At 40.4% G+C, this 72089-nt stretch overlaps 3 long non-coding RNA genes across 3 annotated transcripts; all 3 read left to right on the top strand.

The window, feature by feature from the left end:
- Positions 1-11771: 11771 nt before the first annotated feature.
- LOC135312837 (uncharacterized) lies at positions 11772-27111 on the top strand. The gene is made up of 5 exons (XR_010372459.1): positions 11772-11851; positions 19390-19581; positions 19679-19806; positions 22565-22849; positions 26764-27111. It is a non-coding gene; the product is annotated as an uncharacterized LOC135312837 (long non-coding RNA).
- Positions 27112-44391: 17280 nt separating this feature from the next.
- On the top strand, positions 44392-48329 carry LOC135312836 (uncharacterized). The gene is made up of 3 exons (XR_010372458.1): positions 44392-44492; positions 45363-46618; positions 48135-48329. It is a non-coding gene; the product is annotated as an uncharacterized LOC135312836 (long non-coding RNA).
- A 9776-nt stretch (positions 48330-58105) lies between these two features.
- On the top strand, positions 58106-69596 carry LOC135312835 (uncharacterized). Its single transcript, XR_010372457.1, has 4 exons — positions 58106-58299; positions 59202-60478; positions 62637-62770; positions 69232-69596. It is a non-coding gene; the product is annotated as an uncharacterized LOC135312835 (long non-coding RNA).
- Positions 69597-72089: the final 2493 nt, after the last annotated feature.

Below are 72089 nucleotides of genomic sequence, written 5' to 3'. Positions count from 1 at the left end.
TTTTAGATATATCTCATGATTTTTTTTTAAGATCAGTTGTGTGCCTTGTTAACATTCAGGGTTGGAAATACTTAGGCTGCATGTTGTTTCCAATTACATCTGTCCTATACGCAGCAATCTGTTACACTGGCTTTTGATCTAGAGCAATAAAGCTGAGAGGAAAATTCTCCCTTCAAATGGACTTCATTTTCTCAAACCCTGGCATGTTTAAAAGTGATCTCCACCATCTCACTTTGCTTTATATTCAGTTCAATTTGAGGTGTTTATTTTCATCCACGCCTTTATGTTATTTATTGCTCCTTTGAACAAAGCAATACATATTTCTTTCTCAGCAGAGGAACAACCTGGGCTTGTTTCCAAGGCATTTTTGAAGATAAGTAAGTTATGACTGCTTGCAGCAGTACAGAAGAGGAGACTCTCAGCTACGCCCTTATCCAGATAGGTTTGTTATTAACTTAAGGTGCATCAGTGACCTGCTTAATTGAGAATTTCAAAAGGGAGAAGAAACAGGCCCCTGCTTCATTCATTCTGTAGTTTCATCCAATGAACAGCTTAGAAATAAACCCAATGTTGTCCAAAAAAAATGGCTTGAAGTTACTATGAATGCAGACAGGAATTGCTATGAATAATGTGTTCACTGGATAGATACTGTTATGGGGAAGAAAAAGAATGGCATAATAGGAAGGAATAAAGGTAGTAACCTGCAGGTAATTACTTGCTATCTACAGCTTATTGCAAGCATGGAAGAGTGTCTATTTTTGGTCCACATGGAGTGCTTTGTTTAGTAATTTAACCATCAGCCTTTTGATGCACATTGTACAACTCTAGCAGGATGTTCAAGCATCCTATTTGCCTCCATTGTTAATGTAGCGGCATATCAGGTTGCATGCTTCAGGAGTGTTTCTGAAATAACTACTAAATCTTTTTTTTTTTGGGGGTAGGCTGCTGTAACACCTCTCTATTTAGTCTATAATACCTGCTTTGAGTCATTGCTACAAGTCCCATAATTTTATAAGCCTTCATTGGCTATGTATGGCACTGCTTTAAGTAGGTGATGTTTCAGAGTCCCTCCCTATCAGCTTTTTTTTTCCTCTGCTGCATATAGTCTCTCTGTAGAGTATATAAATATAGATTATAACCATTTTTTTCTCTTATCTGAAGCATACAGCTGAAACAGAGGTGTCTAGAGAGCTAAAAACGATTAGAGGTATGGAAAAGACTTCCATAAGAAGACAGACAGAGAAGATTAATACTGCTTAATGTAGAGACACAAGGCCGTGCTATACCTACACTAAATAATCAGTGTTACAGGGAAAGAAAATCCTGTGCATTTTGCCTCTCTCCAAGTAACAGCAAAAGGATTTAATGGAACTGTCAGATTACAGTGTAATACATGTAAAAATGCAAGGCAACACATTTGCAAAGAATGTGGATCAGGGAAACTCAACACTGCGAGGCAGCAATGACTCTGTCCTGCCCCCTTTTCCACCATGCTGGGGGCCTGATTCATTAAAAGCTGATGTTGCCATGTGTTTGCAAGGCTGGCGGGAATGGACTACGGGCTGCAGCAGGGGTGCTGCAGGGTGAGCTGCGGGAGGGACTTGCCTTTCCTGGAAGATGGTCTGTAGTAAACCTTTGGATGGCTGGCGTGTCAAAGCACTTGTAGGTGGGTGCCCAAGGGCTGCCCACACATACGAACAAGTCATGCACATCCATAGTTTCATGAGTTGCTGTTGCTTTGAAGAGCTCCACCAGATGGCCAAAGCAAGCAACCCCATCCATACTGAAGCATGGTGCACTGCACCAATTCGCTTAGTGCCTCAACAGCCATGAGCCAAGATATCAATGGTGCTGTTCCCAAAATTAAGCTGCTCCATCCTTAGCGTATCACCAGCTGTTTGGCACCACAGCCATGACAGTGCCTATCCCCCAGTTTGTACCAATGTGAGGAGGTTGTTTCCCAGTCTCTCGAGCAAGACACCTGCACCCTAGCTCTTCCCTGCAGAAGGCCCAAGCTGTGTCCAGAGAGCATGTTTGCACTACCCACCACAGCAGTGACCTACAGGACAGGCAGGTTTTGAAGCACTACCGACTAGCTGTTTCAAGAGGCAGGGACTTTGGTATACATGGATACATTGTTTTGATAATTCTTCAGGAAATGCTAGAATCAATCATGAAGAAACCACTGATGGCCCTTCAGTGTCAGGCTCATAGTGGTGTGACAGCCTGGCTCTGCTGGAATTGCTTTGATGCATATCCTCTGTCAGGGAAGAAGCAAGCTCCAAATTCCCTGGGGGCAGCTGTGTTCTTGTTGCTGAAAATCCTTTGATCCTAGAGTTATCCAGGTTTCCTCCCTGGTTCTGGATGGGTGAGCTGGATTTCTTTTTGGAGATCTGGTGGTGAATGGACTTACTTCAGGCTTTGTTTTATGCTGCTGCAGTGTGGTCTGTAATTACATCATGTAAGTTGTTAGTGTTGAGATCTCTGGGCTATCCTGCTAGGTTTCTGCATGGTGAAGAGGAAAAAAAATAAACTCGTCCTCATATTCTGTTCTCCATTGCTTTCCAGGATTTATATGCCATAGTGGGGGGCCCATGATATGTAGAGTTTGCATTGAGGAATCTTGAATGTGGAAGCCTACAGAGACTTAGCTTTGGACATGATGGGGAGGAATTAAAGTGGCATGCAATCTGTGGGTTTTTCTTACCATTATCTAAATTAACAGTTGACTGTTTTCTTTGTGTCTCTTCTATTATAGGCTAAGTGCTTAATTTAAAGCTTAAGGGCCTTAGTACAAGCAAATTGAGAAAAGTCCATAAGGAAATATCATTCTGGTTTCTGAGACAGGCAGTGTTTAAAGGAGCAAACACACAGACCTCCCACCCTGCAATTTTCTGTCACAGGGACAGGGAACAACCTGTACACGTGTGGCTCTGTGCTGCCAGCACACCAGGCAAATTTGAAGGTGGTAATCTCGCTGGGGAGAGGTAGCTCTATTTGGTAAGCCTGGTGGTCTTGGGAGCTGTGGGGGAAAAGGCCTCCCTTGGATGATGGGGAGTAACAAAACCCACGGCTGCACTAGGCTTAGTTTAGGTGGCTTTGCCAATCATACATGTATGGCTTCTCAGCTTTGTTAAATTCCTTGTTAAATCCAGATGGATAACCTCACCCCAATCCAGAGCTGTAAATACTCTGCACCTGCAGAGACCCAACAAATCCTGCTTTGCTGCTAGAGGAGAGAGATCATACCTCTTCGGTAGGGACTGTGAACAGCCAGAGGACACAGAGGAGCACCAACTCAGCAACATTATCTTATTGGAAACTGCATGATTTTTTTTTTCCTAGCAGAGCTCAAGATATCTCATATCAGTACCTTATTTTAGTCTTTTATGTTCTTTGCTACTGGTCTTAATAACTATATTGGGTTTTTTTATTTCAACATTATCAGATATTTTCTGGTTTTGCTAAGGTGCATGAAGAGTTCTGGGCCTGGTCAGTCATTAATTATAATTTACTTTAATCACTGTTTGAATCCCTGAGGAAACTAAATACAAACCACATGCAGTTTAGCTACAGAGCTGGTGGACAAATACACAGAAACTCAGGATGACAAAACTGTGGTTTTGTGCTTCCTTCCTCTTGTTAGACTTCTCCTAGCTGAGCTCAATATATTCAGACACTAAGCACAGACTCAGGGAATGTATTAATGGTGAGATGGAGAGAACATTCTTCTGGAGCATCATTGTGCATGTTAGTGGCACTCATTTTCCCAACAATTCCATGTGGTTACTAAAATAACATTGGGCCCTGGAGCTGTTATGGCTAAAGAAGCTGCCCCAGATGCAGCAAGCTATTGAGGTGGACCAAAGATGTGCTTCTGAGTCATCTCTGTGAGTCATATGAACCAGCCCTGCTAGAAGCTCCACTGGTTCAGACCTGTGCTCCATGTGGTACACTGCCTGTTTTGTACTCTTGTGAGATGACAAATATTTGTAAACTGGCAGCCCAGGATGATTGTCTATGGGCTCATGAAAGGCATTTCAGAAAAATTGTTTGCCAGGCAGTGGCAAAGTGTCATTATAGGTAGTTGATAGAGACAAGGAACAATGATGATGCCAATATTCATCAAAGGCAGAGCCTTGAGGGATTCAGTGGCATGAAGGAAGTCTCCCAAATGAGAGGTCCAGCTTCTCTGGGAATGACACTCTAGAACTGTAAACAAGGGAGGAGGTTTGCATGGCTGTAGGGATTTTTCTCTGATGTTGTAAGACTATGATATGAACACTACTGCCTGGTCAATGATGTTTCATTAGACAGGGCTGGTTGAAAGAAAGGTTTTGCTTGTAAAATGTGACATTATGTCTTAGCTTTTTTTAATGTGGGAATTGGCTAGAGTGTAAATGTTTCTTGTTTGTTTTCAGTTTAAACTTTGGAAAAAAACTATGCTTTCTAAAATGTCACACAATCCTCCCTCAAAGTATTGTGTTCAGATCATATTGTACTTCAATTTTTCAAATATATATTGACCTGAAATTTAATTTCATTGAACATTTTAAATTCATCACATGTAATAAGGAGTTTCTATTTCTGGAAGAAAAGCCTATTAAAGTAGTGAAGGTACAAGGTATAAAATAATCATTCTATAGTTAAACTGAGCTTTTTTTCTAGCAAACTAACTTTTAAAGTTCGAAGTGATGACACCCCACATACTACAACTCTGACAACAGAAAGGTTAGCAAAAAGTGGTTAAATGGTTTTTGGATCAAAATTGTATTTAAGAATGCCCTTAGACTTGTCAGTGAAAGACTGAAAAAGGAGCAGAGTTGGAACAGGGAACAAAGGAAACTCTCATCAAAAGAATATAGACACCTGTTTCCTAACTGACTCTCATCATCTTGTGTTCTAGTGTTCCCTTTATGGGAAGCATCTCAGATAGCTGATGACCATAGTGACCTGCTAAACTGTGACACCACAACTGCAGCTGGGTCAGTCTGGGAGAAAGAAAAAAAAAAAAAAAAGAAAAGGAATTTTTTTTGTGTGTGCTGCTGCTGTGGCACCTAAAGTCCAGCACTGAAGGTGTGAGAAGGACATGTCCTAATCTACTTTATCAAGTTTTACCAGCAGTATGAAGGGGAAAATACAGAAGGAGAAGTGTTGCTTAGGAAAAATAGTCAGGAATTGTAGCATTTCTTACAGAATGGCAGTATCCCAGACACTGTGCATATAGAACAGCTGTACATGATACTTAGGAAGAGTTATCCAAAGGAGAGGAGTTCATTGTTTCTCAGGAATTAAGGTGGGTAAAAAGTATTTCATTAACTGTATGTGCTGCTGTGGAAGTCCCCTGTCTTTGGAGTGGCACAAATGCAGGACATATGAGGCCTGACTCTTGAAAAGCACGTGCTGTCTTGGAGCTGCTGAGGTCCACAGCTTTGATGGAGGATGCTTTGCTCACTGCACTACATCCGGAGGTGGCACCTGTAGCAGCACATGTTGCAGGGGTGGGCCTGGTTTCTACTGGAGATTAGGAGAAGGAAAGGTGGCTCTGTGTCAGTGCCCTGAGGACACTTATAGGTCTTAATTGTTCTGCTCACCAGGTACCCCCACCCACACACCCACTGGTGTGCCAGGAGCCCATCTGAGTCCAGTCCCCAGTACAGCCTAGCCCTGACTCTACAGCATGTTGCTGGGACAGGACCAGTTGCTAGCCTGGGTGCTGTGGGATAGTGGTCAGGGTGATGAGGGCACTGTCCTGTGCTGGGGTCTCCTTGGTTCCCTGCTTGTCCCCTCTTGCGAAGCAGCATGCTTCTGCTGCTCACCGACTCAGTTTTCATGACATCTTGTAAAGCTGCATTTAAGCATGAGTTAATGAACAGATGCTCTTGATCTCTACTTCAGAAGAGCCATAAGCAGTTGAAAGTCTTCAAAAATCTGTGTTTCTCTCTGCTTTTCATTCTTTTGCTCTCAAGATGTGTAAAGAAATGTATCTGGATGTTACAGCCACAGGTAAGTTCAGAATGAATGTTAGGAGTTTGTAATTCTTAGAGGAAAAAGGTTTTCTACCAGTCTCTTCTTTCCCCAAACTTAACTAGTTTTTAAGGGACAATTTATGGAAATTTATTAAAATTATTATATGACATTATGATGTGCAAGGAGCTGATTCTCAAGAAGTTTCCTCCAGTTCTGTTTCTGTAAATCTCAGGATCTTTCTGTTGGAGGTTCTACAGAAAAACTTCTCTGGAGGGTGCTTATCTTTACTGGGCACTTCTGATTTTTTGAGCCTTCTTCCATTGCATTAAGCCCATTATTGCGAGGCTTCCAGCACCTTCCTCTTCTGACAGTTCTGTCTTCCAGTTACTTTCCGCCAGCAGAAGGGGAGTTGCTCACTGTGCAGATCAGCCAGCTGTGCCAGAGTCGCACAGGAGTCAGTCCTATCCCAGGGGCTTTTACTGCTTCTGTAGCTCAAAATAAACTCTTAACTCAGGAGAAATAGGATTCCTCACAACCAAAAGCATGTGTTTTCTGGGCTGGGATCTAGCTTCCTAGTGAGACAGCATTCCCTTAGAGCCCTGGAAGGACTTAAAGCTTCACAGTTCTAACATCTTTATGTATAAAGGAGTTATTTTTTGTCAGTTTTAATGGTTTTCTGTGATTCTCCCTGAGCTCTCTATAGCTGGTAATTACACACCTGCTTTTGCAGGCAATACAAATATGAAAAAGCTTCAATATATATTTTTTAAACTGCCTAAACTTCCATCAACAAGTTGTGTGGGTTTTTTTGGTAGTATGTCTCCTCCTCAAAATATGTGATGGTAAAGATGTTGAAGTAAAAACATTTTTCACGTTTTTTTAGGTAACCTGCAAATGCATCCTTGCCATCACAGGTTATTTTCTAACAAAACCTTACCACAGGATTTTCTTGGCTGCATTGTGGGGTCACATGCATTAATGAGGGATGTTGTGGCTCCCGGGGAAATGTGCAAACCCTTTCCAGAGAGCACATCAGTAGGGGAAAAATGAGAAGGCGAGAAGAAGGTGGCTTTGAATAAGGTCTTAGTTACAGAGCTGGATGCATACTTAATATTAGAGAAAGGGGAGTCTTTTCTGTATTTGCCTTCCCTATCCTGCAGCAGTACTGCAGACACCTGTGAGCAGTATTTCTTCAGCTCTGGGCCTCCTCCTAAAAGATCTCCCTGTCATGCCTGTGTGGCCTGTTCTTGGCAGCTTAGCTTGTCCAAATGTGGAACAGGCCTATGAATCAAGGACAGTGAAGAATGTAAAGTGCGTGAGAAAGCAGGATGGAAAACCTCGTTGGGAATGTATAAGCCTACTTTGAGCGGAGCCTATAGTGTGTGTTGTGGCATTGTGTACCACACTGTGCATGGGTGGGGTGGGGCATCCCTTAGTACTTGGAGTTTGGCAGGGTTAGTCCTCTCAGGAATAGAAGCAATGTTAAATTACAGTACAGAGATAGCCAGTATATGCCTCTGGGTACACTGCAGCAATACTGTGTTTGTACTCTATGATATTTACTTTTTTAGACAGGAATAAAAGCTAATTTTGTTTCAACAGCTGAAGGATCTGTGATCCTTCCCATTTTCCCCCATGATATTATTAAAGAAAATAATATAGCCACTACAAAGATATTTTCACATTTATTGCCAACTTTCTTTGACTGAAGTAGTACGTGCCAGATGAATTATCATTGGTTGTCTTGCCCAGATTTTCTCACCTAATGTCATGGCTTTTTGTACCTGTCCTTAGGAGATGCAACTCAAAGGCTGACAGGGATAATGCAAAAGACCAGAAGTCAGAAAAAAAGCAGAAGTGACTGGCAGGAGCAGAAGCCAGTAAGTACTGCAATAAAAGGGCTATTTAACCTGCTGGCTAATACAAAAAGGTAAGTCCTACGCAACTAGTGGAACAATATATTTAGCAATTAAATTAATCCAAACAAATAGGGATTTTAACCCCATCATCCTGGCTAAATTCCAGCTTCGGTAATTACATTCTGGCTACCTGTATTCTCTCTGGAGTTTCCGCTGGGTAAGTTACAGCTTACATTGTGTGTCCGTGTGTTGGGCTTGTTATGAACAGTTGTGTAGCATGTCAGCATCTGGTAAATCCTATCTGGTAAAAAAAACAGGTGAATGTATTTCAGTGGAAATACTGGAGTGACTGTTCTGCCGTATTTAACTCGTTAGTAGGATTTGTAGATGTAACAAACACCAGGACTGGCATGTTATAGTGATGACCATAATATAAACAGATAGGCAGTGGTTAGAAATACACAAACAGACTCACAGACAAGCTGGATTAGCACTTTTCTCCACAGCCTTCCTGTGTTACTTTCCTGTGATTCCTTCTGAAGCTGAACCTTTTTCTTTATGTAAAAGCTGGCTTGAAGTGGCTGCCTGTATTTTTAATCATGTCACTTCATCCTCCTGGTTCAGAGTAGCCACATAAACAAACACACAGATAGAACTGAAAGGTGACACTGAGGAGAGAGAAGGGACTGGGTAAACCAGCTTTGAGACAAAGCATCCCTTCCCAGTGGCACATGAGCTACTCCACCCCTTTGGAAAATTCAGCTGAGGCTGGCACTTTTCTAAAGCCTATCTGGGGAATGGCAATGAAACACTGAATTCGGATCTAGCTTACATCTCCTACTGTATCTGATACAAAGCAGTCTCTGGCTGTAGCTTTGCCATTTTGAAGGCCCAGGAACATCACAGTAATTTAATTCATTTTATTGATTACAAGCTCATTTGGAAAGGATCTTCCCTGTGAAGCTGAAATGTGAAAGCATGAGTCAAGGTTAATGTACTGCATTCTCCATGAATTTCCCTTCTCTTTTCATGTTCCATTTCAGAAAATATGGCACACTTTGTGAGCTGACAGGATGATTAAGCTGTAGGTAGCATACAGTGAGCAGGTCAGGGAGTCCTTTTCCCCATCTGCTTTTTTTATGGAGCTGAAGAGAAGGCTCACCTTTCCAAACATGAGGCGCTGAGAGTCCATTCAAATCAGTCACATATGAGAGTGGGTAAATGCACTGGCATTTGGGTGTGGGAAATTCAGAACCACCACCATTTTAATTACAGTTTTGGGGCAGCTTTGCCAAAACACATGCGGACTCTTATCATAACCTGGGCTTGGGAACCGTTTCTTCATGGTAGTACTTGTAGAAAGTGAGGACACATTCAGCTTCTGCTAAAAGCTGCAGCTACCTGGAGATTGGGCACATGCATACCACCTCATAGGGAGCATCTGAGGGCAGTCAGCTCATTGTAACATGCAGTAGAACAAATTACCAGGAATAATGAGGTCTGAGGCAAAGAAGTGGTTCTTTTCACCTAGACAAATGTTTTAGCAGCTGTGCAAAACACTTAGGTTCCTTGGGTGAATGAATTAATAGAAATTAACACTTCCAAGCAGATTGTAATGAGAATTGCTTTTGATCACAAAGGTCTTTTGATTATTAAATCCAAAATCTGCAAATTTAAAAAATTGTTTTTATTTATTTATCAAAGGGAAAACATTTTCAGCAGGATAAACAGGAAACAAATGTATCAGCTTTAAGCCTTTCTTAACAAGTTTAATTTACTTCTGTTAAAATGATTCAGCCATCACCATTTCTCTACAATAGATATTTTGTTGGGGAAACTAATTTGAATGTACATGATAGATGAACTGCATTAAAAATTTCAATTTTTATCAGCTCTAACCCTTGATCTTAATTAACTCCACATCTGTTTCCATAGAAACCAACAATACCATCAATAAAATACTATAGCTAGCTGCTTGTATTGAAGAAATATGCTGAGAAAAATTCTTTTCAGTTATTTGCTTCTGACCAGCTTGTGGACACAGCAACAAGTGTACTGTATTGCCCTCAAAGGCATTGTTGGGCTTGATAAAGGGCCTGATCACTACTAGAGAAAAGTATATCACATAGTGAGATTCCCTCTGCTGCACACGTGGGTGAGTAAGATGTAAAATAAGGGTGGCACCTTTCTTCTCATTGATTGACAGCGGTTCTGGTGGGGACAACAGAAGGAACCGCTTCTAACTTTTTTTCCATACAGAGAAGAGTCAGATCAATAGCCAATATCTATTCCATGGGAGAAACTCCCATGGCTTATCCTCTATCCACAGGAAAAGGTCAAGGCAAAGTGAAGGAGTACAGCTGCAGCGTCCTTGGGAGCATATTTGCGTAACGTGTTCCAGCTGCCTGAGTACCTGCACCACTAGCACTTGCAACACTTGTTCCCTTTTGCACAACCATATTTGGGAGTGCATAGACTCTGTGTTAAACTGTTTGAGGGGTATAAAATCAAAAGCAATAAATCCTTGACATCTAACTCCTACAGCAATGCTTTGTAAGCCAAATGCGTTGCTCTGCCATGTAATTTTCAGCCTTCAGAGTAGTGCACTTAGAAGTCTATTAGCGGGCACTCTGATGTACCTTGCTATTGTTCAAGTCTAAGGTTGCAGGAATATAGTTTAGTCTAAGTATATTGTTAATCAGTGGTTATGCAATATATCCTTGTTTTTTGAAAAACAGTTTATTGGAAAAGTTATGTAGAAAGGAGCCATGCTCTGTTGGAGTCAGAAGGGTTGGTGAGGCTTAGCATTCTGTCACAGTGGAATTTGGGATAGGGTGGACACAGGGTTATAATCATATCACTTAGTGACATATAATCTGAAATGTATTTACCAAGGGGAATGGGTCTGGAGAATGGATAGCAATTTTTATAGTAAGTTTTACGTTCAAAGACAGACACTTGTATATACCACGCTTAAGCCAGTCAAGGCCCCAGCCCCTCTGGCCCCATTTGGACCAGCACCCAAGGAGAGAAATATTTGCCCTGACTGACTTATTCAGGTTCTGGCTTGCAGCTCCTGCACATAGCATTTCTACCCCCTTCTTAAATTTCTGCATGGCATCGGGCAGCTGTGGGGACACATCTCCAAACTCCGTAGGATCCCATCAGCTCCACTGTGGCTGATTTTTTTGTAATCTAATTTCAGTCACATGGCCAGTATTGTGCCACGTGTATTTTATCCATCTATATTTTAATACATTTTAATATAAAGCATAATCACCTGTTGGTATGTTTTATGCATTTTTAATGCATTTAAATACTCCATGTTAAGAGATATACAGTACCTCTCTAGACAGAAAGGGCATTTTACTACTCAAGGAGTTAACAATTGGCTTAGTCAAGCATGAAAGAGGGCTGCACCCAGCCTGTCAGATATATGAATGTTTCCAAAGAGGCGAGAGTAGTTAACAGTCTAATAAGAAATGTCAAATAATTCTATGAAGAAGGATAGGGGAATGAAAATGAAACTCAATGAATCCTCAACGAAGCTCCCTCATAGAAGTGCAAAAACCAGCCTATTTCCCCAGACCAAGAGTCTCTTCTACATGTGTAACCCAGAGGTAATGTGTTGGTAAAGAACTGGAACCTCCACTAGAAGTCTGAGAATATCTAATAACATGAAAATCTAAATGTGCGAGAGACTTTTTTTTTTAGACAAGATACATGCTTTCTAACTGGTTTGTATGATTTGGACTTCTGTAAATTAATACTTGCATTTGAAGTTATTTTAACCTGTCTTGAGGTCTGAGGAGTTTCAAGCTTATCAAGGTATCCCATTTCTGTTAGAGGAAGATCTTTACAGTCATTGGGGTACTGGTACTTGTTTTGATTTGTTTTTTTCCTATACTAACTCTCTTAAATTTCTCCAAGGTGATCAAGCAGTAACAGCTCCAGGCTCTAGGACCACTTGGGATGCAGGGGGTGGATGGAAGAAATGTCTGATGGGTACAGCTGTTATCCAAGTAAGTATCCTGCTGTATAAAGAGATAACAGAGAAAATGTCAGAAGCCTGAGGGTCCAGAGGGTGTCTGACACTAATAGATATTAGGTTTGATCTCATCTGCATAAAAAAACCCCAACAAAACCAAAAACAACCAACCAACCAACCCTCCCCCAACCCCAAACAAATAAACAAACCAACCAACAAATTGGCTACAGGCTCTGTGCTGTGTTGTCCTGGATGTTAGTGACAGTGTCCCGCAGATTGCTATATATGATCACAACCATCTGGTACTTCACTGATACAAAGTTAAGTGTTATATTATTGTTAAACATTGTGATCGTATTACTATTAATAGATGGGGTGAGGGATTTGGGAGCACAGTTGCAGTGGCCACAGAGGGTGGAGGCAGATTGTAAGACGTGTATTGTATTGTAATTGTCATGAGAGTACCAGCACCTAACAGTCTTGGTAATGTATACATTAAGAATTACAGCTCTACTGTGGTAGCGATAGTTTGTCCATCACTAATGAGAGCTATTTCATTTTTTTCCAAGAGCTATGAGAGGACTGTGTGGTTGGAATATGCATTTGAGAAGGGATGTGATAAATTGCCTGGAAAATTAGTTTTTTCTGCTTTATGTATTTCCCCTTAAAGAATTCCTCTGGGTGTTTTTATTTAAGCAAATGAAAACTGAAAGGTATTTGTATATGTTCATTTTTCTGTGAGTGCACATATCTACATTATTAGCTTCTTTCCCCCTCTTCCGTCATGGAGATAGACCCACACAAGTTTATGCACGTGCATTCATATTTTACAGGTAGGGCTGATGACAATTTCTGTAATTAAAGTTGCTAAACACTTCCCATTACAAGAAACTGAAAATAGGATGTTTTAGCTCTCCAAAACATGAATTTTGAGGGCAGGGTTTTCTGTAACAGACCCATCCTAATTTTATATATATATCTTTCTCTCTCTATATATAAACATTTTAACAAGAATGTTTAGTCATTTTACAACTGAAACATGACAAAACAAGGTTTTCTTGTCTTAAGAAAGTTGAGTGAATCATCAGAAGGCTCTACTATTCCCACTTTCAGAGTGAGGCTTTGAAATCTGAACAGAGCAGGGAGTTTCTGTTAGGGATGCTTCTGTTATGTCTATTAAAAAAAACCAATTCCACTGTCAGTCAAATTATAAGCTTTTGAAAATACCTGATTTGCTGGAGTTCAACAAAGTTCATAAGTTTGACAGTTACGTCTTCCAAAGGTTCTGCTTGGCTGGGGCATGGTTTAGTAAAGGACTGAAACAGCCTGCCTGGTAATTACTTATTATGTCAGGCATGAGCACTACCAACAAAAGGAAGGATTCTATTTCCCCTCTCCAAGAAGAGAAGCCCCTGCTGGGCACCAATACCAGAAATATAACCTCTTCATAGGAACAAGAGCTTGAACTTGCTGAGGAGTCAGGCATGAGATGGTGACAACATGAAATGAGGCAAAAGGGCAAAAGCTAGAAGTGTAGAGGTGGCAGAGGAAAAGGAGGAAAAAAGCCTGAAAGCTGTGAGGAAAGGAGATGAGGGCTGCTAGGCAAGGTGAGCAAGAAGAAAATAGATGGGGAGGGTGGAGGGGATAAAGTTTATGTGAAGAAACAGAAGAGATTACAAGATTTGCTGGACTAGAAAAATGGAAATTAAAATAACGGAGCAAGGGATAGCTAAAAATGATGAAAAGCAGCTAAGATACAAAGGGTGGGATTGGTAGAAACATCTGAATGAGGAATACAGAGGTGATATTGAGATTGGCTGAGGAACTGGCAAGACTATTGCAGACTGGGAACCCATGTAAGAAGGGAAGATGAAGCTGGAGAAAGGGAAAGACAGAAAAGGTGAAGAGCTGGCAGAGTAGAAACCAGACCAATTTGAGGAATGATGCAGTGAACAAGAGAAAAAATTGGGACTCTAATAGAAAGTCCTGTCATTTATTAATCACTAATTTTTGTTTGTCACAAACAAGACGTCCAGAATTAGTGTGTATTTCCCTTATTCTAATTTCTTTGTATCAGTTTCCCCTTTGTAAACTGGGGATGGTTCTGTCCCCTCGCCTCAGAAAAGTGTTAGGAAGATAAATCACATAATGTTTGTGAAGCACTCACATATGCTAATGATGAACACCACAGAAACACCCAGGAGGAAATTAATAATTCTGTCTTCATAACCACATTTGTAAATGTGCAGTAAATAAGGCCTAGGGCAATACACTGAACAACAAGCAGAAAACAAAATATTGAATTGCTGCTCATTAAGTGAGCACAGTCCATTCTATGCACAAAAGGAGGAAGGAAAAATGCTGTGGAAAAAATACATTTGTATCTTCAAAGGTTATACCATAATTCACATAGAAAAGGGGATCTGAGCTGAGGCAGAAAAAACAATCTTAATTCTTTCCTTTCCTAACCCTAAGAGAGTTTGTCTTTATGACCTTGTGCTGGTTTTGACTGGGATAGAGTTAATTTTTTCTGTAGTAGCTGGTATGGGGCTGTGTTTTGGATTTGTGCTGAAAACAGTGTTGTTGAAACAGGGATGTTTTAGTTACTGCTGAGCAGGGCTTACACACAGTCAAGGCCTTTTCTACTTCTCACACCACCCCACCAGCAATTAGGCTGGGGGTGCACAAGAAGCTGGGAGGGGACACAGCTGGGACAGCTGACCCCAACTGTCCAAAGGGATATCCCACACCATATGATGTCATGCTCAGCTTATAAAGCTGGGGGAAGAAGGAAAGGGGGAGATGTTCAGAGACATGGCATTTGTCTTCCCGAGTAACACATGATGGAGCCCTGCTTTCCTGGAGGTGGCTGAACACCTGCCTGCCGATGGGAAGCAGTGAATGAATTCCTTGTTTTGCTTTGTGTGTGCGACCTTTGGTTTACCTATTGAACTGTCTTTATCTCAACCCATGAGTATTCTCATTTTTACTCTTCCAATTCTTTCCCTCATCCCACTGTGGGGGAGTGAGTAAGTGGCTGTGTGGTGTTTAGTTGCCAGCTGGGGTTAAACCACGACAGACCTTAATAACATTGTCTTAGTATTTTTGTGTTTGTGAAGCTGTAGATATGTGGCACAAAATGTTACCTCACAAAGCTTGAAAAGCACACAAAAGCAATATGGTTAAAGAACAGATTTTGGTTCTGTTCAGTTCAAGTAGCACAAAAAGCAATTCCACTATTAATATGAGATTTGAGATGTGTAATTTCATGTTATCTGTCATGAGTATACTTCTAACTGTAATACACATGTCCCAGTCTCACTTTTCATGCCCATCCAACCTTCTTTAGCACACTATTCTGCTGTGAATTTAAAAGAAGCTCTAACATGCTAGGAGGAATGAGGCAGAAGTATTTATTAAAATCATTATGTTTTTCCCTACTAAGCTGTATTTTGTTTATAAGTAAACATGGAGTTGAAACAGACCCTTCTTTAGAAGTAGTGTTCGCAGTTCTACAGGTATTGACTCACCTAGTGGACTGAGCTGGATTCCTCTGAATAATGATATGAAGTGTGTACCTAGCATTCTAATTAAAGCCGAAGGCCATTCATCTCTCTAATTGCAACAGTGCCCTCCAGGATAATTTCATCCCAAATGTACCATTCTTCTTTTGCCCGAACAAGTGACTTAAAAACCATCTGGAGCCTTGCCAAACATAAAAAGAAAAAAATTACTGGCTGTGATATCACACCAGAAAACATTACAGGATGAAAAATTGAAGAGGTCAAGCAAAGTAGTGAGATTTTTCTGCCAGGCTTCTGGAAGTATTGATATCTAATGCCTGAACGTTAGCAGTCATATAATCTAATTTTTCCCAAAAACTAGTAGGAGTCATCTGTTAATAAGTAAAGATTTTCTAAAATGCTCTGTAATATTTGGGGCTGCCAAATTTTTAATTCTTGAGGAAAAAAAGACGAGTGAATTAGGCCTGGGAGCATGATGTGCAATCAGAGGAAAGCTGCAGAATGCAGTCAGTGGAGCTCTCTGAGCATGTATGACCAGCCAAAGGAAATGCTTTCCTTTGTAAACTAGCCGGCTCAGTGAGCAGGAATCATAGGATTATTGGGGCTGGGTTTTACAGACATACTCTGTATGTATGTACAGCATACTCTCCAGACTTAGAATTTATTTGCAATTTGTAGGACATAACCTGAAAATCATAAAAGGAAAAGAGTATGTTTCTTGATTCTTTGCTGGTTGAGTTCATCACTGTCAACATTATTTTACATGTCTGATTGATTCATTTTAGCCCTAGGGTACATGCAATAGATTTTCACTCCTGAAGATTAAGAAGTAACACTAAATATCACTCACTTGGCCTAAGGATGTGCTGCTTTATTTTTCAATGTGGAGGAATCACCCCATTAGCTTCAATGTTTATTTCATGTGTTCTCTGGAGTGAGAATTTTCTTCCTGTGGTCTAGCAAGCTATTAGGAACAGTGGACATAACATTAGAAAGGAGATTACTAGAACTGAAGGGCTTTAAGACCTCAGTTAGGGAAACTACGTGTTTGTAGAATATGAACCTGATATGTCTCTGTCAGGTATTATTTGCCTCAACTGGTCATGCACTGCTGCACCAATATGTGAAAGAGTTGATCTGATGCACAAATCCTAAGAGAGTGGTAACACCTCCCACCCACTGATTTTGCTGAGAATTGGGAAATTATTACCCTTTGGGCAATGAGTTTTTTACTGATCACACCTAGCTTTAAAACATTGAAAATGCCAGAATGCAAACAGTGTTTTTCATGCAATTTAGTATGCTTTTATTAAAAGAGAAGTAACAGCCTTGGCCTATCTGAATTCTGGCATTTCAAGATTTTTTCTGTGGTAAGTTCCGTAAATGAGTGCAAACCTAGGTAGATCTTCATAAGATGTCTCCCTCTCCTCTCCCTTTTTTCATTTCTTAAGAGCTGAAGCTTGAAAAGCAGTTTTCAAACCAGACTTTCTTTTGCTGCAACACACTGAAAATCAATTGTCTCCATTGAATGACCTTGTGCACACCAAGAATATGATTTGTTGTTGTTCCTGAGACATGGAGATTTGATGACTCAAAAAAATTATTGTTATGTGGTGGGGCTAAATTTTGTGCTGCTTCTGGTTTACTGCATGTGTCCCAGTACCCTGGGAGATACAGCTGGTGTCACTTCAGGTGTCCTTAGGCAACTACATGCAAGGTGGCATCCTGCTGTGTGGTAGCAGGGGCAAAGGTCTTGCAGTAATGGTCATAACTCTGAATTTTATAATGTAAAGAAAGAAAGGGTAGAATGATTGAGTGGGAGGTCCTGCACAAACCTGTAGTCGCTGACGATCCCTGCCTCTGAGGGAGAAGAAAAGGGATATGCTTGCAAAAGCAAGCTAAAGTGGGGGGGCAATCAACTTTCTCAGCTTCTTGGTGAAAATTTCACCTTGGATTTCATAGAGTGGCTCTCCAATATCTTACCCTGGACATTTACCCAGGAGCCAGATGTCAACAGGTTCTTCTTCCACTCTGGTATGACCTGGGAGCTTGCCCTTAAAATTGATAGTATTTACATTCTTGTCAATCTGAGAACTATTTATACCCTGATTCTTCAAGATACTTATTTCTGTGTCTAGTTTATATGCCTGAGTGGTCCTATTAAGATCAGTCAGTCTACTTAGACACTTAAAATTAGGCTCAAAATTAGTACTTTGCTGAACCATGTCTTAAGCGAAGTGAATGAAAACAACGTTTGGCTTTATAGTTGCTGATTCTTCAAAGCCTCAGTCAGGAAAAAGTAGATCAGTAATGTTTGTCTTGTTTTATTCTGCAGTGAACAATAGGCCATAACAAAAACCTTAATGGTTACTGTATAATTGTGAACCAGATATAAGGTCCAGGTTTCAGTCACTGATACTGTCACAAATACAGATTTGTGGATACTGCCGACTACACCAATTTGTCAGGAATATGATTTGTTACACAGCTTTGGTTAATAATTTAAGATTTATTAATATTTTTTAGATAGATCACATTATAAGGTTGTATAATTCTTAACAGCATCAGCCAATTTCAAACAACTATTTCATGGAATATTTTACAATCAGCATAGCAACTTAGTTAAAGATTTGAGAATGGCAAGGTTCACTCACATAGAAGCAGTGCACAAAGGAAAATTCAGTTATACTTGTGTAAGAATGATTCACAGAGGGATCATGGAAGCAGGGGATAAGGAGGACCCTCCATTGAATCACGAGGTTCAGAATAGACCACCTTGCTTCCTAAACTCCTTTCAGAGAGGAGTCTCTGTGTGGCTGGGTCCAATCTTAGTCTCAGACTGGTCAAAAGTTTATGTGAATAGGGATGACATATATGTATATATAGTCAAATTGCACGCGCACACACACCCCCCCCCGAGGTTAACCTGTGGTTAAAATTTGCCTTTTCATGAGTTTCATAAATTACGCGGTTTTATGTGCTGGCATTCATCAGTGCATGGTTGATGAACCTCGCAAAGTCAGGCCTTTGAGTCTTTGCGGAATTGTCAGCAGATGATCATTCAGTCCTCGTGAAATCTACCCTGAGAGGCGTCCCAGCCCAGGGGAGATACTGGGTTACACACCCCACTGTGGTCCTGGAGAGCTCAAAAGGTCTGCCTCTTGGATCGCTACTTATAGGATCGAGATGATTTTCTTTGGTCAATATTTTACATCTGGCCACAGTTCTGGTACAGAGTTCAGGGAGCAGATAGCCCAAGTGTGGACAGGGATTGCCTGGTGCCCAAGTCGTTATGACCAAGATAGAGTTTGTTCTGGGATCTCAGAGTGCCTGGGGGGCTGCACGACCACAGATACTCTCTGTACTGTGTTGTGGTGGGTTTTTTATTTTTATGGAATCTGTGAGCTGTCTAGAAAGATCCTGGAAAAATCAAGATGGAGAAACATGCCATTCATTATAACTAGAATAGCTTTCCTTAAGACACTGTTTCAGAGCTCTCATCTTCTGCACAGACAGATGGAGAAAAATCTTCAACCCAAAGCAGTGGCAACATCACTGCATGAGTCAAACATAGGAGGGCAGGTGGGACCAGGGAATGGTTTACAGCTGGCACGCAGCACTCCTGTTGTCTATGCTAGTGCCAGCTCTGTTCCATTCCTCAGCTGCTGCCACTGTTTCCACCATGATGCCTGGGGTAAGATTTTGTTCATATCTTGTTGATGAAACAGCCTTTTTTTTTTAAAAAAAAAAAGCCTGGTCATTTCCCCTTGACTTATGTTACCATGTTGCCATCACCTTCCCTTTCAGATGAGAAAAAGATGTTATTTTGTCCTTGCTTCATCCCTACCACAAAAGAACTTGTTGCTGGATTCCACATGAGATAATCTGATGCCATTCCTGGAGCATGCACTCGCAGTTCCCTTGAGTTCAAGAACAGTGATTATATACCATGTATCTTTTCTACTGGAGAGTTAATGTGTTTCTAATTTCCTTGTTCTCTACTAAAATGCAAGAAGATAACTGTGTTCTTTCCTTTATGGTCTTGTAGGATCTACTGCTCTGCAGGGACAGAGATCACTTGTGTGTTAGAAAGAGTGTGTGCTATTGCTTGTTGATGTAATGGAAGTAAATTAAGATAATGTAAAGGGCAGGTAGATGACAGCATCTTTCCAAAAGATATGCAGAACATCTCCTGCTTCTTCTGAGGTACTTGCAAATGTTGCCAGTTACTTGCCCTAAGGTGAGTCTGAAAAAGCACTGCTAGACTGAAGGTCCAGAATATGAGTAATTAAGGAAGTCCTTATCACTGTTCTCATTTTATCTCTCTTCTGTTTCAGTGGTGTTTGTTTCCTTTCCACAAAGATGACAACAGGTCTGAACACTGATAAAACAGCTTGGCAGAGTCCCAAGCAAGATATCTTGTTCTGGGACTATGCTCAGCCTGAGCTTCTCACTTATCTTGCAGGTATGAGATGATTTTTCATAGGCTGGACTGGCCATTTCTGCTAATAAAGACAATGGGATTTCTGATTGTGGTTATGCCTGTGTTTGGATGCCAATATTAAATATATTTAAGAGGGCTTTTGTGGTCAGACATAAGCTCTTCTTGCCTGTGCTCCAAGCCAAAATATTGGTCTGGTACTGTAGAAGAAGAGTTTATTAGCTCACGCTGGTGCCATATTAACTGTGGCTATAAGGTCTTAGCTTGGTGTGAAGTACAGAGCAGATAAAGTCACCTGCTACACAGGCATAACCTTAAGTGCATAAAGCCAGATCCTTCAATATGACAGAGTTACCTTTGTGGGGAGGGAGTGACTATGGATGATCTCCACCTTTGTCTTGTCCCATTTCCAACCTAGGATACCTGTGTGCTACCAGTCCTGAATGGCAGTGTGTCCTCAAGAGGGATCTTCCCCCTCAGTCAGAGGACAGCCTTAGCCTGAGGTGCCCTTGAGTTCAGCCCAACACTCTGACATACAGAAGATACTAGAGGCACTTTGAGAAAATCAGAAATTGCTTTCAAGTTGACTCATTGTTTATAATGACTTGTCATATTAGTTTTGGTTAGCTATTTTTAATGGTTTATTACACAGCTAAGCAAATTAGTCTTTGTTTATATACAGGACATTACAGTGCTTATTTTATAGCATTAGAAATTTGCAAAAGAATAACAATCAGTAGCTAATAGGTAGTGCCTTCTCACTCACTAATATAATAAAATTCACCTGAGACCTGACAGCTGTAATATATTATTGTATAGCACCTTATTGTTCTACACTTGGGGGGGGAAGAAAAAAATATATAAAAGGCTCATAACTAGTTCATAAGTCTAGATCTAAATAAACCAGGCACTTTTGCAATTGAGAAAGATTAGGCATTACAGAAAAGGATCTGTAAAATATCACAGAAAGGGTGCAGTGTAAGAACTGGAGCAGACTATACAGTTCCAATACAATAGTCACAATTTGTCTCCAGAATGCACAAATAACTTCAGAGAATCAATTAACATTATCTTTCTGCATCCTACATGCAAAGTACAATGATTATAGACCTAACAAAACATAAAGGCTGAAGCCTTCTTTCCTGTTGGATGTTAAACTGGACTCTCACTACTTGGAAAATCTCTGTGCTCTAAATAGCACACTGTCTCCATGGCAATGTGTAGTTCAGTTTTTAACTTTTCAACACATAAAAATGGTAATTTATTTGTTTTAAGCACTCTCACGGTTGTCATAGCTATGAAAGCCTCAGGATCGGGCACTTTCCAGGCGCAGTGGAGCCGTCAGGTTAAAGACTGGGTTAACTGCGAGGAAGTGCCCGACCTGAAGGTCATTACTGCTTAATTATATTATTATTTTCTGTCAGCTCAGCTTGTGAAGTGGTACTCAAAGCATTAGGCAGTCAGCACACTCAGAGCATTCAAAGAAATTTTGTTTCTTTTGTTCTTGATATTAAGGATGACTTTGTAAATGAATGCAGCCTGTGATGAAGTAGAGGCGCAATAAATCCTGTGCCCAAAGTGCCTTACTTTCACAGCTACTATGGTTACAACCCTTTTTTTTAAAAAAATTTGTGTTAAGGGTACACATTGTCATCATCTCCTTGAGGAAGCAAGGCAATAAGTTTATATTTTCGACATTCTTTCTGTATTGTTTAATCCTTTGATAGCTTGGCTTTCTGCTGTAAAAATCATTGGCCTTGAGACTGTCAGAGCCCTGCCTGGTGAAGTGCTAAGCATTTTGGTTTCAATCCAACAGAGCACTCAGGCAGATGTTCAGCTTTAAATATGCAGGTAATTTTTCTGGAGACTAGAATAAAAAAAATCTCGTGTCCTAACCTCAGAGCCTTCTGTGATTTTCTTGACTAGAACTGGAGCATTCAGTACCTATGGGACTTAACCTATGGATCAGCAATTCCTAAATTTTGAGCTCTGAAAAGAGCTTGAAAGAAATTCAGCTTTGTTTGATATTTAGGCTAGTAATGGGTTTGTCACCCTTTACAAATAAATAATATCCTACAACACAAATCAGGGTACTGCCGTGATGTTTTAGGAGCAAAGGAAGTGGGATTGTTTAATGCAAATTCAAATAAGCTTGGAGCCAGTCTTTAAGACGTACAAATTGTGCATAACAGGGTTAGTTCATTCGCACTAAAATTAAAATGACCCCCATCAACACAACCCTTCTTTATCATCTCCTCAACTGGAATGGGCTAATGCCCACTAGTATGTTTAGGCCACAACAGTAAATATACTCAAACTAAGTGCAAAGAGCTTGAATCATGCTTAACTGTCTCCCTGAATCCCACATAAATCCTTCAACAGTGCTGGACCATGGCTTACTTTCAAAAGGTGATCAAAAGGTTTGTAGATTATGTTAAGTTACAAAGTATAGTTAAGGGGGGAGGGTTTAACTGAGGTGGGAAAATGATTGTTTTGTCACTGATTCCTACACTGTGCTTGGCTTTTATGTGTGGGGATTCTCTGACTGTGATTCACAGACCAGCACAGGGAATTCTTCTCAGGTCTGCATAATTTGTTTGGCAAATTAACACATTGGACACTGAGGTTGGGAAAGGATTGGTAATGGTGTTGACTATTGCTACTACTAGCACCAACCATCATGAAACAGAGTGAGCACTGCAGAGCAAGTCACGTCCATGGAGTTCAGTGATTCCCCATCCATTGCCATGATATTATGCAGGTTTCTTTTATTCTCCCTTAGGCATTCACTCTTCAAAAGCCAGGTACATACATCTTTTGGAGATAAAGTTACAACAGAAATTTGAATGAACTTAACCTGAAAATGCTTCTGGATCAGCTAACAGAATGACGTGATGGCTTTGGAAAATAACACACTCTGCAGGCTGGCATTGGGGAAAAGAAGATGCAGAATTAGAAGGGTTTTGAACATGTGAGAATATGATGGAGAAACAGCTTCAAAATCCTTACTCATCTCCTTTGAATTTTCGTGCTGGACAACAGGGGTATATATGAGCTGTAAAGAAAGGTAACTCCCAGTGAGTAAGTTTACTTTTATTTTTATAATTACCCTCTTCAGAGCACCAATCCAGAGACTTCTGGACTTGGAGTGAGACTTGTTATCATACCTGAGCAAAACAAGGATTCAGGTTTATTCTGATACTTATTCATAATGCAGATCGCAGTATGGGTAAAGACAGAGCTTATAGTAGGACTCATAATTCAATCTTTAGCCTTATTATTTGTATATGGGAAAAGAAACTCATTCCTCCTGAGCAGACATACACCATAAAATCTTCTCATAAGGCTGTAAGGGCGTTTGCAGTCCATTATCCTTCTCAATAAAGGAACAACTGTCCAAAGCCACTACATTTCTCAAATCCTTTTTTACGGTGTTTATAGAAAAAGGCCATAAAAATCCTAGAATAAAATAACTGACCATGGATTCACTGGGAATGCTGGTAATTTTTCTCTACTTTTTTGTTAGTTTTTTTAAACTATGGTGTTGTCACTAAGTTCTCAGGCACCAGATGTCATAACTAATATTTTCCTTATTTTGTCAGCTTGTTCTATTAGAGAAAGGACTTAGAGGAACTAAGGGGCCATCCCTTTCTATTCCCAAAGATTATCTTTTTCACTTTAGTTGCTACTACATTTGTTATAATGCTATGAAACAAATCTGAAGAGCTTTACAAAGGCATTAAAACTGGAAGTCATTCTTTTGCCTATAATGAGAACAGAATCTGGCATGCAATCCATTGGAACCGCCAGATACCATCAAGGAGCTTTCTGAAAACTAACTCTCTAATCTATATCATTTACAAACAAATAAACAAGAGGTCTGGTCTTCTTTCTTGGATAGATGAAAGGACATATATGCAAACATATTAAAACAATATTAGAAAAGCCAGAAACAGGCTACATCTTTTAAAGGTATTCACTGGATTTAAATGGTTGTGGATAGACCATATTAGAAAATGGGGGTGAACAGAATAGAGATGGACCCATGCCAGCACACAGAGAGGTTTAGAACACTTTTTCATTGCAAGATACCATTCCCGTACACCCACTCCTCATTTTTTTGTTTCTGAACAAGTGGTTCTGAACAAAGTAGTATTTCTATAGACATGGCAATCACTTAAAATTAATTAAGAAATGTTGTAAAGAAACATGCATTTCAGGGATGTTCACCATGTTCCCCACAGCCAAACTGGTGGCCTTGTATTTTGTGTCTTGTGCTTATGTGGATGCTTGTAAAATCCTAATTCATAAGTAAATCTCATATATAGAATGGCAAAGGTGTGAAACCCAGTTTTTGGTTATCTGTCACTGTTCCTCATAGTAACTGGGGGAACATCTCCATCTTCTTCCTCCCCTGCCTGGGTTTGCAATGTGCATGCATATTCACAGACCAGTGAAGGACTTGTGATGAGCCCATGCCAAGATGTCAGTCAAGGACCTGGGAAACTTGCCAAAAAAACTGTTCCTGTGTTGGGCTAATTAATTCTTGGCATATTTCTAATTGTCCCTATTAGTTAGGGGCACATGTTAGAGGCAGCACTAAAAAGATGGTGGTAGGGAACCAGATAAAATGGAACTTTAGGGACTGCCTGTATTTGAAAATATAATGAAAAGTATTAACCAGAACTACAATAAACTTGGCAGGGCCCTCAGCACAGTCAGACCTGTGGTGGTTAGTGTCACTTCAAGTTACTGCTATGTGTAAGCTTGACCAGCTGGCAAGATTATGAATGTGACCATCCCCCTTCTCACCCAGTGCTCTGTGTGGTGCCAGGTAGCATATGCTGTAACATCATGGGATTTCCCATGAAGATGTGCCCTCAAGTTCTAGGCAACTGTAAGTGGCAGCTGTAAAAAAGGCATCTCGATCAGTTTAGTGTCCTGACCTGGAACAAACACTAATGGCACATGCTGGTGGCCTCTAGTAAGGAAATAACTGTCTGCTCTGGACAAATTTACTGGAAAAAAGGAGCATCACATTAATTTTCTACTGATGTGTGTATGAATCAATTCCAATCCACACAAAGCAAAAGGAAATGGGCTATGAACATGGTAAATCAACATTTCAGTTTGTAAGTAACCAAAATGATCACAAATCATTATGATCACTCTTTGCTCTTCGTAATTACAGTTGTGAGTTTGATTCAAGTCTCAGTGAAGTCAAAGCAAGGCATACATTGATTTCAGTGTGCTTTGGATAGGATGAAAGATAAAATAATCTTGTATTCCATAAAGCAAAATGTGTAATACGCCCCAAGAGCTTCCTCCTGAAACATTAATGCACATGAGTAACTCTCCTCACATGGACAGTTCCACTGTATGAATTGCATACAGCTGCATATGCTACCCACCCCTTACAACAGCAACCCAATTTCTGTTTCTTGACTGTCGTCTTTGGTTATTTGTTTGTAGCTTGAAAATGAATATAGGTATTAATATAGAATATGAACAAAAATGAGGCAATTTATAAACGACTCCTTTCTCTTAATGTTACCTAGAAATTTATAGTTCAAGGCACTACAACCATAGAAATGAAATTAACTGCCCACTTGCATGATTCACTAAACATATTTCCACAAAAGCAAAACACATTCGTCTTTCGCTCATTACAAGCATATTTTTCTGACTGTATAAAAGTGTCCCTGCTTAGACCTTGCCCAGTGCTTAGCCCAGGTTTACGAGCATATTATGCTCTCAGTAACTTGCTGCTGACTCCCTGAAGGTATGTTTTCATGGATGTTTTTTTTCAAAGCCTGTCCAAAATGTTGCATGTCTGTCTTCTGTTACATGTTCAGCTGGTTCAGAATTCTACCATGTGCAACACCAGCATTAGAAATGTAAATAAAAGAGAAATGTAAGGGTAAATATGCTTGTAAGAGGAGGAGTCAGCCCTAGCATGAGGGTGTGTAACATGTTCAGTCAAAAAGGATAACTCATCACAGAATATAACATGACTTTGATGAGCCATGAAAACAGGAGTAACCACAGAGGGGTCTTTTATTGCCCTGCACGTACATAAGGACCTAGCAGAACATTTACAATAGATTTTCTTGTGTCTTTAGTGGGTGGCATTTCTTTAATAATCTCTACTTTCTTTCTCCTCCATTTCCTCCACGACATGGCTCATATTTTATAGCTCAGGAATAGCAGGCTATGATTAAATTTGTATACAGTGATTTTTAAATCTTAGATATGAAAAAAAAAAAGACATACAGTGTTTCAAATGTCTTTTTTCTGCTCTGATATCGTGACTCACATTTGTTATACTCAATCATTTCCATTTCATCAGTGTAAGACTGACTGCTATGGCATGGTGTGTTACAGGTAGATAAGATATGCACTGTTGTCATTATGTTTAAGAAGTCGGGATGATCAGAAGTCACAGAGATTAAATTTCACCCTTTCTACAGAGAGCAGTGGCTTCACTGCTACACAACTTGATGCTTAGGCTATTTGCATATGCAGTAGACTTTTACCAACCTTTTTCAAGAAAACCAAGCTGTGCCAATTTTAATTCTGTGAGATCTACCTCATCCATTCTAACCCTGTATTAATTAGGCTTAAACCGGCTCTCGTGGTTTGAGAAGGCAATATGTTCATTGAAATCACTTTCCTCAAGTCAAATAGTATTTCACCTCTTGGTGTCTCCAGTTAGTACTTTAAAAAAGAAGTGAAGAACACAGCAAAAAAGGGAGCTTTACTGAATATGAGTATTTTCCACTGAAATATGTGTGCTTATGGTAGAATGTTCCACATCCTTCAGACAGAACTGAGGTTCACTGTAAAGTTTTCTGCATATAGATATATAGGATAGAATTTGGAGCTCTTTGTACAAGCTACAGCTTATACAAACACAAAATAGCCACCTTATTTTGCTCGCTTAACATAGTTTCTCCATTCTTGTATTTCCTTTGCTCCTAGCCTCACCTGTGCAGTTCCAGCGGTCAGTCCCATGGTCCTGCAAAGGCTAACAGGAATGGGGAGAAGTAATGACAGAGCCAGCAACATCTTTGAGCATGCTTTGTGGATCCATGGCCCAGGCGGAGCATCCTGCCCTACCAAAACTTTTAGAACCACTTCTGGCCCACATCTGTGTATTTGGGCTCATCCCAGAAGCTGTCAGTGAAATCTGGGAGAAGAGTAGTAAGTTTTCACTGATTTCAAAGGAGCCCATCTTTCAGATATAACCCCATAGGTCATGACAAAACAATGCTACCCAACACCCCGTTCTGGAGAGGAAAAGGGAAGAAGGGGTTGCTGTTGGGGCAGCAGGGTGTTATGGTGCTATTCTTCATGTAACTCGGTGAGATTCCTGCCACATGAGTCCTGTAAAAGTCATTGTGAAGTTATGTGACTAAATCCTCCTGCAAAGGCTTCAGAACTTACTCGTTTTGTGTCACCTTAATGAAGCCTGTTGTGGTTTAACTGTATGTTTATAGATGATGGGAGAAAGACAGCTTCATTAAGTCACCCAACCTTTATAAAGTGTTACAGCACAAGCAGAGCAATCACAACCCTGCTGTGACAAATCAAAGCCTAATGAGTGAACAAAAGTATTTCAAGTATGTCCCAAACTAGGGTAACTCATTATTTTAGCTGTCCAGCTTATACTGTAGTTAGGAGTGTTCTGTCCCTGTTTCCCATATCTGTGGTTAAAATGACATTTTGTTCTATTTCTTTATAGATGATGCTGCACTTAAACAGTAACATCAATATCTAATCTGCTGGCAGAGTGGTCTGTGTTAACGCTTGACTCTTGTCTGTACCTGCTCTACCCAGATGGCACAGAACGCAAGCTGGAATTGCCCTCTGCTGGTTTTCCCTCCCCAGATTGCTGTGGAGGTCAGGCTGAACTGCCCCACAGCTTAATGAACTGCAGTGTGAGTGGTGAGAGAACCTCATGCAAGCTGTCCTGACTTGGATGCACGTATGCTTTACGTGACATTGCAGTCTCACTATTTTTCTCTTCTTCTATTCCTCTTAAGTCCAGCTGGTTTGAAGATATGTTATTAAAAAGGACTCATCTTCCAATAGACCATACCTTTGTGCAAGAAATACTACAATTCTCATCAGGAGTTCAAATGCAGTTTTGTCCAAGTAATCAAATATAGAGGTAATCTAACTTTGCCTGAGGTAAGCATGCAATAGGGAACTGAGAGGGAAAGATGCGTTCATTGGCAAGAGAGGCAGGATGGGCATGAGGTGGGGGTTGGTAAGGGGCTGTACATATTTGAGGTACTACACATGAAATCTGTGGATGATGATGCGAGGGAAAGTTTTCCCTTTATAGATCTGAGGTGTTTGTAAAGCCGTGCGAAGAGGTTGTTGGTTAAATGCCTTCATGTTCCCCAGAACTGTGTGTTCTCAGTTACTCAGTCAAAATTGTTTGTCTGCTCATTTATAACAGCAAATCCACAGATTATATATTGTTCCCCCAGACCATCATTTTCTGTTGGTTAGTGTCTTGTGTAAGACGTAGAAAGTAAATTTTACCAAATCTTGATGTATCCCTTTTTGCAACAAGTAGAGAAGAATACTAGGTGTGAAGCCTCCTAGCTGGAAATTATGTTGTTTCATTTCATTGGAGCCTGATTTTGGAAGCATTGGAGGTTCAGCCACTCACCTCTTATTGAGAAACTCAAGGTTTCTGAATTTCTTTAATGAAAAAATCACTTGATTTTAAAGATGAAATGTTAGATTGTGCCATCAGTTTAACTGGATTTGGCCACTTTAACTTTCAATTGTATTAGGAAAAGTAGATTTAGGGTGATTTTAATCATTCTTAAAACTCATAAACAGAGGGAAAGAAATTTCTGCTACAGGTCAATGAAAATCAGTGAGGGCCATGGGCCAAGGCACTTAAGCTGGGAAGACTACCCCAAAACCTGCCCCTTTGAGAAGAAAAAGAAAAGAAACTAACAAAAATGCACCTGATGTGCTTGAGGTTCAAAACCTCACTGCTGTGGAAGCTTTAAACTTTTTCTTTTGTTTCCAAATGCCAGCTGAGGCAGGCATAGCTATCTATGTCTTTGCATCCTATACAATGGCATTATGTATAATTAGAGGATAGTGGTGGTTAAGGGGTTTGTTCTCCCCTGGGACACTTCAATGGGAGTACAGGCTCCCCTGATTTGTGTTTCATCTTTAATTGCTTCTGAAATTACTTTGATGTGTGTAAAACTGTATCTGTTTCATCTGTCGTGGAATCAGATTCTTGCTCAATTTATTGCTGCTTATTTTTGGACATAGAACAGTGAAATTTTGCATACAGAGTTATTCATCTTGCCAAAAGGAAAAAAAAAAAAAAAGAAATCCATAAAAATTCCTAGGGAATACATTTTTGCTGTTAGCAGCATCCAACTGAACTGCCATAGTGAAACAACAAAATGACTGTGCTATCATGGTTCTACTGATGGGTAAAAGAAGAAAATAATCTAAGATCTGTGCCTTCCCATTCCTCAGCAGACTTCTTTTAAACTAAAAATAGTTCATTTGGAAGGATTTCAGTTATTAAAGCAGGAAGCAGACAGACCTATTTTGGCAAATCAAACAACAGTTTTGACAACTGTTAAAATGATTTGTAGGTTGTCAATACAGTACACCTGAGTTTGCAGGTGATGAATCCCTGGGCACAAACCCAGGCTTTCAGTACTTTTGGTACAGCAGGGGATTTCTGGGGTTAGGCTGTGATCAGGGAGAATTCAGGATTGATCCCAGATGGATACATAACCCATGTCTCCCTTTTGGACACCTGCAGCCCTGCCCTGTTAATTCTTGATATGGGAGGAAGGGGGCTGGGATGGATCAGGTAACACTACAGTGCAGTGTTGTGCTTCCCAGCCTTGAATGACGTATTTCTTAACAGCCTCTTTCCTGGTGAATTGCCCTACCATAGGAACACTTATATCAGTGCCAACTGTATAATCCCCACAGGGACAAGAACAGCATGGGAATAATACCTAATTAAAACTGCAATGAAGTGGGTCAGCTAATATTTCACAAACAACAGCAAGTGCTCTAATTGTTAATAGTCCAGAGTTCCTGTATTTACTCTGAGCAACAAAAAAATGTATATTGCCTAGAAATGCAATGAAAGTACAAGCAGAAAACACATGCCACAGTGGATTACAATTATAAATATTCATGGCATCCAATGAGTGCTGTACCTTAACTCCTGCTAGTACATTCAGCAGTGGATTACTGTTGTTACTCTCCTCCTTTTTCAAGACCGTGGGAGGGATGCCAGAAGAGGGTTAAGCAGTGCCTGGTGAAAGAGCAGATGAGAAAGCCCTGCTTTCAGTCACAAAAAAAAAAAGACCATTGTAAAGAAATGTTATCCCCACTCTTAGATGGCACAATTGCATATAGTATCATAGGACTATTTTCAAAAGTCCTGGATTCAGACTTTAGCCAAGTCTCCTGGGGCTTACTGGTCTGCAAAAGTAAGTGAGATATGATCCTTTTCTCTAAGATTCATCACCTTTGTTGGCTTCATACTAGGGCAGAAGTAGCAAGAATAGTAGCAGCATTTTCAGTTTCAGTGGGATCAAGGAAGTGCAGTGACAGATGAAAATTTGTAATAATAGTATTCAAAATGTGAATGTTTTTAAACTCTCAGAAAGAACATGCATTGTTTAATTGTTTGCTATGACTAACTAAATGAAGAAATGTCTAGAGGCTTCACAGAGCTGAATGACTCCTTTATGCTGGAATGTAGCAAGCACTTTGCATCTGACCATCTCTGCCCCGGAAGTCTTGCAACTTATCTAAGAGGGTTTCATATGAGAAGCAATTTCCCTCACTTAGAGCTGCTACTGTGAGCCCATATTTCAGAGGAGAGACCTACTGGAGCAGAGCATAAGTATTTGATATGAAAAAAACCTTAAACTTTTATTTTCTTTTGTAAATACCAACAAATCAATCTAAGACAGGACACCATAAGGTCTAGATATCAATTTTATACATTTGTATGCATATAAAGATAGTTCAGCATAGTTGTGCAGAAGGTCCTCTCTCAGCAGAGCTTTCAGTTGGTGGAAAGCTATAATCCAACCTCTTCCACTACCAAAACAGCAATTCCTCAATGAGTAACAAACCAAAAACGTCTCCCCTAGCCTTACTGATGCCCTTCGCCTTAAATACACCTCTGGAGTAGCTGGGTCTTTAAATAGAGGAATAATTCACCACTGAGTCTCTAGGAAGCAGGTAAGAGGCTTGCAGCAGTCTGGGCTAACCTTTTTCTCTCTAACTATGTAAGTAACTGACTTACCTTTTTTGAGTTGTTATAGGTAAGAGTGGCTCCTTCTGGAGTTTTGAAGGACCTCCTCATGCTTTTCTTTGCAGGAAGTTTTTAAGGTTTTGGAGCCTAATGATCGTATCAGCTAATATGATTTTGTGGTTAGCTTGAGAAATTTGTTTGAAACAAAACAAACAAACCCAAAACAAAAAAAAAGGTTCCCTTTAATAATTTGAAGAAAGTCAGACTTTGATCCCTCTACTGCTTAGCACTTGATTACTCTGATTGATGTTGGTTCCCTTTAGAAGGAATGGGGAGATGAGCCTTAAAGAAGCTGTGGCATGTTGGAGCTTGTTGCTTTCTCAAGTTGAAGGGAATCTGTATTGTACCAAACCCAGACCTGACCCTGTAGTGACTCTGAAGATGGAACAGCTTTTAGATGGGGACTGAAACTCCTAACAGGTGGCATGATAGTGTGTTTTAAGTTAAAAGCAATCAAAACAGTCTGTGCTGTAAGGAGGGATGTGTAGTCTTTTCCCTCCTCCCTGTATGGGCTGTAGGTCTTTGTAGTGCTGATCTGACGGGCTGCTCTCTATGTTTGGAGGTATCAGTAGCACTGTATTACATTAGGTGATATAACTGAAGTAAACATGGTATGAGCCATCCAAGTGGTTATGTATGCAGAGGAGGAAGGCTTTAAAATTAAGTACTTGAAGGAAATTACCTACAAGGAATACAGGTGATTCCTTACATTGCTTTTTTTCATGTGGAGAAGCCCTTACCAGGGAAAAGGGAGTTTTGCTGGAAGTCAGTCAAGGGATTTGCCATCTCCTCGGTCACCTGAAGTTACAGCTTTGGTCACTCTTTATTCACACAATATTTAGTCTACTAAAATAAGAAAGTTCCTAATGAAGCAGTGACTTTGGAGTTGGGTTAGATTACCTATCTAAGCTGGAGGCTGAAACCTGTACACAAAAGCAGTGACTGAGTTAATTTGCTGTCAGAAAGCACATGCCATTCTTTCAGGACTGCCAGCAGTCCTTTACTTGTAATGGACTGGCCCTGATCCTGCAAACTCCTACAAGATTGCATATGTGGCAAAAGAGTCTGGATCCAATGCCACAGAGAGCTTATGCTGAAAAAAAGACCTCTGAAACATGCCCAGGACAAGGCAGAGGCATATGCTGAGTAGCTTGGTCTGGGCAATTTCAGGTAGGTACGAACACTGTAAACAGTTGAGTAGGTAGAATTCTTCTGAGTATAGGCAGCTTCAGATTTTGGCAGCAACTCAACAAGGATTTTCCAAGTCTCTGTTTGAATTTAGAAGCCTCAATGTACTTCCATCTTCTTTTAGAACATGAAGTCTTTCAATAGACTTAGTCCTGAATCCCCCTGAGCTTTGAGTCTTCATCTTTAAAATGATGACTGGCTGCCATGGCCTTAGTGTAGTCCAGGCAGGTGCTAACCCACAGCATTGCCTGCATGTTGGAACTTTTAAATTGCTCATATAAATACAGTAACAGTTCTTACAGGGTCTCAGGGCTGAAGTATTTATATTTAGTTAAAATGACTCACATTTAAAGTGAACAAGATTGAGCTATTCACACACTAATGAGAAGAAATCTCCTTGGCCAATCGCAGTGTGCTAGCCATCGTGCCTGTTTTATAAATGAGATTAATGACTCAATTTGCAGTAAATGCTTCAGCAAGGAGAAACTTATTTTGTTATACTAATTGTGTCACATATGTGCCTCAAAACACCAACTGTGCAAAACTGGATTTCCCTGTGGTGCGCAAGATGGCTGGCCTCTGTGGTTTTATTAATGCCATTTTTTCAGTGTCTTTGCCGCAACTGATCATTTTGATCTTTGCCTTTAATGCTGCAACATAAATGCTGGTGCTGGTAAAAAACTCTCATGTAGTATAATCCTCTCCATTAGTGAAAGGACAAGAGTCTCTAACATAGGCTGTTCAAACCTATTTTCCCCACTATCATGAATAAAACTCTGACATTATTTATTTAGGCATACAATTAATTTTTAATTGTAATGAAATGATTAATCATTGCCAGACCCTTAAATTTACTCAGTAGTTACTGTGATTTTAATGGCTTTCTAGAAAACTTTAACATTGTCCATTTATAGGGCATACTGTATTACTGTTAAGAAGTAAATTAATTCACAGAGTTTCATCAAGTTAATCATTACACCTGCTTTTGCATTTGTTCCCATGTTCCTAACAGGTTTGTTAATGTAAGTGTGAGAGAACATGATTTGCTGACAACAGATCAACCACAGCTGGTGTAAATTAACCTTGCCACACTGAAATCCGTAAGTTGCTTCACACCAGCTAAAGTTCTGCCTCAATTTGTCCATTATTCAACCTGTCTTCTGGTTGTGATACTGGATACAATTCCCCTCACATTTTTCATGCTTTTTACACCATTATAGTTTTGACGTCAGTGGAATTACTCAGAATTCACAGTGGGCTTAATAAGAGAATTACATCTAACCATACCATGATGGGATTTTCTTTCCAGTGACAAATTTAAGATTTCCCCCCTGACTTTTGTATGCGAAATATATCTAGTGAGAAATGTTGTGTCAGTTTGAATAGTTTTTTTGGCTGCAGTATTATTTTTATAAATCTGTTTCTATGCTTCATGCTTTGTTAAATGTGCTTCTGATTTCAACTGAAGCTATTAGCAGTTGCTATATACATAGCTTCTGTCATACCATAGAGCTCTCTACCCATTTACAGTGAGAAAGGACAGCATTTCTTTAATTTTGTATCTTGTCAAAATACTGATAAGAGGAGTACTACCCCATTGTCTGGGGTGTATCTGCATTTCCAAATGGTCTATGAAAAATCCAAAGCAGACACTTGTGCCTTTGGAGCCTACAAAGCAACCCACAGTGCAAGAGCAGCCTCTTTGCCACCCATTCTGAAAAATGCTCTGAAGTAGTGTTTCAGGTTCTTTATTAAAAGTTAGTGTGCCCCTCAGCTTCATCCTACCCTTCTGTGCTCAGCCTCATGACAGCAGTAAAAATGATTAGTTTGTGCTCTGTTATATATAGGTGACAGTCTTGGACAATAAACTGGGTGGTATTGAGTTCAGGGGCTTTCACCAAGTGTTATGTATAGCCTACAGATGGCCCTGAAGATGGTGCATGGACAAGTCCTTTCCATGGAATGGTTTATGACTGAAACAGAAATGTAAGGGTGTACCTGGCTGTGCTCATCATACCCATGTAGCATACAGCTGTGGAGCAGTGCTGTTAGTCATAAAGGAAAATGTGAATTTCATAGATGCAGCATGGACCACTGTCAAGGTGGTGCAGTGTGGGCCCTCTGCAGCCTCATTGTGATTCTCTGAATCTCTGAAGCAAAGGGGTTACAAAATTTCAGGATCCAGTGAGCATCTTCGTCTGTAAAATTTTGCTTGAAATACGTAGTATTTATGCTGTGTTGCCTTGCTTTATGGAAGAGCTTTACAGACTTGAATATTACACTCTCAAGTTTATTATATACTACTGTGCATAGTCAGACTTCCCCAGCTTAACAAGCCTTCATGAAGGAAGAAAGAACTATATTAACATGAAACCCCAACCTCTTACACTGCCAGCATGCCATCAGCTGAAAATATTTCACAGAAATGCAGTATACTGAGAGTGTAATATTCTGATTACCTTCTTGGAGGAAAGCTTCAGACTGAAATGTTTTCCTTGTCAGGGTGTGTGTTTATGTTCTGACCTAACAGGTCTCTGGTGGTGGAGGGAGCTTTCAGAATATAAAGGTAACTGTAGAAATCATACGATACACTGATTACTTTGCACTGTCTTTTTGAAATTTTGGTTCAAAATGGTTGGTATGGAGAGAGCTGATTGCCAGTGGTGTAAAAGAGATTAAAGAATGCAGAAGTAAGGATTTACTAAAGGGATTTTTATTAAGTACCCCCTGGTATTTTACCTCACTTGCTCCCATCTCCTGCTTCTGTGCCACGGTGTGAGACAATCTACATCCCCACATGACCATATGGGGTTTTGTTCCAACATCTATAGAATTATAGAATGGTTTGAGTGGGAAGAGATCTTAAAGATTATCTAGTTCCAACCCCCTCACCGTAGGCAGGGACATCCTCCACTACACCAGGTTGCTCAAAGCCTCATCCAGCCTGGCCTTGAACACTTCCAGGGATTGGGCATCCACAACTTCTCTGGGAAACATGTTCCGGCACCTCACTGCCCTCCTAGTGGAAAAAATTCTTCCTTATACCTAATCTAAATCTACCCTCTCTCAGTTTAAAGCCATTACCCCTTGTCCTATCACTACATGCCCTTGTAAAAAGTCCCTCTCCATCTTTCCTGTAGGCCCCCTTCAGGTACTGGAAGGCCGCAATGAGGTGTCCCCACAGCCTTCTCTTCTCCAGGCTGAACAACTCCAATTCTCTCAGCCTGTCCTCATAGGAGAGGTGCTCCAGTCCTCTGATCATCTTTGTGGCCCTTCTCTGGACTTGCTCCAACAGGTCCATGTCATTATGTTGGGGACCCCAGAGCTGGACGCAGCACTCCAGGTGGGGTCTCACCAGAGCAGAGTAGAGGGGCATAATCACCTCCCTCGACCTGCTGGCCACGCTTCTTTTGATGCAGCTCAGGATACGGTTGGCTTTCTGGGCTGCAAGCACACATTGCCAGGTCATGTTGAGCTTCTCATCAACCAACATCCCCAAGTCCTTCTCCTCAGGGCTGCTCTCAATCCATTCTCTGCCCAGCTTGTATTTGTGCTTGAGGCTTCCCTGACCCATGTGCAGGGCCTTGTGTTCTTGTTGTAAACTATCAGGGGAGAAAAAAAAAAACCAAACCCCACATTAATTGATCATCCCTTCGCTCTCTTTGAATAATTTTAGTTAAGCATTATGTTATTTTTCCTACCAGGCTTGCAGCCATAGCTGGCAGGCTTCTTTCTGTTAGTCTCTGTGGTTTGCTCTCCCATTTCACAGATATTTCATAGATGCTGGGTGGATCCTATTATGGCACATTCAACCTTTGGTATAAATAATTTATTCTGAAGGTTCAGTACGTTATAACATGCATGAAGCATCTTGCATTTATTTTTAGCACTTTTCCTTTCCTGAGATCTTTCTACATCCAAGCTACCATCAGAGCTTTGAAGACCGTCAGTCTTCAAGCAGAAGAGAGAAAACTTTTAGACCATATAATTCTATTTTTCTAGCTATAAGTGATACACTTCTGGTGAAGAGTGGAGCAAATGGTTATTTACCATTTTGAAGAATCTGGCTTGGATGATGTGAAAATGTCTGTTTGCATTTGGTGTGAAGTGTCTGTAAGCAACTCCTGTGCTCACAAACATGTGACTCACGTGCTGATCCCTTATGTGGGAAGCCAATGAAATCAGTGAAATATTGAAGGGCAGTGGGGTGACTGATAGATGTAAGTGCTAAAATTCCACAAATCGATATAGCTAGGGTAGCAGCAACCAGGGGGTGAACCCACGCCATACAACAGAGCGAGAGACAGTTCAGTCTTATGGGGAAAGGTGAGCTGATCTCTGCTGGTAGTGTCAAGGATGGTCATAGCTATCTGTGCTGTCAAATGACAGTTTGCTTCCTTCTTCCCTTCATGGTTACTTCACAAACCTCAGCCAGCACCATGGGCTATTATAAGCTAGAATTTAGAAATGTACAGGAATTATATTTTAGACAGGCATTATTTAATAGAAACATTAATGCCAGTGGAAGGCAGTTCTTTTTTTGGGGGGGTGGTTTTCAGTTTTTTTGTAGATCTTAGAAGTCTGTTTGACATACTACCCTTGAATTTATGCTGATTTAGTACTAAAACAGTATTATGATTAAAAACCAAGCAAACTTGCCTTATGTGAGATATATCAGATATTAGTTGAAATAAAATCTACTTTGTCAACAGATAACAGAACAAATTGAGATCTAACAGTGCAGGAGACATGGTCTCTAGTAGTTTCCCCTAAAAACTGGAGCCTAATACTCTTTAGTGTTTCTATTGGCATGATATAATCTTGTGATTTGCAGACTTTCTCAGAAAAAAGGCCTGGTAAATAGAGCAAATAATGTCCAAGAGAGATTGATAGAGGATGTGAAACTTCTGGAGTGAAATCAATGGAAGAATTCAACAACGATAAAAGGAAATGTCAACACATGATCATTTAGCATGTACAGAGACTTAACTCTTTGTTAGCCTTTTAAGAGGCGCTTGTGTAATATGATGCAGAGAAATTGGAACTGAACCACTGGCTGCAGCATTTTATCACAGACTTTTGAACAATTTGCATGCACAAGTCTCTTCAATGACAACATTACAAGGGGACTTCATGGCTGAAAATCAGTCCTGAAACATGGAAAGTGATATGACAGCAACTGTTACAAGGTATATCACAGTTCAGTAGCTAGAAGGTGAAGTTGAACTAATTCAATTTCAGAATAAGAGGGAGCTTTCCAAGCACAAGGAAGAGAAGAAACAAAGAAGACACTCCATAGAAACAGAATAATTAAATGCTGAGATAGTTTACCTGATGATTGGACATGAGGAGTCTTTCATATTCATTCCACAGAGAATTTTTTTCTGTGCTGCGTGGATTAATGAGGAAGAAAACACAATTGTCTGCTTCAGTCCCAGTGTATTCATGACATTCTGTTTGTTAATTCAGCTAGTTAGTGCTTTCACTTAGTTACGGAATCTTGTGCCTCAGCCAATTGTCTGCAAGCCTTAAAGAGTGTGTTTAAAATTATTTTTTTTTTCCCCTTCCTTAAATACACAACTAGAGAGATGTAATCAGAGCTGGAAAGAGACCAGAACTCAAAGCCTGGATAGTTATTGATGGATGCTGCTCAGTCCATTCTCTGTTTCATCATTCTTAGCTTCCTGGCTGGTATTTCTTGTACATGCTCAGGATCAAACTCTAATCTATTTCAAGGAGAGTTTTTGGCTCAGTGAATGGACTGTGCTGTCCAGCAGATCAGACTGTATAATGTAATGGTCTTTTCTGGTCTTAGCATTAACAAATAGAGCTAGTTCAGTCCCTACCAAATACTGCTGTGCTTGTGTTGTTAAATTACATTGGCTTGTACTAATACATTCCATAAAAAGTCGGTGCTGAGCAGTACTATGAGCTAAAGGAGTAGCATAGAAATTAAAGGTGTTACATTTGCTTAAATTAGTTAAGAATTTGGTCCACAGCGTATATCTACACAATATTGAAAAATCTAAAATCCCTAAACAGTGAGTGCTATTGGATCAAAACTTGGTTCCCCCCAAAATGACAAGTTCAGCTATTATGTCATGCCTCCTTAAAAAAAAAGGTTTATACACAAAGCATAAAATGGTATGTCTTCTGTATCTGTTTCTGCCAATACTGGTCTCCACTTTGGCTTGACTGAACCAGCAAATCGAAGCTGGATTTTTTCTTAAACCTTTTTGTAGACCAGGCCTAATATTTCACTTGTATTAGTTTTATTCCTTTGAGTTAACTGAAATTAATGTAGAAATACTCTAGACTTATACCAGTATGAGTGGAAACAGAATCAAGTCCATAGACTTGAGCTCAATTTTTAGATATCTGTAGCTGCCTGCAAACAACCTGGGTAAAATTAAGTGGAGAACAATATTTGAAAAAATGGAATTACTTTCAGGTTTTTTTCTTTTTATTAAGCATTGTTTCGAGGAGATCAATCTTTTAATTACACTGTGCTTTCTTCCCAGTGATGGGAACGGGTAACAATAAGCACGTTAACACTGGCTACAGACTTCTCTGCAGCATGTTGATGCTATGAAATATGCTGATTCCCATATCTAACGCTTTTATTCACTGACTGCATGCTTCTCTAAGTGAATCAGTATTTTGTAAATATACCGTATGATTTGCTACTTACGAAACCATTTCCCTATGCCTGCCCCATTTGTAGAAGTTGGTACAAGGAGCGAATACCACTGGCAGTGTAAGTCTAAACTGACCTGTCCTCCTAGGTCTTTGCTTTCTGTGTATTTGCTGTGCTTTACTTGCTCCTGGCAAGTTACAAATGAGAGTAAGAAACATGACTTTTTAAGGGAAAACAAGCCACAGCCTTATTAAAAAAAAAATCTGGGTAAATAGTCCTTGCCATGCTGAATTAAAACACCCACAATCCTGCACAAGCCATTTATAGCACAGCATGGGCCCGACTTTTCCTTTGCTGTGCTGCAGTGACTTCACTGAAGTCCATGGGCCTGGTTTTATAGAATACAAATCTCCATACAGACAGGTCTACCTGCTAGCACTCCCTGCACTCTGAGCCAATGAGCTGCCTGCCAGCTTTGATCAGGGAGCTGCTTAGAAACCAGAATATGTCCAGTAGCTGTCAGTGAACAGTCATGCCTAAAAAATTCTCTATTATCATTGTGGCACTATAAAACTTCCTTAGGTCCCATTGCTGGACAATATACCATGGTGTTAACTTCACTGGTGCCATGACAATGAGTTGTACAAGCATGACTGTGGAGGCACACAGTGATAAATCCAAGCCACTCCATTATAGACTGGCTTTGTGGGTACCAACGCTATTACAGATACCAAAGTTTTTATAAGCTACCATAGTACAAACCTCCTGGTTAGATGCTAGCCTATGTAGTGATGTTCAGCTTCTTGAGTGAATAACCTTTTTAGGAGATAATTAATATCCAGCAGACATGCCTGCATGGCAATTGTTTGAAGTGCAGAAGCTGTCTGTGTACACATTGCTTCTCTCTCTGACTGTCCCTGCAATGAGTTTTTTGAGTAATCTATGTATCACATGTAGGCAAGACCTTCTGAATGAGACGAGTCTGGATCCTAGAGAAATCCCTGCAGAAAGCTGTGGTTAAATCAGCAGAATTTACATGCTGCACCATTCTTCTAATGGCACCAGCCTGGTCCTTGAAGTTTATTGCCCACTGCTGTGCATTGAGTTGCAGTTGTAGGATTAATGTGGCTTTAAAACAGTGAAACTCCTGCATCCTTGCTCCAAAGACAGGTGGTACTTTTGCTTCCACTCCTTTTTGGAAGGGGCAATACACATATATGCTGACTGAACTTTTGTTGATCCTCTGCACTGTTCATATATCACCTTCTGCTTCTGAATAGGTTTGCATAAGCTCAGAGGCACAGCAAGAGGCAAAGCTCAGACTTGTACTAGTCTAAATATTGGCCTAAGAACACTGCTGAGGTCAAGTCCAAATGGGTTACCCTATACCACACAGATGAAGGTATTTTGTATTTTGACTGTGAAGTCCTGCCCTGGAAGGCTTTATGGAATAGTGTGGTGGCACATGTAGCATGTATCCTTAGCTCTGTGCAGGGAAGGCACCTGGCTCTGCAGGTGTCCTACAGCAAGGAAACCAGTCCCAAAACAGACCTTTGTCAGAAAAAGACTCTGCTTTAGTTGTCAGTTCACCAGCCAGCATAACCATAGCATTTTGTGAACAGAGGTGCAGAACAGCCCCATGCCTTGTGGTGTTCAGCACTGCCAGGCTAGAGAGGACAGAAACCCCAGGACATCTTTCATATCCACTTGTCATTTAACAGGATGGGGGCCAGCTGGTGTCTCTCCTCTATGGCCTTGTCAGCAAGCCTCTTGTTCTGTCCTGAATCTATTATGGCCCACTTTTCCCTTGACTGAGTGTTCAGGTTGTTGCTGCTGTTGGCTGTTGCTATGCCTCAGTAGCAGCTCTCCTCTGATGCTATGGATAACCTTTTCCTCTGCCAGTACCCCTGTGAAGGTGGTGCCTGCATGGTTCCAACAGCCTTTGATGGCAGCAAACTTTATCATAATACCCCTCATATGATAAAAATATTAAATCCTGGACTCCTGTTTCTCTGCATACCACTGTTGAGCTTTTCTCCCCTGTGATATACTATTATTAGAACTCCTGCCACTTTTTCCCTCTTTGTAGCCCTGTTCAAGACCTCTGCCTTCTGAAACAGCTCTCCTTAAAGTTCCTGATGTTCCTTCTAACCTAGGGAGGCATAAGTGGGAAGAGAGAGATTCATCCCAATTTCTCTTTCAGAGGAGCCAAACCTGCAGCGGCAGAAACTGAGGTCTGCTGCACAGGAGACTTGGAGCCAAACCTCTGATTGCTGGCAGAGCAAGGACCTCTGTTTGGGTTTATCCCATTTCTGGTTAGTGTCTTATCAATGAGGGTTTTTGATACAGTGAGTGTCTAATGTTTTTTGGTTGTCATTCACCCCTCGTATCTTGGTTCAATTTATCCTTGGAACAGAAATTCTCCAATCACCAGATGATTCATGGGCACCTGTAGACAACTAGAAGTGTCAAATGATTTAGCATGGCCATCACTTGCTATTAGGTCCGTGATCATCTGTGTGTGTAACACGCTACAGCTGGAAAGAGCAGAGCGACCTAAAGGGTAGATAGCCTTAGGAATATGAGAGCAGTAAGAAAGTAATTTGTGCCTGGGAGCACTACCCTTTGGCTGTACAGATGCATCCCCAGCCTGTTATTCAAAGCAGGTTGTGCATGATAACACGTTCCAGACAGCAGACAGGGATGGGGATCCTAAGCAGAGAGCATTTAACTTGTCAAAACTGTGTCCTCACCTGGAGTGTGAAGATCCATGTAGAGAGGACCAAACACCTGACCTAGCCAGCCGAGCCTCCCAGTGCCAGAAGCTAGGAGGTCATGAGGCAGCAGCTAGAGCTATCTGCCCTTTGTCTCTGTTACAACTGACAGGTTTTATGGCTAAGGAAGGAATGAGAAAGCACTTTATTTAAATAGCATATTATATGGCTTTGTGTGTATATATGTGCTTGTACAGATGTGGGGAGGGCAGTGTTAGGGGGAAATGTGGTCATCTCGGATTAAAATAACCGCCTGTGTGCCAATAAGCTTAGCAAATTGTTAAATAACACAGAAACCAGTCTATATAGAAGACTAACTGCTAGTATTTAAAAGAAATGTAGCCCTTCGGCAGCCCATCTCATATACACAAGTCTCTGAAGCATAGGAGAGGTAAAGCAATTCCCATCTTGCCCTGGTTCATTGCATTAGGGGACCTTGAGAACAGGAAATGGCATCTAGAAATGTGGAGCTCTCCAAAAGACAGACTTTCCCATTAATGTCAATGAAATGATTTCTAGTTTCATAATAAAGCCTTCTGCATAATTCTTCCACTATTTATACATCTCATAAAGATTCAGCCTGCATGGAATGAAAGGCAAAAGGGAAGAGAGGGGAAAAAGGTGTGGGGTGGGGGGGGAAACCCCAACAATTAATCAGGTTACTTGTAGGCTGGGGAACTGACAATATGTACCCTGTCCTAGAAAAGAAATGGTTGAAACCACATTATATTTATTTCAGTACTGCGGATGAGAGATGGTGTGTTGTATTATATTTCTATACTTTATATCGCATTTTCTCCCTCTGCTGGCAGTTGGATACAACAAAGTTTTAGCTATAGAAAACAACAAAACTCTCAAAACACTGAAGCATTTAGGAATCTCAAAACTCTGTGGCATATGCTGAAAAATTAGGTCATACCATACTTTAGTCCAATTAGTCCTGGTAATGGCTGACAGGAATCCCATGTACATATCAGAATAATTCTTACAGAAGATTTAAAGTACAGCTAAATGCAGCCCTCCTTCCTTTAGAGAGACAGCAGATATTCTCACTTGTTAATGTTACAGTCAATATAGCCTGCAGAATCAAACTTGGAAGTTATTTATAATTTTTTTTGAAAGAACAATTTCAGGTCTGTGATTTTAGAAATAGTGTTTCTCAGCTCTATGTTACAATGACGTTCTGTGTACTTATAGGGTTTACTGATTCTTCCCTTTGCGTTTCTTTTTTTTAATTTTCTCTTGAAAGGACTTCCACTACATACAGACCTAAGGGTAAAAACTTGCTGAAGCAGTTATACGAAAAAAATTCTGCCCTATGTATTTACAAAAAAACAAAAAATCCCAAAAGAAAGAAAATTAATTTTGTTCCAGGGAAATTCTTTAAAACAATGGGTTTCTAAATAAATTTATGTAAGCTTACTGGCAATAAGTATTTATTAATAATACTGCCCTATAGGAGAAAATAAATGCTACTTAAAAGGAATAACTAGCAAATAAAAATATAATCTTGACTATAATGTGGATACTACTTTCTGCTTCATAGGACTGGGGTATTAACCTTGCAAATAATGTTATTCTAATGATTACAATTCATAAAATGTAACTCTTAGAAATATATATCATTTACATGGAAACGTTTATATATTCCCTGTAGGAAGTCAGAATCACTAGTATTAAATTAATCACATTAAGCTACTTAACTATTATTTGAGATATTGTAGTAAATATTATAGCCATTTTATGGTTGAATAAACTGAGGCAGAAAAAAGTTTGTTCAATGGAGTCTAGGAGTGCTGATTTCTAATCTTTTTATTGATACACATATTAAAGGCAGGTAGAGATTTTTTTTTTTTACTTTTGAAGGGTTGCATTTAGAGCAATAGCTGATGAGGCTTAGCGAGTAAAGTGTATTTAGTGGGAATTTAGCTAGAGGAAAATGCTGGCAGATGCTAAGAATAGTCAAGTTAAACAAAGACATCTGTGAGGAGTGGCAATGCTGAGAGAATAATTCTGTAGTCAGCAGCATAGGAAGACTGAGTTAGAGCTGCCATGGCAGGCGCAGCTTGGGACTGGGATGTCAGGGGGACTTTTCACCAGTGTTGTAGCCCAGCTGAAGGAGCCAGTTAAAAGCACAGAAAGTGTACAAATAGGGCAAGCTTTAAAACAGAGTATTAATAGTAATACTAACACTAGGAATAGGAGCATCTTGGATTTTTTTCATACCTTCTTACCACTGTCCTGTTGTTTGCCCAAACCTGAAATGGCTTAGTCAATGGGTGATGCTTCTTCAGCACAGGCTGCTTTCCTACCAGTTGCAAATGCTCTGAAGATTAGCAGAGATGTTTCTTTGTTGCCCTGGAGCAGCAACACATCTTTTATTAATTTGTTAACTATCTGCCATGGTAGGCACCAATGCAGGGGTCCAGGACCTTGATTTTATTAACTGTCCTGCACTCAGAAAAGTGAATGCCTTGTTTTGTTATTTTTCTGAAAAATAAGCTTTATTATAAACATTTAAAGATTAGAGAAGATCTATACATGCCAGCATGTTCCCAACAATGGGTGGGAAAGATTCACCCAGAGATTTAACACCTTCGTGTTGTTACAGCTGTATGCAACAATAATGAATCCCCTTCAGCCTTTTAGAGTCTCTTGCTGTGACCACAGCTGGCCCAGAACAGCCCAGGTTGGGGACTTCAGAGGTTCACCCACCCTGTTCTTATGGCTGCAGTGGCTAATTTTAAACCTGCTATTTCCTCTAGCCTAGATGGTAAGACCATTTAAAAAATAATTCTTTTTCTTTCCTCCCACTGTTAATTCCCTGTGATTGCATACAGTGACACCATGTGTAATGTGCAAGGCTCTTCTTTCCCCGCCTTTAAAGATACCAAATACTGTTTCTGTTGCCCAAACACATTAGCATCTTCCTGACTTTAGTCTTTACTCTCTTTTGCTTTAGTTTTTTGAGGATTAACTGGTAAAACATTGTCATACCATGAGAAGTATTAAGTGCACACTCTTATTCCTAGATTCATTACTGTTCTCTTTGAGAACCTTGTACATAGCTTGTTGACAGTTTGACAAATGGGGAACTTCCAGAAGTGGTCTTCAGAGTGGACATGCTACGTAAGACAATAGGATATTTTTATAAGCGGGTACATAAATCCTACACATTGAAGACTAAGGCAGTCTCTAAGAAAAGCCTCTTAAATTGTGAATTGTCAGTCCCGGGCACATTTCCACAAAGCTTAGAGGGAAGGTACATACTAGAGTGTTTTGGAAAGAGGTGGTTGGGTATGCCCTGAATTGTGACTGCTGCATGAAACCATAAAATAAGCCTATGCTAATAGATCAGTTGTGTTTTCTGAAAGGATGGGTTCTTTAGTAAGTGCCTAAATACTTTACATATCACAGAGATGTTCTTTTCTTTTATGTAGATACTTTAATTAAAGTATTACTAAGTTATTTATGAACTGCTACTATTTTTGTAGCATGTATTTTTAGTAGTTTCTGTCAAGACAGCAGGTATTCTAGCCCCATTAAAAATCACCATAAATGGGCCCCAGCCCACTTTGAAATACACAAAACATTTTAAACTATGGGTCTTGGTGTGAATTTGTAACTGACTTTTTCTTTGCAGATAACTTCAGTGATGTTCCCCTTTCACAGCGGAAGACAAAGCCTGGTAGTTAGCAGAGCCAAAGCCTGAGCTCAGCAAGTTGGACAGGGAGAAGATCTGAACTTTACCCCAATATCATATGTCTAAATTCATATGTTTCTGGAGTAATCTGTTTACCTGTTATTGTCTTCAATTCAGTTCTGTAGTCCTTGTGGACTATGTTGCGATAGACTGAATTGTTTTCTGTCTTTATCAAGCTTCATGTGGAAATGGTGTGCTAAATGGACTCTGAATGACTCTGATTTGCAGTTAGCAGTTCGTAATGGTTACTACTGCCATCCCCAAAACACTATTGTTGCAGTTAGCGCCAATTTAATCTGGGTCCTAGAAAATATATGCTGAAACTTGTAAGAGAGCAACACTGATTCGAATAATGTATTGGAGAAATATGGCCAGTCCAAATGGATGCCAAAAGCTTTCAGCTTCTTTTGGCCCCTGGGATTTTGGAACTCAGTGCTTTTAACTTCTCACCTTTAGAAATAATTTTTTTTTCTCTTCATTATGTTCTGATAGATGTGTGGGTTTTGGTGCTTCTTTCCTCCTCCTCTTCTTTCTCCACAGAGAAAGGAAGGCGCACATACGGAGGAAGTGTTTTGGTTTTCTGTGTCATAAGGACAGTTCCTTCATTCTATGCTGTGTGGTCAAATGTAGCTTCTTACACTGGCCTGCTGACTATAAGGGTTTTCTTCACAAAAAGTATGTCAGCAAGCATGATATGTCCTGCAGCATCCCGCAGTGTTGAGGGTGTGTAAATGACAACAGCTAGAAGGTGTGCAGTTAAACATGAAGTAACAGGGATTCAACAAAACAAGTATAAAGAGATTCAAGCCCTGAGCCCATTTTTGTATGGCTTTTAGACAAGTGGGCAAAGATACTTGCAAAGGAACCTTTTATCCAATCAAAAAGTCCTTTCACTTCCCTATGTATATTTTTGAGGGACATATAGATGTAGTAAGAAATACTTTGATAATGAAGTCAAGAGGAAATACAGTCATACCTACTAAGATATGTGTGTATGACTAGTAGAGTTGTTATGTGTATGCCATTAAAAGGAAATATATCTGTACATATTGTTGCCAAGCTCCTAACAGTGCTTTTTAGTTTTCATTCTTCTACATGGACAGTGTCATTTTCCTTCCCTACAGATTAATCTTACTGGAGAAAAGCCCAAATAATACAAAATCTCACTGTATGGAAGGTTTATTTGAGTGGGGCAGGTAAGTCCCGATTTTTTAATAGAATTTTATTCTTTTTCCTTCTGAATATAAAAAAATCGAAATAATTATACATTTTCCTCAAAATGCATACCAGTCATGCACTATAACGTTCTACATATGTGCTCAAGTAGATGATCCTGCTAATGAGAACACAGCTAACTTTGGCAACTACCTAATTTTTTACAGGCAAAATCAGGTTTTGCTTGTGGGTTGAATATGTCTGCTCCCATAGATGGTTCTGTCTCCCTTTCAGACACTTAGGGAAAAAATAGGCCACTAATTCACAGGGGTTTTTTAGCCTAGCTTGCTGTGGCTAGCTCCAAAGAATTTAGTTGCTGAAAGGGTAAAAAATTTGGCAAGGGCTAAAAACTAGGGCTAAATGTTGATCTTCTCTATTTTATGTCTACTTGCAATCATATAAGCTAAAGGTATTCTTTTATGAATTATGGTGCTGCATATGTTCACGCTGACCCAGCATTTCGTCCACTGTGTATGCCTGACAGCCTGGTCCTAATAGCTTTTTGCACTATTAACACGTCACAGTACGGAAAGACACATTAATGTGTTTTTAATGTTTTAACTGTATGGCCCTATTGGGCATGTAGGATGTTGTAACAGATGGATTTAATGTAAATAACAAGTACATTTAACCTAAAGAAACAGAAAAATATGCCATCTCGCCAGGAGCTCTTACTTGCAAAGTAGAAGAGCTCTCTCCCTTGCCTTTCTGGTGGCAGCTGGTTGAGATGTTTATAGGAAACAGATTATTGTTTCATCTCTTAGTGCACAGTATTCACTGTGGCCTTACTCATGCATGTAGGAAGATGTCTCACAACTGACCTTAAGAAACAAAAGGTATGATGTGAGAAAGATAGGAAGAAGAGGAAGGGAGTGGTGGGAAGGACAGGAGGGGAACACCATAAGATTATTTAAATATTCCTTGTATGAACAAATTGAAAAATGATAGTAGTGATCATTGGTGCATTTGCCTCAGCCGTGAAGAGTTCCACTTGTATTTTAACTTTGTCCATATCTTTTCCTTTTTTTGTTTTGTCAGCTCTAGCCTGGCACAGTTTTGCTCATGTCCATATTCTGCTATACAGATGTGCTGTGTTATCAGTCCAAATTTGGTGTCTTCCTGCTATATCAGGTATATTTTGTTTGTATGTCATGGAATAGCTTAACTCAGGGTGGTACTTCAGCATGAGTGAGGTGAAGCCCAGGCAATACCATGTTCCTTCAACACAGCGTGTGGCTGCTTTATTATGAGTCAGGGAGATTGGACAAGTCAATGTAATACACTGCAAAGCGTGCATTATTCAATGAATATTTCTGCTTTTTCTAGTTTTATCAGAAATCCCTAAAAGCTGCCAGATATTATTAGCAAGTCAATGTGTTAATGATTCAAATTCTTAAATTTATTTTTGCAGAAAATTGTAAGCAATACTGAAGTTTTATTGAGAAATTTCTACCAAAAATAAACTGTGGCTTACACACTGCTTGCAATCATTTACAGAAAACCTGTATTGCAGCAGGAGGCAAAATACAGCATGTGATGTGGTTCCTGTCTTCTGTCAGAAAGGATTATGAGTAACCAGTGAATTTGAAAGTTTGGATCTGAAAAGATGTTATCAGCCGAAATTCATAGGTGTAAGTTAAGTGAAGGATTGCTTATTTACTTCTGGGAATGTAAGCATAAACATACTGATTTTTCTGTTTAGCTGTTTCTAAGTAGTTGCACAATGAAAAGTTAGACTTAGAGTGAATAAACAATAGACTTAGAGTTAATACATGCAATGAGTTGGCCTCCTAAGCCAAACTACAGCTCTGTCAGAGTCCTAAAAGGAAAAATGAAACAAAGGAAGGAGAAATTGGTATTCTCAGATGTAGTGTGGGAGGGAAGGAAAACAGAGAATCCTGTGATTTTTCTGAATTTATATACATACATGCATACATACTTTAAAAATGGAACTTCTTTTTAAAGGAAATACAGGGCAATTTAGGTTGCACTGCCTTTCTGAAGTACAATTGTGGAAAATAACCCAGGTTTTCCATTGAATTTATACTGTTAGATTCAGCAACTTTATAGAGTAATAACAGCATTCCCTGTCATTGTGTTTCTATAGTAAGTATGCTATACACTCAACATCTTATTACTTTTTCTGTCAATCCACTCAGCAACCTGTTCATAGATCAACTCATTTGAAAATCTAGATAATCTTGCCTATTTGGCATCTATGAAAATCCGGTAAATGCTATGGTGTTCAAATTAGAAGCAATTACATTCTCTATTTCTGTCCTTACCCTTGATTATAGTCACTGCTAATCTTGGTATTTCAAATATTTTGTTAGGCTGCCTCCACACTAATTTTTCCACTGTCTTTGTAATGTGGTCTTTTTACAAATTCCCTGGGAACAAAATTTCTGCCTTGGTTCTAGAGACCTGCAGCACAAAGAACACTTAAGTTGCAAGTGTAAATGTGCTATTGTTCTGGATAAATGGTCGCTCCCTATGGCTGGGACCTCTCCAGCAGTAGGAAACAGCAGTGGGGAAGGAAATCTGTGCACTAAGCAGGGGGTGGTCTGCACTTCTGCAAGCTTGCAGCCTGGGAGTTCCCTTTGCCTGTTACTGCCTGTGGCACTGGAATGAAAAGAAACACTACAGAGCTGAGGGGAGGGGGAAAAAAAGAGAACGAGTGGGAAGGCAAGGACTAATGCACAATGCTGCACTTAATAAACAGAAAAAAGGAAGAAGGATCAAACAGTGTCCTCACACCCATCTCCTTAACTTCCCCTGAAGGCAGCAATGCTTGTTCCATCTGTAATTCAGCCCAGGCCTCCAAACAGTCAAAGCCTGAAGAAAATGACCCATGTTTTGTGATTTGTTCTCGTCTTTATCCTTACTGTAAATAAGGCATCTACGCCACCTGCATTTAGGGGTATTGAATTGCCCTTGCAGGCTAGCGTCTCTTTTCATTGACTGTGTAAGGAGTGTAGAAAGATTAGTCTCCCAAGGAAGGTGTCTAAAAAGCTTGTCCACAGCTAAAGGTTATTCCCCATCTGCAGTACACCATTCTTTTATACTATTCTTCAATGTGATATTTTGGAACAGAAATATTTTGTCTGGTTTCTCCCTTAAAGTTATATTTGGAGACTCCTGTACAAGAAAAAATCTCTGCAAACTGATGCAGGGTATTATTATATTTTTTACCCTCATTATTTTTTACTTTCCTTGGCTTATTTTTATAGCTCTGCCTGTCTTCCTCCTCACCAGATTGTTTATACTTAAAAAGAAATAAGCCTTCTGCTTGTTGCATAGTCAGTTCTCTTTACATTTTTTCTTAAGTTAACATTGGTTTCTGTTGTCCTTTTCCATGTTTAGACATAGCCAGGATAAATTTCAATGACAGCCATTCCAACTGTTTCTAAATATTTCTCACTTTTTTCACAGACCAATTTCCATATGTTATAAAATTCAAATCAAAATTCCATAAGGCGTTCTCTCCACCCCTCCAGCCATCATCCCAAAAGTGAAGGGGTTCAGTTTGTTCAGGTGGAGCTTGCTTTCTACGCCCCCAGCACGAGCAAATCTGTTGGGAGTAGGAGGACGGTGGAGCACACCGCCCATGGCCACCTGCTCTGCCAGAGGGCCCAGAGCCTCACCAGCACAGTGCCAAGGCACCAGCTCGGGGTGGGAGTCTGCAGGAGGCACAGATCAGTGGGGAGCTGTGCTACTTCACTTCTCCCTCACTTGCTCTCTCCTGGGTAACCTTTGCTGACAAAGTTAAATCCTAGTGTTTGGTTGGGTATTTTTTTTGGATTGTGCGGTCTTTTTTGTTGTTGTTTTTAGTCTCCCTCCTGGCAAATTACTTGTTCACGTTACCTACATTTAATCAGTTGTAAGAGTATAGGCTTAGTTTTTCTAGCTAGACTGAAAATTGTGTCATATAGAGCATAATTACTTCCTCAGTAAACTGGTTAGCACTGTGCACAACCTTGCTATTGGAATAATAGCATCTATATTGGAGGTGTGACTGTCAGCAGGAGAGGCTTCATTGCTTCTACTAGGACATTATTTTTATGCAGACAAGGCCTTAAACAAGGTCTTATCTGGTGCTTTTCTGAAAAAACACAAAAGCACCAAACCAAAAAGCAACCCACCAAACAACCCCAAAATCCCCCCAAACCATCCTCCCACGCCCCCCCCCCCCAAAAAAAAATATCAACTAAAACCCAAACCCAAATTTCAAGGCTCATCTATGAAAAACAGAAACTACAAGGTCTCTTTGCCATATAAGCACCTAACTAGCATCAGCAGGTTGAATGTGGCTGTTCAGCTGTACTGCCTGCAGACGCTGCAGCTTTGCTGTAGTCCAGCCTCTCTGATCTCTTAATGGGCACTCAGTGGGAGAGAGAGAGAGATGCCACATCAGCTCCAGCCCAGCAATAGGAAATCTTGCAAAGCATTATTACAACTGTAGTGTTTCAAACTGGAAATCACGAATAGCCCTCAAAAAGAGTTATCCTGGCATACTCCCTAACTCACTGGGAAATGGGTATTCTCTCATGGAAGACAATGAGACTCATAAGAAATTAAGTCACCGATTACTGTTGTTTTAATATTAGCTGAGCTTACTTCTCAGTTATCCATTAGGTTAATTACAATTCCATGAATTAAGTCCCCTGAAATGTCATTAATATTGATTCCCAAAACCTACAGAACTCTATAATGCCAGGATCTAATCAAAGATATGTTGGCTAGATACCGATTGCCCCAGATTAGCCTACAGTCTATACTGGGAGAAAGCAGGGCAGCTTCCTGTACCGCTTCCCCACCCTGTTGGATTTTGGACACCCAAAATGCCCAGGGGTTCAGCGTGGTCTCAAGCATGTTGGAGAGTGCACTATGGGCTGTGTACTAAGCCCAGTTCTCCTGCAGATATCTCAAAAAGCCTAGCTGATACCCCCTCTCTTTTCCCCTTTTACATTGTTCCTTCCTATTTTTTTTTTCTGCAGACAATTTTAAAAACATTCACTTTTACTCTGTGAACCTGTAGAGCTGTGAGTATTTTCTGATGTGGGCCATGACTGCTTTCTCTGGGACAGCTCTTCTAGTCTTGAAAAGCACAGCTGTCCTTCATGTTCTCTGGGTAAAATTACATGCCTGGAGATGACTTGGCACAGAGTCAGACTTTCACGTTAGCCAGAGACTTTTGCAGCATCAAACAGCATTGGGTACCAGGGTCAGTGATGCAGGGAGCACATCAGACACTTGACTGAACCTGGGCCTGGGGAGGTAACTGCTGATTTGCAGGTGTTTCTACAGTGTGTACCTAATCTCTTAGGGATCCTGGGCTGTGGGGAAAGAGGTGGGGGACCGTGCAGTTGTCAGGACATGTACATTTTGCCATGTGGATAGGGATGTCTGTAGGGAAAACAGGTTGGCGGATGCATGGCAGAACAGCCTGTGCTCACAGCCACTCTAAAAGTTCTTTTGCATGACCAGGTATAGTTTCACAGCCACTGATCAAACAGGGCCTTTCCATAGACATTGAGAGCAAGGCCATAATTCTCTTACTCTCTTGGTAGGGAGAAGGAGTCAGTAATAATAATCCTTAGCCTGATTTTCACATTTTCTTTTTCCTCTTAATTTCTTTACAAGTTAGCTGAAAGAGGGCCGCGATTCAAAAAAATGCTTATGAGTATTCCTTAAAAGATTCTTAAGTATTTTGTATTTAAAAAACATCAAAAGTAGTGAACAGACCATTGTCTTTCCAGTGAGAGACACAGAAACTTAGCAAAAGAGGTACAGTACCTAAAGAATAGCATGAATTTATATTAGGCTGTAAAGATAATAATGTTGAGAGGTTTGCAATCCCTCAATCTTCCAACAATTTCTGTTAATAATGTGATCATCTTGCAATGTCTTCTATTTTCATTACTTTCGTTGTCACATAAATAAGGCATCAGAGTTTTAATACTTTGTGAATAGTATTCTCTAAATTACAGTAATGTAGTATACTACTTTGACCTTTTCAATATTGTGTGATTTGGTTGGCTGGTCCTTCTATTTATAGCTGTGCTGAGTGGTATGGCATGAGTGAGCGGATACCAGCTAATGAAAATATAGAATACTGGAAAAGTCAAGTGAAGGTACTATGTTACAGCATAATATAATATTTCACAAAATGTATAGCATTAAGTATTGAAATTTTGATAAATCACTCTTGTGACAAAAGGTATAATGAGATTAGAAATTGTAACAAAAAATTAATCCTTTCTAATGACATAGATTGTGCCTAGGCGGGGAAATGGTGTGAATTTAACATGATCTCATTATACTCCTAAATTTGTAATCTCATTTTCCTCCTCAGATGCTTCACTTAAGAAGGCAGCAGTGTGTGTGTGTGTGTGTGTGCGCGTGCGCACGCATGTGTGTGATTGGGTGTGATACATTCTATATTTGGGAAAAGTTACTTAATCCTTCAACTTCAGTGCACCAGGAAGTGAGTAATCCTCGAAGCAGAGGGAATCTTCCCTCCTAAGATTCAGAAGAGTCTTTTGTCTCTTATTCAAGGTTCTGCAGAATGCAACCAGCATTGACTAGCTCCATAAATCTTCCCCATTCCAGTGGTCTCAGCCCTTAGAAAGCTTGTTCCAGACTGTGAGGAGACACACATGCAGAATAATTAGAGCAGACAACTCCACAGCCAGGACATGGATTACAAAGATGAGGTTTTGGCCATCAGCGCAGAGCAAGAGCTATGGTTTGAACCGTAACATGCCTGCAGTGGACCTAGGAGCCTCTCTTAGCCAGCCATTACCCCCTGGATCATGATTTTTTACTCACTTGCTCCATGAAGCGGATGGCTGAGGGTGAGGCAGGAGGGAAATGAAGAATGTTATTTCTTTGGAGCGAGTTATGTCTTTTCTCTTCCCCTGTTTACCATATTCTTTCAGATATGCTGTCTAAGTACTAAAGGATTGCACTCAAGGCTCTGACAGTTTTTAGCTGTCCTCATTTGTCCTGAGAGGATAAAGGACATAAGAACCTGCTTATTCCTGTACATCCATAACTGAAAATGTGAGCACATGCAGGAGCATCTTTCCCAACACGTGTGGGCATAGCTCAAGTCACAGCTGAAGTAACAGAGCCCCAACTCAGAAATCTTGTATGATCTCCTGCCTCCTCACTTGAGAAGGAAAGAAATAATGTAGAATCCAGGTTTTAAGTCACTGTCAGGGCTGGATATGCAGTGATTTCTTTCTCAACGTTGGACTAGGAATATGCATGAGCAAGTAATGAGACATTTAGGAGCTCAAATTAGTCTCTTCTCTTAGCAACTTCCTTCTTCCTACACCTCAAAACACTCTAACCAGTCCTTCCCTCTTTATAATCCACCTCCAGCATTTGAGCAACATAGAAGTGTCCAAAATGCAAGTGCTTTCAACAGGAATTGATCTAACGTAAGTGTCTGGCCAGAGAGGGGAGATGTGGGGAGAGCTGGATGGCAGAAGTAAGGTTCTGCCCCACTAGCTCAGACAGCAGGGCCAGGAAGGGGCTACCACCAAGAAACTGCATGCATTGTGCACAGACTTCAGCCTCCTGGCCATGCCACCTTATCTGTGTAAGTAATAGCTGTAGTACAATTGCAATGCACAATTTAATCTTGTTTTTTCCTAGTTTTCTCTCTGTCAGTTCACAGCTTGCACACCATTCATTAGAGGATCTCTAATGTGGGACACCCATGAGAAACTTACTGCAAGCGTGCCCGTGTCTTTTTTCTCAGTCCTACCAAGCACAGCTTTGTTCTGGGCTCCCTCTCTGTCCTCATTTCTGTTTTTCCACTACTCATTTGCTTCCAGCTATCCTGCTCATTCTTATTTTCCATCTCTTTCCCAGCCTGTCTCTTGATGGCCACTGAATAACTTGTCACCCCCCCTCTCCACTCTCCTGCTTTGTCTCTCTTCCCAGTTGTAAGGCTCCACTTCCCACGCTGTTCCCTGTGTCCCAGTATTGGCCCCTGCCCATCTGTGTTACTGCTGTTGACAGTGGGATCTCCCTGTTGTCCTCCTCTCCACTGCCCCAGTCCAGCAGAAATCTAAGCAGAAGAGCGCAAGATGAAATCTCCCCTGCCAAATTTGTGCATGCAGACTAAGTTGCTATAACCTGTCTCTGGGACTTGAGGTGCTAAACTGTAAGTAGCTTTTCCTAATAAGCATGTTGGTAGTGAGGGTCAGTGAAAATCTACAAAAGCTTTTAAGATGGTGGTTGTGGTACAGATTTTTGCAACAATAGCAATGAGTACAATTTGAACACAAAAAAAAGAAAAAAATCCTGCCATATTTCAGATCCTCTCATCAAAGCATGACATGGGTAACTGGAATTTTTTCAATTCATCATTTACAATTTCTTCTAATCTGGGCAAAGCTCTGTGGGTGCATGGTATGCTATATTTATATTCTATACTCTATAGAGCTAATTAACGAGGCAGGCAGTAGCATAGAACATGGAAGTTTGGCAAAACCATTATCAGCTGAAAACATTCAAAATGGAAAGTCTTAAGCAACCTTAGTATTACGTAGAATTAATTTATGCCTGTAGTAAATAGTTTGTTAATAGAGTGGCTGGAAAAGCATTCAAGGTGTATGACGTGGGTTATGCAGAGTCAGAAAACTTTTTGCTCACTGAAAATTGCTACCTTGTACAGTTCTGTGGGTCCATAAAGTTAACAAATGTGGGACGATTATGTTCTGTTGTTTTAATTACAGGTGCCTTGAAGGTGGATTTTCTTCATATAAAAAGCTTTGCAGATTTCCCCACCCCACCCTGCCCCGGCCTCTGGAAAATTCATGATTTTTAGCTGTCAATGAGGAGGAAATAAGTTACATATAATATTTTTTTGGTTACAGATATACTTGGATTACAAAAATGTTACCACAGTGTCTCATTGTCTCCTCATTGAGTGATATATCTGTTGGGGGGGGGGCAAAAAAGCTTTTGCGAAGGTAAGGAGAAGTTGCATCATGGGAATCTGGTGTACACATCAGGGAAAAAAGAGTAGTCTAGTTTTTCACTAGCCACGGGGGAGATAAAGAAGCAAATAACTCCTGTGAGGAAATTGGGGAAATTAGATTCCCCGCCCTACTCCTATTCCTACATTCTTGCAAAGCTGTTGCACATGCGTGCTGCGCTTAATGACTGTCTTCTTCTGGGGATGGGTACGTCTGTTATGCACCTATCTATTCATGAATTTCTGTATTTCACATCAAGTTCTGCAACACAGAGAAGAGGTCAGTCTTTCCAACAAGAGGCTGGGTTTTTTGATAGAAAAGTGCATAAAAGCCAAATGTTCCAGTATCACCATGTTCCAAAATTTAAAGGGTGGCTACAAAGAAGACGGAGACTCCCTTTTACAAGGAGCCACACGCTAAAGATGAGGGGTAATGGATACAAATTACTCCTGGGCAGATTCTGATTGGACACAAGAGGAAAATTTTTTCACAATGAAAATAATCAGCCATTGGAATAAGCTCCCCAGGGAAGTCATGGCTCCCCCAAGACTGGGAACTTTTAAGATTTGGCTAGACAGGGTGCTGGGCCATCTTGTCTAGACTGTGCTTTTGCTAGAAAAGGTTGGACCAGATGATCCTTGAGGTCTCTTCCAACCTGGTATTCTATGATTCTCTGAAATGTCTGCGAGACAGAAAGCCTGACTGGTTCCCTGCAACTGTCTGGCCAGTCCCTCACGACCTGGTTGGATCCAGGCCTTGGAGGAGTCCCTCGCCAGGCCTAAGATCTGGGGGCACTGGGAGGTCACAGCTCTCACTTGGCCCCTCCTTCGGACTTTTTTCAGTTTCCCAGAGCCATTCTTTCCCTGGGCTTCCTACGGCTGACTGAGCCAGGAGGCTTAACGCGCCAGCAAAGCAGGATCCTGAGCCAGGGACAGTGTTGAACAGCCAGGGCACTGGGACAGACCTGTTGCCAAAATACCATCCCTTCAAGCAAGCATACTGGAAGTATTTGCATTTCTCAGGTTTTGTTTTACACAAGCCCGAAGTGGAACAAAGTATCTTTAAAAGCATGGTGAGTCCTTTTGCGGACAGATCTCCTTTTATGTTGCCTTTTGTTTTGCTTTTTACTTCATCTCTTGCAAGGTGAATCCTTGTCTTGTAATAAAGTTTGTTGAACACAGTGCAACTCTGAAATACACTGTAATAGCACAGGCTATTCAAGCCCCTAGGAAAAGGTACCCCTTTTCACCTGCAAGACCTTATCTTTTCAAGAGTCTGTGCTCTGGCTGCTGCTGTGGTGCTGGGGTTGAAGTAGGAAGCCCTGTTTGCCTTGTTCTCTCCCTGATGTACCTTTGAAACCCAGGAATCCTCCCTCTGCAAAACCCACCCTTTTCCATCACAGGTGCCAGAAGGTCACCTTCTGGGAAGGATTTATAAAGCAACCACATGTTTAGCTTGTGTGCAGTCTTCCATCTCTTGTCATAAATACATAAGGAAATACCATATCTACCGTTCTTGATTATAGTATCTTGTTCTTTAGGTGGAAAACCAAAAAAAATATCCAGAAACTCCATGATTACCATGCATGTGTATCTCTCTTACTGTGTTACAGGAAGTTAAAACTGAAATGTATCAATTATATCTGAAAAAAAAAAATAATCAAGTTTCCGTATTGAGGAAAGCTGGTGGTGATGGGGGTATAGGGTGGGTTTTAGTTTGAATTGGATGAAACTGAATTATACTGTGCTGAAAGTCCACCTCCATCTGGAAGTATAGCCTTGGCATACCCTAGTATACATTCACAGTATTCCCCAAGCTCAAAGAAGAGAAACTTACTTTTTCAGCAAAAATATCATTTAACATAAAAAATAGAACATTATGAATTTTAAGTTAATATTGTGCTTGTTATTCTTCCTTGTTTTGCATTCATGGGATTAGTGATGCTTTGTGTGATTTCTCTTCCTTGCTGTCCCATTTCCCCACCCTCCGTTACAGCCATTATGGCAATATTCATACCTCACTGGATAAATGTACTCACGCTTTTGTTTCAATGTACATTCATCTGCTGATTAAGTAGTTTTCTGGCAGCATTATGACTGGTTAAATATGTATATTTCTAAATCTACTGCACCAAAATAGAATGCAATTAACAGTGCAAAATGACTTTTTGAACATTATCATTGTATATAAACACTAAAGTACAGTTTTGAACGGTCTGAAAAATCCTTAGGAGATGTAAAGGTCTGTTGCTTTGGAGGACTTCTAAAACATTAGACCAAATTCAATACTTGCACTGGCATACAACAATGATCTGGTGGCCTAAAAGCAATAGGCCTGCTTTTCTCTGTTCTGAAAACTGGTGTAACAGGCAATTTATAAATCCCTTTCTTTTGACCGATATTTTTACTGTCTTAATTATGTTTGAAGTAGCGTATGCTTAGTGCATTAAAAAAAAGTAGACAAGCTCTTGAACTGAATTCCTTCCTAATTTGTCACATGCCTGAGAAATGAAAATGAATGCAAGTACTCAAATTGTTTTGTGCGGTGATGTCCCACCTTGAGATGTTGGGAGAGATCTGAAAGCATCACCTGATACTCCTCACCTCCAAGACCTGTTGAAACAGAGCCCCTCTAACCGTCATCATATCACGAAGCTGTTATACAACGTAAGTCAGAACGTAAGTCACCTCACTTAGTCTGGACAGTAAAGTCCTTCAGCCTCCGTTCCAGAAGTGAAGATGACCTCTTCAGTTATCGAAGTTCATATTCAATTAGTTGTTAAGAATTCCTAATTTAAATACCTCTAGGGAAAACATTACCTCGTTAGAAAAGATACTCAGAGAATGTAAGTGTAATTCATATTAACAGCAATTTGTAAAAGCTTGGTTTCACTAAAGATTACATCTGTTGTTAAGAAGTGTTAACTTGAATAGACAGAGACTGTGGTGATTAGGTGTATTATCTAGACCCTGGGGGAGCTACTCTGTGTTGTTATTATTTGAGGCAAGTTCATGCTGTACTGCTGAATTCGGGTGGAAAAACTTCCAAAAACAAGGCAGTGCTTACACTGTGTCAGAGTTACGACAGTTTCCAGATCACATTCGAAGTGGTTTGTATAAAATGCGATGGGACCATTTGTCAGTCCTCATCTAGGTAGAGGGTTTAGGGGCAATTCAAATCAAAATTGCAAAAGATGGAACATACTTTAAATTAAACTTGGTAGCTTGTAGGATTTTCTATGGTGAGGCACGACAGGCCTCTTCAAAAGCATCTTTTTTTTGCACCTATGCTTGAAAGAGTGCATCTTTCAAAACCTGGGAATTTATGTTGATGTAAACCTTCAGGATCTGAGCCAAAGCCAGCCGTCTGTATAGATGCCAGGAAGGCAATCCTGCTGCCATAATGCTTTACCTACCTCCATGTTTCATCTTCTTCCCAGAAACACATACCATAGCAGTTGCTGCTGAGTGGACAGATAAACATTGGGAAACTGCTGATCCATAACAGACTGAATGGGGGACTGGTCTGTGGCAGGCTGTAAGTTTGTAAATTTGTTCATCTCTTCCAGGTAGAGATCCTGTCTCCCCACCTGTGCTGCAGGGCTCCACACTACCAAAGAAGTAGTAGCAGGAAAAAAATGACCAGGATGGACTCAGGCTCAGCAAGCCTGTTACGATGAGAAGATTCTTCTTTCTGCCATTGGTCTCTTTTATTTAGGAGGGAAAAAACCACAGAATAAAGCAAAACTTAAGGCTGAAAAGCAGTTATTTCTATCAAAAAGTTTTCCATAGTACCTTATAGAGTTATAGTTCTGATGTGTGGTTCCTTATTTTCATTTGGGACAGCATGGTTCTGTTTGACTGGAGCTCTTGCAGCCCAGGGAGCTGCAACAGAGTCCCATGTGCAGCGGGATATAATGTTCAACTGGGAAACTCGCTGCAGGGGCGTAGGTGGAAAAGGAATATGAGCCATCTGAAATACAACTTTTATGAGGTGTTACAATAACTTAAATTTAAAAAATCCATTTTGGTTTTGGCATAATCATTTTTCATCTCCACACCTTGATGTTTTCCAGTTAAAAAAAAACCCAGCTCTCATCCATGGAAAGTAAACACTTCTAAGTGAAAGTGTTAGTTCAAAAGTTACTTTTCTTGTGAAGTTTCAAAAGAAACTTTCAACCATCCACAGTATTAAAATTTCAAAATTAATTTTTCTCTTAAAATAAATTTCCTTTACTATTTGTTAAAAAATAAAAAGGATCAATGTGGGAAACAATGTAGTAACAAAATCAAACTAGTTAAACTACTTTCTTATTTTTCTATTATTTCCCTTGTTGTGTGTATGTTACACTGTGCTATCTCTTATCAACATGGTCCTGTGCTGTGAAATTAAATCAATAACCACTGTGCCTAAATTGAACTCTGAGGGGTAAAAAAACAACCCACCTCACACTATTATTATTTTTCCTTTCATTTCTTATTTATTTTGCCTTGTCTTTGTGTAGTAATCCAAGCTTGTTCCGAATGAGCACCATTGGGTATAACACACTATCACATAAATTATGTGATGCTGTACAGCTGCTTTGCACTCGGAAGATATTGTTGAAAAAGTTGAGACAATTTTCAGGTGATTGAAAATCTGCATCTTTTTTCATGGTAATATGATTTGCTGTGAGGAAAAAAGGTGTGGTTGTGGTGAGGTTTAAGAAAAACACAACAGAATTTCCTTAATTGTGTCCTCACCTTATTTTCCAGCATATGGGCAATTGTACAAATTTGAAAAGAACAAGAAATATGAGGGCTGAGGTCATTCGGACAGCCAGTGGCATCACAAGTGAGGTCTAAGGTGAGCAAGCTCTCTGGTGAATGCACCGGTTTTGCTGATAGATTGATTACGTGCAGCTGGAGTTTGCAGAGGGGTTTTCTATGCCCTGGGTCTGAAGTCCCCATTTCAGTGCCAGTCTCAGCAGGCATGAATGCCCAGAGGCTGGATGTGTCCTGGCTGTGGCATGTCCTGCATGTGCCAACTGGCCTGCTCTGCAGTCATGTTGTCCTCTTTTGCTACCATGAGGATTTTTCTCTCACAAAAACTTGAGGCTTTCTTTGACAAAAATTCAGTTGGACAGGAACACATGTTAAATAAAACAAAAGTATGAAAAAACCTCATAAGATACTGTGTCTGCTGTATATCATGTTCCAAAACATTAAAGACTCCACAGGAACAGGAGTTCACAGCACACATGGTGGTGTTCTGGGTTTTGGGGTTTTTTTTGTGGTCTTTTGTTATTTTTTCTGTTGGAAGTTACTCTGAAACTGAGCAAAATGAATTATTAAGCAACCTTGAGTAACTGCTGTTCATACACTGAATTTATAGACTATTTTGATAATTGTATTTGCTTACATTGTTTATTAACATAGTTAATAAGCTAATAATAATAAAAACATTTATGTCTATGCATTTACACTGTGCAGAAGCTGAGTTTTTTTCTTTTTTTCCCCTCCTCACCCTTTTACTTGTATTCCTGACCTGTACTTTATTCCCATGATGTTTTGGTTTTCAAACACTGAAGAAAGAGCCTGCTTGAAGGGATAGTGCTGTCCTTTACCTAGCTGCCTTAGCCTAGGATCACGTTGCAGGTGGGCCACAGCTGCAGGCAGCCAGCGCTCACTGAGCAGGCTTCAATGTGCTAGTGCACGTCGTATGGGCCTGTCCTGCTCATGCACCAACGCTTCTCTCTGGATCCTGTTCCTTGTTCTAGGCGTCGGCACCTGTATATCAGGGCATTTTCAGTATTGATGCTGCAGTCCCTCAGTCCAGCTAGTGCATGGGGGGTGTGGAGGGAATTAAATAATTGCATGTCAGCAGGTAAGGTTCCTGTCTTGCTTTCAGTGAAGTGAGTTCCTGCTGTGTCTATCCAACACGATACCTTTTGGGGTTGTCATTTATTGCTAGTTGGTAAGAATAACAAAATATAAACTGTAGCAATGTCTGCCTTCCTGAATCTAGTTGTTCCTAGACCTGTGTTTATGCCCAGGATGTCAGGCATGGGATGCCCTATTAGCCAGGGTGTTAGAAGTGTACTTTGCCCAACCTTGTGTTACCCTTTCAGCATACCCTGAAACACAAAATAGGCTAAAACGTGCAAAACATTTAACCTGGGTAGCTAGGTTGATGACTGGCTGTGTTTGCAGTTACACTGATGCATCCATAGCACCCTGAAGTATGGTGAAAAACAGCAGGGAAGGATAGGGGACAAATACGTCAGTGGCAGCAGAAACAGGACACGTCTACAGCCTTCCTCAATAAGTTGTCTCAACTCCAATTTGAGTTTTAGTTTGACTTAGTGACTTTTGACTTACATTGGAGTAAAAGTTAAGCTTTTTGAAAATCTCCAAGGACAGAGATCCCCCAGCCTCTCAGGTCACTTGCTCCAGTGGTGGACCAGCTCTACAGTGAAGAATTTTTTTCTTTGCATCCACTTATAATTGGCCTTGCTGCAATGCAGTCATTACCTCTCATCCTTTCAGTGTGAGGTACTGAGAAGTCTGGATCTCTTATCTACAACACCCTAAAGGAAGCTGAAGAGAGCAATTAGCTTCCTCCCAGCCTTCACTTCTCCAGGCTATAAAACCCAGCTCCTCCCATGTCATATTCACATTTAGTACACATGCTTTCAGATATGGAATAATTATTTTCACATAGTGTCTCGCTTTAAATAATTGGTGAGCATTTAAAATGCTTTTTTTTAAACTGGATTTGATCACATCCTTGAGTCCTTTTGCTCCTGAGGCCAAAGAATGTCCTCAGCCAGTCAAGTCTATCCTTGCGGCTCTCTGTTTAAGCAAACCTGAACTGTAACCAGCAGAAGGAATGAAAAGGCCATTTTCTGTGATTACCCGTGTCCTCCTGCTGAGTCTAAGCTCAGAGAGGATGAGGTTAATGGGCAGAAGTCAAAGGCTCCAAGAGCTTCCTTTTTCTCCCCTTCTTTTCCACGTTTCTACAGGCTTTCAAATAAGACCATTGCTGCCAGCCCTGCCCAGGAGGACTGCTGCCTGGCTGTGAAGAGCTAGGAGCTTTGCTAATGCATCTGCTGCTTCTCGAGGAACCTGACCTCAGGCCTTGGAGGATGCTCTCCTGGTGAGTCAGTGGACTGATTTTAGCCATCCTGCCCTCCTCCTGCTCTGGGTGGATGTTGGCTACAGACATATCAAGCACTGCTCCCAGCTTCCTTTTCTCCTTGCCATAACAAGGTAGGATTTCACCTTTTCCTTTAGATAATAAAGGTACTTAGAGATCTTTTTAAAGCTGATACCTTTATGCATTATTTTTCAAAACTGGCAGCCTTATACAGGGACTCGGCTCAAGTCACTTGCCCAATCTTAAAGTCTGAGTAAAGATGAGTATTTTGTTTTCCATGTTATTGCTGTTCTGTGTGATATTGATGGATGCTGTGAGTTGTGCACATGGCTGAACTTCATGGGTGTTCTTTCTGTCGTTTCTTTAGGCGAAGTGAAAAGAAACTGTAAGGCAATGTAGACAGTGAGAGCTGAAAGAGAAGCTGCTGTACAAGACAGTAATTAGTAGTTAGCCTGGCAACCTTTAGCAAAAATGGAATCTTTATGGCCCAGTGGTATTTTTAGTGACTTAGTACAAACACAAAAGCTAGATCACAGACTTGATACTGCTGTGTGGGCTTCAGGGGCAAAAAGCAGTCAGGAAGTCGAGGGAGGCAGCAGACTGAGACAAGGTTGGGAGAGCTTAGCTTTAAGAGGAAGCAGGGGCAGCATACCTCCAGGCATTTGGACTCAATAGAAGCAGATCTGAAAACTGCAGTCAGACACCTTGCTTCTGTATTTGTCTCTCAGACAACATGATTTTGTGTACTCTGTTTATAAATAAACATGGTTGTACCAGAGGAATGCTGAACTTTCTGAATTTCTTAATAGAGTATTCTGGCAATGCATGTAATAGTTGCTGTATTTTTCACGCTGAGCCCAACACATCTGTCTTTCTACAATAATCTTGCAACTTCCCCGCAAACTGAGCCAAAACTTTACCCCAAGTCTCGCTGTGACCTTATAAGAGCCTGGACAACAGAACTGATTACTTTGCTGCTTTGTATGGAAAGGCTGTCGACAGTGGGGCCACAAAGCACCGAATGACTCATCGTGGGGCTCCGGCTGGTCCCCAGGATGGATAAGCACACCTAGGGAGAAAACCCATGCCCTGGTGCTTCATGGCCATCCAGCATGCTGATCAAAGTGGTCAAGTGAGGAGATTTCCAGGGCTTGATTTCTGCTCATAATGAAGTTGTGAGATGAATCTGGGCTCGAGGTCTGGCCATAGTGTGTATCCCAAAGTACTCAGGTTTTGTGTAAAAAATTCCCAGCTTTAGGCATGAAATCAACTATTTTCCTATTGATTCTTCCAATACAAATGTATTTATTTCCACTTTTGTCCACTTCCAAAACTTGTCTCTTCATTTGTCTATTGTCTTTGATCTGGAGTGTGCATAGTGCCTCTTCTGTGCTTTTCCTGTTCTCTTTCTTTCAAGAGGCATTCTGGCTTTTATTGTGTTCACATCAAAGTCTTAGAAGTGTTTTCTCAGTGAGAATTACAGGTCATCAGGACAGCAGTAACTGGTCTAAGTATGCTATTATTTATTATTTATATCTTGTACGGGAGTATAGCACGTACTCTGAGTCTGGTCTGTAGTACAGTGAAATCAATAGGAAATGATCCTTAATTAATTGGGCTTCTGTTCCTAAAGTAATTCAGCACTTCCACTGAGAATTAACTCATCAGCCTCTCTTGCTAAGTAAACATCACAATAAATAATATAAACTGTTGCTTTCAGAATGTTTTGTTTTCCTGCAACTCAAAAGGAGCTTTTGTTTAAAGTTTAAAATTTTTATGGAGCTATGCCTCTGGGCATTTTAGATATAAGATGAATAAAAAATGATCTAGGGTTTTATTTAGAAAACCATTCCTGTGCATATATGGGCTTGTCATTTTGAAATGAAATTTTCATACAAACTTTCAGCCCAAGGGACCAAGTGGGATCTTCAGATTTAAGAATTTATAAGTGTTCTGCCACTCAATGGATCCCTGAGCAGTATGTCCACAGCAAAATCTATCCTTGTTTAACACCCCTGAGCTCTTTGAGTTTTTCATATTTACTGGGAGTTAGCACAATGTGTCTTTACATGTCTATATTTCTGCAGTATGCAATTAATCCAACAAAACTAGGCAACTTCACAGACCACTAAAAGCTACTAATTAATTCTAACTTCAAACATCCATAAAGACACACTCCATCGGATCATGATGAAGCTTACAGCTAGGGTTGTTATTTGCCAGAGGAAAAACAGCTTCCAAATTGTCAGGTCTCTCCAACAACATGGTTCCTTCTGAAGTTGTCAGTACTGTGCTCTTTTCAGACTGCCAGGCAGGAGTGAATGAGCTGGCTTGTATACAATGAAACCAGCCCCAGCTTCATATTTGCAACCCAGCCTTTGAAAGCCAGCGTGGTTGTGTAAGGATCTGTGCTCAAAGAGTATCTGAGATGCAGTTTCCTTTCACCTACCTACTTTGTCCCCTTCCTCCTGGTCCTGGTTTTTCATTTGTGACAGCTTGCTTAGGTTGTGTGGGATGCCGGAGGCGGGGGAAGAGGCCCTGAGCGAAATCCCAGTGCTAACTTTGCACATCGGCTGCCACCCCATGAGCACCATCTAGCTGACTCCTAGTACAACAGCATGGGAGGCTGAGCAGGTGCAGCCACTGAAATTCAATGAAACAAGCTTTCCATGCTACAGCTTGGTGATGTAAGCTGTAAAAATAGTGTGAAGCACCTGGGAGCCTGATAGCCATATATACTGCTTGCCACAAACACACATCTGTTTGTCTCACGGTGCAGTGACGTGGCAAAAGTATCTTATGCTATGGGGTGCCTGGACAAAGCAAGTTTCACAGTCTGAGGATCAGGGTTTTTCACCTTTTGTACTGTATAAATATCAAGAGTATTGCATCCCATTTGTTTTCAGCTGATCAATTCTCTGTAAAGACAGCACTGTGCTGAGGGAGAAGCACTGAACTGGAGCTTGAAAACCTCCTTTTGCCTGAATACACTGTGTGATTCCTCATCTGAGAAACAGGATTGAGAACTTACTTATATAATTTTTCTTCAAAAGCATTCTGTATAGATGACTTAATTACTTTTTGCATGGTAATTTGAAAATGAAAAATTCTGTCATGTTCAGAATTAGGATGGGTTTTTACTCCCTTTTGAAGGAGAACTATAGTTCCCTGGGTTGGTTTTTTGGGGGGTCTGGGTTAGTTTTTTGGTGTGGTTTTTTTTCTGTTGTTCTTAGTGATTTATTTTTCCAATCCTGATGTAAAAAACCTCACTGAAGAACTTCCCTGGAATGATGACAGCTTACCATTATATAAGCACTGCTTGTTAGTGTTAGCATTGCACTGATACATAGTGGGGATGATTTGCATTGTAGAAATGGAGAGATCAGGGATCCACTGCACTAAGCGCAACTGTGAACTATGAAATTGTATCTTCCTTATGTCTTCCAGTTAAGTAGGCATCTGTTCATCCTTTTCTTTATATCCATAGCTCATGGGTTTATGTTTTGTCAGGCGAAGACAAAATACTGGCTTTCATTACATGTGTTCCACTTCAGTGCAGAATGGTGTTGTGAGGAAAGACGCTGGGTGGGAATTGGGGGAACATTGCGAGGTGTGGAAGGATTGTATTTGCTATTTAGTATATGAAGAGCAGCTTCCAGTCTGACTGCTATTCATCTATACCGGAAAAATTCAAACGCCATTATGTATCTCCCTATGAAAGCTCACATTTCAAATGAACAAAAAATGTTGGGCAGTGTAGCAGACACCGAGTCATGTGAATGTTTGGTGCATAAAATTCAAGAGTTACTTATATGACCTACATTGATGGGCTCTGTGCACAGTGCAGCTTGAAAATGTTTTGGTTATTAAACCCGGAAGGAGCTGGAACCACCTGAAAAAGTACACAGTATGGGCTTATATATCCCTCAGGTGCACAAATGTCAATCTCCAAAGCTGGTTTGGAGCTGAGTGTGAGGAGATAGTGATCTACCACACCTCCAGCAGCTACATTCAAGGCTGTGTATTTTTTAGGCTGCCTCAGTGTTTTTGAAGGAAGGATCATAAAATATCTCAGAAAAATTGATAGCTTTTTAAAAGATGAAACCAGCTTTCACTTGATAGGGGAGCATGAGTGTGCCTTCCACAGCGCAGTGAAAGGTGCTTTGTGCACAAAGTTGGCTGTCCCCACGAGCTGTGCTCTGGGTACTTCTGTTTCAGTTGCTGATCTCTGCATGGTGCTGCTGGTGAATTTATGGCTTGCCCACTGCCTGCAGTGTGCCTAAACTCTTACTGTATTCTCTGCCCTATCAAAATTGATTTGGCTAGTAGTGCTTCATTTGAGGTTTGCTCTAGTTCATGTAGTGGCTCTCTACCAGTTGATTTGAAATGATTTTGGCAGTTGTCTCCTTGCACTGGCCAGTAACATTGAAGCTGTAAGAGCTGGGTGCGAGTCAGTAGACTCATCCACTGTGCTGGACTCCAGCAGACTCTTTACGCTGTTATTGTTTAATTTAATCCAAGCAGAGATTCTTCAGAGCTAAATAGCATGAGGATTGGCAACACCAGCAAGTATATGCAGTTTGTATTACTTCCACTATCCCAACAACATGTTAGCAAAGCTTGCTTCTTGACAACTGGCTAGCTCCTGCCACTAGCAAGAACATGATTCTACAACTTGCAGGATAATTACTACAGGGTTGGAAGGCAGTCAAGAAATGGGTTGTTGTTTTGGTTTTCTTCTTGTTTGTTTTCTTTTTTTTAAGGTAATAAATGATAATTTATAGATATATTCATTGTGGAATTGATGTCTTGTTTCTTTGAGAAAAATTAATTTTGTTTCTTCCTTTACCATTTTTCCCAAATGCCTAGTTTAAAAATGAATTCCTTCATCTCCAGCCATCCCTTAAGGTTTTAAACAGGGTTGGTTTAAGCATAAAAATTGTGTGAAAGCCTGCAGGTGATCCTCATGTCGAAAGACTGAGGTGATTTTTATTTTCTGGAATGCACTCGCCAAACACCTCACCTGCAGTGTTGAATTTTTCCACGCAGGGGAAAGAAGCAATGGTCTATCATAAATTGTTCTGCCCTCAGTGTCCTGAAACAAACAAGAAGTCATACACACTCAGGTACTGGTGTACCTAAAGATGTAAACAAATGCCTACATGCTTAAGACAACAGTTACTCTGACTTAATTTTTATGTGTGTTGATCTGGGAGTTAGCATAGGCGTCTTTTCCCAATCCCCCTATCCTTACATGACGTTACGTCTATACTATAAAGAAGGGCTCCTGTGCTGGTAAAGGGCTAGTGCAGGTGTTTCTCTCCCTGTTTATATCTCACACTCCCAGTCTGGCCTTTGGCCAATCTCATGTTTTCTTCTGACTCCGTGCTTAATTAACAATATATTGGTAATGCTGTCTCTCTTTTTCCCTTGGCTTTTATGAGGAGAAAGTTATTGATATTTGTAAGGTGGTCAAATACAATGACTGGGACATATATATTCTTTGCTCCTAGGGGAGCGGTCACTTAAGTGCACACAGGGCACAAAGACTTGGTAAAATATGAAACCTCTGTGAATTTTTTCCTTTTAATTGTATTCCATATTGTATTTTTGAGTACCTCCTCATAGAAAGGTGCATAATCTTTAATGAATACAAGACTACAAGGTCTCCTTTGGATTTAAATTCTAAGTATTTGCATAAATTTAGCTCCATAAAATTATTTTATTGGTAAATCAAAATGCGCACACAGATGTACCTTTCAGAGCTTAATTCTGTAAACAAGGCATCATATTCTGCTCTTAGGGAAGCTGGCATAACTCTACAGTAACTTCAATAGATTTACTTGAGATTTATATTTGGGTAACTGAGAGCAGCATTTGGCCTCTTTAGAGGCTTCTCTCCAGAGTGAGAAGCATGGAATTAGTCACCTGTCCAGCAAGCACAGCCTACTCAGAAAATTTACAACCGAGTAAAAGTTTTGTGCCAATCTATTTTTAGTCTGTTTTAACATCCACATTTTTCAACCCTATCTCATTCTTTTGTTAGTTAAATAAGATTTTTTTTTTCTTGCTTGCACTTCAGGGAGCTCATAGAGTCTTGCTTTTTCCAGGTCCAAAGTCTTAGTGCTATTTTTATGTGGACAAAGCACCATCAATTTAGTTTACTAAGAGGTTATGTACAGACAGAGCAACAGCCTAATTAGGGTCTCAAGGGCTTTGAAATATTAAGCTTGATTTCTGTTGCAAGTTATTTCTGTTACCTACTTTTCTGATGAAAACATGCTCAGTAAAAGGAATACTTTATAAATGGCTTCACTGCTTTAAGACGAATACAAAAATTCCCAGCTGATAAACAGTGTGTTGTGACTGCCGGTCAACTGCAAGTGAGTGTATATATACATATCCTATATTACTCTAATCTTAATAGATGATGAGTAGTTATTTTCCTTTGTGCATTGCAGAGAGATTTCTGTTGTTCAAGCAGCAGCATGCAGTCAAATGCCACAGTCTGGAGGTAAGTTACCTACCACTCTTTAATTATTTGGTAGTTCCGGCTGTCCAACATTATCTGACCTCCCATTTTTCTCCCAACAACACATGCTGGAAATTACATTTTTAATGTCTTTCAGCCACTGAAACAAATATACTGATGGGGCTCAAAATTTTAAATTCCAAATAATATATATAGGCTAAAGGTAAAATAATAAAGTAAAGCTACTTTGAAAACTCCAAGATTAAATCCTTTGAACATTTTGTTAAAACATAGAGTGGCTACCACAGGCTAATGAAAACGTGCTTTAAATGCCTGCTAAGAATCCTAGGTGGAATAAGCATAATGGTCTCATCTTCTGAAATATAATGTTGATATAGAACTATTACAAATACAGTGCATTAGCACAACCAGAACTAATGGTGACCTTTGTTTTAAGCAACACTTGCTGAATTTGAAATAACATTTCTCTCTGGAAATAGATTGCATTTTACCAGGGAGGAAAGATCTTCAGGCAGAAGGTGTTTGCCAACCTTCACCACACCAGGAAAGGTTGTAGAAAAGGCAACAGATCCTGAGAGTTAAGCCAGCATCATACCTGAGACAGCTGTTCACTCATGATTTTGTTAGTATTTTTCATATATTAGGCATTATAAAAGAAGTTTAAAAAACCCAAAAACAAACAAAAAACCCCACACCAAACCATAATCAGGCACTCCCTGCGTTGATGTCTTTGACACATTTTGTATTCAATGTTCTTATTCTCAATCTTTGTATGAAACCAGGTGGAGTGGTTTGAACCTGTGTTCAGAGTTAGCCTCAAGCATTTCCCATCCAGAACACTGGGAGTACACGCCGGAGCATGTTGGTACTAAAAACAGTTTCTCAATGGATTTTGCGGTTTTTTGGGGTTTTTTTGGTTTTTTTGGTTTTTTTTTCCTTTGACTGTGACACCACTGGTTGGGCACCTCTAGGAAAGTGCAGCACAGTGAGAGCTCTGGGGTCTGCTGGGGTCTCACAGCAAGTCAGCAAGTCAGAGATCAGTGCTGAGACAAAGATCTCAAGTCTGCCTCTCTCCTGCAATATACAGTGGTCCCTGCCTGTTCCTAGTTAAACCAAGGAGAAATTGTTGAAGATGAACACTTCAGCACCCCACCTGTGTTGTCTCCAAGTACGCTTCTCTTACCAATGCTTCCAGCTGTCTCGGTCTGCAGGCTCCTCGCTTGTCTTAGTCCCACAGCTCTTACCTGGCGTCAAAACTGAATGGCAGACACTCTCTTATTTCTTATTTATGCAGGGTCTGACTCCTTCCCTGTGTTAATTAACCTGTGGCATGAGCACAAGTCCATGGCAGGGGAAGACTGCTGTGTTGGAGGCTGGCTGAAGTCTGAAAGGGCCACACAGGCTGTGACCTGAGAACAGAGTGGTAAATGCTGTGCTGGGATTAGGCTAGGTTTCTTGAGGGATAATATACTTTGGTCACCATTAGCATCCTGCCCACGTTTTAAAAAAAGAAAAGGGTTGGGGGAGGGAGAAAAAAAGAAGGAATGTTTCACTGCTACATTTAAGCTGTGGTATGATGGCTCAGCTTTCAATCTCTTCTGTGATAATAACCTCAGAAAGAGAGAAAAACACTGTAAAAATGAATTGGACAGAGTGTGCGTATCGCTTGTTACACAAAGGGCTATTATTTCTCACTGCATGTGTACTTACCATTAGAAAAGTTTTAAGGATAATATAAAAAATGAGATGACAGCTGCCAAAGGCATTTTAAGATTAACTAGCATAATTGCACTTCCCGATGGAGGGAAGTTCAGAAACAACTTGCTATTTTCTGACCTTAGGGTGGTGAAGGTGATGTGTTTAGTCTCTGGAAGAAGCATTTACTTCTGTAACTGTACCTTTATTCCTTCTCCACTTGCCAGTTTACTGCCGCAGCAGTGGCATTGGCATGGCATCTGGAGGGAGCTGTTTGTCTGTTTTGTGAAGATAAGGTTGCATCGTGTAGGATGCTGAGCGCAAGGGCAGGGGAATTGAGGCAAGGGAATGGGGCATCAGGCAGCAGGTACTAATAAAGTGAGATGAGCACAAGCACCTGCTTCTCAAATGAATCCTTATGTTTGCAAACTGATTAAAAGCTGAGCTGTTTTCTTTATTGAGGTGAGGAACAGGGCAAAGTGGGACTCCACTAAAGGCGATAAGGAGAAGTGCCTTTTTAGATAGCTAGGAGTTTAGATGTGATTATTCTTTTGGGAGAAGCTTTTTTGGTCATTGTGGAAAGGTGAAAGATGATTCTCAAAAATCCCTGTGTTTCCTGTTTTTCCTTTCAGATAAAAAGCTCCTCTTCATTTCCCATGTGCCCCCTTGACATATAATTATACTGCTTGCTTGCAAGTAGCCTGCTTTTAGGGACACCATACACCAGACTCTTTGATCAGTACTGTGTGATCAACTCAAAAATTCAATTTATTCATTGCCACTTAGCATCAGATACTAAGTCATTCTACAGAAGCAGTTATGCAGACCTTCTCTCTGTTGTTCCATGATCGTGTCAAAATCTGTGAGAGCAGAGCACAGACAAAGTAGTGCCTCAATGTCCTTCATGCATTTATTTCACCCTGCCTTTTGTCTTCCAAGGAGTACAATAATAGCTGCCGTCTTGCCGTCGTTCGCCAGCACCATGCGTCAGGCACCATGGGTGAACAGGTGGAAGCAGAGGGAGCAGCGTGAGCCCAGGGCTACTTGTACAGCTGCAAGGGTTGGGCTGTGCCACCAATCACGCAAGGGCCGTGCTTCCCTCAAGATGAGTTCCCAGTGCGGATCGTGAGC

Source organism: Phalacrocorax carbo, chromosome 3 (assembly GCF_963921805.1).
Source record: "Phalacrocorax carbo chromosome 3, bPhaCar2.1, whole genome shotgun sequence".
NCBI lineage: Eukaryota > Metazoa > Chordata > Aves > Suliformes > Phalacrocoracidae > Phalacrocorax > Phalacrocorax carbo.
The sequence above is the reverse complement of the archived record's forward strand: the minus strand, read 5'-3'. Positions and strand labels throughout refer to the sequence as shown.